The 63,512-nt window shown below is 35.9% G+C and overlaps 1 protein-coding gene across 1 annotated transcript; it reads left to right on the forward strand.

The window, feature by feature from the left end:
• Nucleotides 1-19,314: 19,314 nt before the first annotated feature.
• On the forward strand, nucleotides 19,315-47,422 carry LOC131163964 (uncharacterized). The gene is made up of 8 exons (XM_058120829.1): nucleotides 19,315-19,993; nucleotides 42,712-42,825; nucleotides 42,967-43,035; nucleotides 43,177-43,196; nucleotides 43,288-43,340; nucleotides 43,680-43,710; nucleotides 43,804-43,885; nucleotides 46,911-47,422. Exons 1-8 carry the CDS (start codon nucleotides 19,810-19,812, stop codon nucleotides 47,120-47,122), a joined length of 765 nt encoding a protein of 254 aa, XP_057976812.1. The 5' UTR covers nucleotides 19,315-19,809; the 3' UTR covers nucleotides 47,123-47,422.
• Nucleotides 47,423-63,512: the final 16,090 nt, after the last annotated feature.

Below are 63,512 nucleotides of genomic sequence, written 5' to 3' on the forward strand. Positions count from 1 at the left end.
CCTTACATGAATTTTCGAACTACACCGACAGGAATCCCACACAGATGTTCGTGGCGCTCACCCTGACCCTGGTTCAAAAATCCTAGTTCCATTAAATTAATCTTAAATAAAATACTATTTAAATATTTCATAGGGTCATAATTTCCAAATAAATAGTTATATCCGCAAATATAATCAATTTTTCAAATTTCCCAAATCTCACTATCGCTTTAAAGTGGGGTCTAGAAAACTCCAATTGGAAGTTTACCTACGCCAAAATGACGACAATCACGATTAAGACCACACGGTGGTGCCCAAATGTCGATTTAATGACATATTTAAAGAGAAATTGAGAAAATGGGGAAAAGTTACCTTTCCCCAGGAGTGTAATGCCTAAACCGTTCCCACAACAAATTTGCTCTAATAGAAATATCGGTGGTGAAACTAGGAACCCAATGGTACCTTTCGTTTCTCGATTGGCCAAATATCCGTCGAGAAATGAGGGGAGAGAGAGAAAAGAATAGAGAGGCAACGAGTGTTGGTGAGACACTGGGGGGGCGCTGCTTCACAATTTGCTGAACTGAATTCCTGAAGGTTCTAACCTTCACGAATCAATTTACCCTATATCAGTAATAATAATAATAATAATAATATATATATATATATACACACACATATATTTATACTTACATGTTACTTAATCCTCATAGATATATATACAAATATACATATCTCTTATTTCAATTAGTTTATTTTTTATTTTTTTATTTCTTTCATACTATTTCTTTTTATTCATTTATTTAATACATCAATTTAATAATATTTAACTTACTAATTGATTAATAATTTTAATTAATTAATTGATTTTATTTATTATTTTTTCTAATTATTTTAATTTTGCTGGTCTTTACATTATGTATTTTTAGTGACGATAATCTCTCATCACCAAAATTAGTCTCATTTTCTCTCTCCCTCTTTTTTTTTTCTTTTTAAATGGATTGTAGTTCTGTACAATTTCAATAATCAGAAACCTTAAATATTCAACACCTACTATCAAAAAGGCTAAATTAAATTCAATATTTCATTTAAATGCACAATCAATAAATTTTTCAAAAGTTTGAATATTGAATAAAACATCCGAGATGTTATTATATCAAGCTCCAAAATATTAATATAAATGCTAAAAAATATAATTTTTTAATGTTTCAAAATAATGTTCATGGCTCTAATCGAATTACTCTAACATATCTACAAAGGGGAAAATACCAGAGAGAGAGAGGAGAGAGAGAGAGAGAGAGAGAGAGAGAGAGAGAGAGAGAGAGAGAGTAGGTAATATAATGAAGAAACTTAAGTATAAATAAAATAACTAAAATTGAACAATAAATCAATTTGATTTTTTTTAACCTTAAAAAGTGATTGCCCGTTTTGCACATGACTTGTTCCTACGTGACTTGTTTTGAAAAACTTGTTTCTATAAGTTACTTTACTCGCGAGAGTTGTATTGGTAGTTGGTTTTTTTTACCTAAATATGCACATTTTACTTTTAGGCGCTTAAAATTTCATTTTTGACTTGTTTTGTAACTTATACAATTCCTACGCGTTATTTTACTCGCGAGTTGTGTCAGTAGTTACTTTTTGACATAACTATGTATAGTTGATGTGTCGAGCCCCTAAAACCCCATTTTTGACTTGTTTTGCAGCTCCTAAAGTTCAAACTTAAGAGTTGTTAGCTCATTTTACTCAAGTCTTGTTCCTATGAGTCATTTTACGCACGAAAGTTATGTTGATAGTTGGTCTTTGACCTAAATATGCATGTCATGTTTCGGGTGTTTAAAGTCTCATTTTTGACTTGTTTCGTAGCTCTTATGATTCAAACTTTAGAATTATTGGTTTTTTTAACATGGGACTTGTTCTTGCACATCATTTTCCTCGCGATAGTTGTACCGATAGTTGATTTTTGACCTAAGTATGTACATTTTACGTTTTGGATGCCTAAAACCCCGTTCTTAACTTATTTCATAGCTCTTATGGTTCAAACTTAGAAACGGTTGACCCATTTTTTATGTAGGACTTTTGTTACTACGTTCCAGTAGTTGGTTTTTTACCTAAACATACATATTTCCCTTTTCGAGTGCATAGATCCCAATTTTTATTTATTTAGTAGCTCCTTATGATTCAAACTTGGAAATTGTTAGCTCGTTCTATGTAATACTAGTTTCTACGAGTCATTTTACTCACAAAAACTGTATTGGTAATTAGTTTTTTACCTAATTATGTATATTTCATGTTTTAGATACTTAGAACTTCATTTTTTATTTATTTAATAACTCATGCGGTTCAAACTATAATTGTTAGCTCGTTTTACGCAAAACTTATTCCTATGGGTCATTTTACTTTTAAGAGTTGTACCAATAGTTGCTTTTTAACCTAAATATACATATTCCACATTTCATAAGCCTAGAACCCCGTTTCTAGCTTGTTTTGTAACTCCCATGGTTTCAAACTTGGGAACCGTTAACTCGTTTTATGTAAGACTTGTTTATATAGGTCATTTTACTCACAATAGTTGTATCAGTAGTTGGGTTTTGACACAAATATGCATATTTCATGTTTAAGATGCTTAGAACTCTATTTTGACTTATTTCATAGAAGGGATTATAAGTTCTACACAATTTTCATATAAAGGACATGAACATTATAAATAAGGAACCTACTATTATGACAAAAATAATTTTATTACTACAATTTTCTAATATTTTTAAGTACTTCATTTTTATAATGATTCTTTAGAACATGATTAGATTAAAGAATTAACTTTAAAAGCAGTATGCTGGGCATTGGATGGATGTTGGGCTTGTAAATAATGTACGGGGAGGAGCAAAGTTACATTTTCTTTGCAGATACCCAAAGTTTATTCTTTGGCCAAGCAAGAAGCAGAGAAACCTAAAACCTCATTGGAGGCTGGACTTTGCAAAATCCTTTCACATAATTGAATCACTTAAAAACAACTAAATTAGATATACATTAATTTGATGTCTATAATAACCCCAAAAAATGGTTTTACAAGATTAGTGGGGTGAATAAAAAAAATTAAATTAATTAATTAATTAATTAAATTTATAAAAAAAAATTCTTAAAATTTATGTTTATTTTTATTAATAAAATATATTATTATTAATTAAATACTATATTATTATTATTATTATTATTATTATTATTATTATTATTATTATTATTATTATATACTTTCCTAAAGGATCTGAATTCTTTAGGAAGGCCTAAAGCTGCGCAGAGAGGCCTCCCTGAATTCTTTTCTTGCTCCTCGTCTCTCTCTTCCTCTCTCCTCATTTTTCTTAACGGATACTCGCCTAATTGGAAATCAGGGAATACCGTTGGACTCCATTTTCCGCCGCCATCATTTCTACCGGAGCGGATTAATTGTGGGAGCGACATAGGCATAACTCCTAGGGTAAGCTAAATTTCCACTTTTACCTCAATTTCTTGCGAATTTTAAACCCAATTGACGATCAGACACCACCACGAGAATCTAGAGATAATTCTCTACAAGTCTTGTGACAACCCGAATAATAATGAGATTTAAATAATAAAGAGAAAAGGAAATGGAGACAGTAACAGAAGGAGGAAGTCGACTTCATTGACGACATTGCACTTTGGAAGGAATAACGAAGGGAAATCATCAGGGCTTTGTCGACGAATACAGGGGATTCGTCGACGAAGAAATACCAAGAGAAGTTTTGAGCCAACTGAATTTCATCGACGAGGACTGAATTTTGTCGACGAAATTATTGAAGGATTCGTCAACAAATGACGTGGCTCGTCGACGAATCCAGTTCTATAAATACTAAAAATCTGGATTTTTGTTGCTTCATAACTAAGCAACTCATTTTCTCTCTTTTCCCTTTGGTTCTCTCTCTCTCTCTCTCTCTCTCTCTCTCTCTCTCTCTATCTCTCTTCTCTCTCTCTCTCTCATCGATTTTGGGCCGGATTTACTCGAGTTCAACAATCCAAAGTCACCACGACACTATTGGGGAAGTTCTCTCCAAATCTGCCGGAGCGGATTGCTGGTGAAAGCAAGTTGGAAATCATCCCTAAGTTGAGGTAAGACTTTTTAAGTCAAATTTGACCTTATGATAGTTATAGGAAATAATGTATACGTAGAAATACTGAAGTTTAGTACTGTGAGTTTTCATTTTCAGGGTTTTGATCAAGAAATCCTACAAGTGTTAGGTTAGGGTATTTTAGGGGCTTTCTCAGTAGTAAGGTAAGGGAATAAACTAAAGCAGTCATTTTCATACAAATTATTATTATTTATGAGAAAAGTTATTTTCTGAAAAGCATGTATTATAGTTATAAATTACGAAGGAAATGTACGTTTGAGAAAAATACTGCTGATATGTTGAAATGTATATATATATGTATGAAATGCCAGAAAGTATGATTTTAAAATGCAATGTATGATTTTATACAGCAAATGTGTGGCATGAATATTATTTTACGTGGAAAAATATTATGATATGATAATGATATGAATGCGGTATGATTTGAGAAGTTATGAAAGTATACAGTACATTATGATTCTGACAAATATATGATTAAATGATTATTTTCATAATGACGTATTTATATATGATTTCAGTGCAAGGCCGTATGTATGTATGATTCTAGTGCAAGGCCGTATGTATGTATGATTTCGGCACAAGGTCGTATTTATGTATGATTTCGGCGCAAGGCTGTATCTATGAAATGTTCGGTGCAAAGCCGTAATTATGAAATGTTTGGCACAATGTCGTAATTATGAAATATGCTATAATATCACATATTATATGTTATCAGAACCCGGATGTTAGTCTAGTTTAGTTCAGGAGCTCAGTACCGTAGCTATATAGATCAAATATCTATGTTCAGATTAGTGCTAACCACCCCACAAGGGGGTGAGAGATGGATAGTCGATGTGGCTTTTAGTGTAGAGTTGTAGACGTCCACCTGGCAATACAGACCAGGGTGTGGCGGGCCCATCGTACTTACAGACATATTTTTGACTTAGCAGTGGTCGGCCAACCATTGTCGGGTCCCGCTTTTGGGCCGCACAACCTATCATGGGGGATAATACATGACATTAGCTAGCTATTTATCCTAGGTATGTTTTCAGTACTATCAGTTATAACAGATGTTTTATATACATTATGATTTATTAATGAATATGATAGTATATGAAAATTTAGTATGTTATGATGAATGATTACCGATATATGAAATATATTGTGTATGTGTAATTGCATTAAATGTTCATGTTGCCACGCAGCTGTATTTAGTTTATTTTCCCTTCCTAAGATGTGTCTCACCCCCAATATTAACTAAATTTTCAGGAGACCCTGAGTGATTGGCGGGTCGTGGCTGCCGTTGAGTTAGTGATATTACCCCGTTAGGAGGGTAAGATTTTGTATTAGGATTAGAATTATTTTTTGTCTGATCCTACAGTTACAATATGTTGTAGTAAACTCTGGTATTATGCTTTATGGATCGATGAATTTAGATTTTATGCTTACTACTGCTTAAGTTTCCGCTGTGATTGATAGGTGTCCCCGCTACCCACGAGTTCGGGTTGACTCTTCCATTTATTATGTTACATTTTATATTAAGAAATTGAGGACGTTACAAGTCTAGCAGAGCGAATTTCTTGTGGGGTCATCGTAGGCATAACCCCAAATTTAGGATAAAGGGGTTATTAAGGGGCTAATTATTATGTAATTAGTGTTGATTTAGAAATGTTAGAATATTGGTCATTCAGAGGTTCAAGTGGGGTTTTTGGAATTCGGGCCCAGGGTGAGTGTTGCCGATGCAATTTTGGGACTCGCAGACATAGTTCAGAAAACCAAGTGAGGGTGTTAAATATTAGTTTAAATGTTAATTTGGGGCATATGGAACCTAAGGAAGGTTATATGGGTATTATTTTGGAAAATGAGTTAATTAATCTGGGAAAAAACGTAAATTGCAGGATTTGAGTTTCGGGTGCCAAGGGCATAAGATTTGAGTTTTAACGAAACTCTCAGTAAGCCAGGTAAGGGGAATAAATTAGAGTTACTGTTTGAATTGATATGTGAAAATGAACATATGGTATTTTGTCTAGAAATTATTATGATATAAATATCAGATAAATTGTGTGGCATTTGAGTAATATTAAATTGTGATATTTTGGAATATGAAATATGATTATAGAAATATTGTCTACAATATATAGGAAAATATGAGAATATGATTTGTATTATTGAAAAGTGTGGTAATTCACGAAATGGGTTATATATATTATTATGAGAATGAAATGTGTATATTGAGATGGGGAATTATGAAATTATGAATATTGGGAATGTGAAAATTGTATTAAGAATTCTGCAAGGTAAATACTGAAATGTGAAAATTGTATTAAAATGGGAAATATGAATATTGTAATGTAAATGCTGCAATATGAATAGTTGAAACATGAATATTGAAATGAGTATACTGAAATGTAAATATGGCATTGAGAATATTGAGTTGAGAATGAGAAAACGAGAATATTGTAAAGTGAATACTACAATATGGAAATTGAAATGTGATTGATGAAATGTCAATATCACATAATGATTGTGAGTATGTGGTAATGATAACCCTGATGGATGGTTATGGAAACCCTAATGATGGGTTGTGCTATTGAGCACAGTACCATTACTAGTGGTGTAGTGCAACCACATGGACTCTTGGAGCGTGTGGCGTGACAGTCGACTGAGCTGTTTAGTAGAGTTGTTGTGCCCCCTGAGTCCGGATCAGGGCTATAGGTCGGCCAATCGTACTACAAACGTGAGATATGTGATATGATATTTTGATCTAACCGGGTCGGCCAACTGCGGTTATATCCAACCTTTGGGCCGCACAACTTTGACCATAGAGGGAAGCATGGTGTGGAAAGAAAGATCCTCAGGGTAGCCATGGGTTACAGACATGATGTTGGTACTAGATACCAAGGATACTCATGAGTCGGATAGTGAAATGAAAATGAGAAGTGAAAGAATGATAAAATGGACTAAAATGAGAAATGAAAGAAATAATAGAAATTGAGAAATAGTGAATGATAAAATTGAGAAATGGATTCGTGTGAGTTAATAACATAAATAATTGAGGTGAAGTGAAACTCTTTGCTTGAGGGTTTACTGAGTAAGGTGAGTATTCTGATAGGTATCAAATGTGGTCATACCTGGCTGAATAACGTGTTAGGGCAGAGGGAAGCTACCTGTATGGGACGGGTAATCTTTCCTATTCTCAGGAACTCCGCGGGTAAATATGTATTGGAAATTATTGTATTTGAGAAATGATTTTAAAGCTTTTAAAAGCTTGTGTTGTACGTCTATGTGATTATGAGAATATGTTTATCAGTGTATTTTTCTCAGATGAAATACTGACTTGAAGTAAAGTGTGCTATAACCGAAGTCATATTGCCATACACTGTAAATAATTTATTCTTTCTTACTCAGATGTGTCTCACCCAAATTATCTAAATTTTTCAGGGAATATGGATAGGCTAGGTAATGGAGCACTGAGACCATATGGAGCTGAGACCCTGATACACAGGGTGAGTTCTTGGACTAAGGAGGTGTAATTCCCCTAGGATTGTGTTGTTTTGGGTATGTGATGGTGATGTATACATATGTATGTTGATACTCTGGGTATTATATTCTGACTGTTATGTATATATCGTCTTCCGCTGTTAGGTTGTATAAATGGAATGACTATTTACCCAATACCTAATGCAGGTTGGGTCATATGGGTGGTAATCGGGTTGTTGATGTGGCCGATTTGTGACTATCATTGATGATGTGTGAATATTTATTATTGTTTATAAAAAAAAATTGGTACGAAAATCGGGGCGTCACAATATCCATCATTAATTAATTTCTTATCCCATAAGATTGTACAAAACAAGCATAGATCAATAGGTAAAATACGAAAAAAAAATCTTTAAAAGAACAAAACTATGAAGGAATAAGAAATGAACTTGGAGAGAGAATTAAAGAAGAAGTAGATGTTGTAGCACAACTGAGCAGTAGATGGCTTACACAGGATTGCAACTAAATTCAATATTTTTAACTTAAAATTAGTTTGACTATGTTAACTCATTCATCGGAGATATTATTGGAGGCAATGGCATTGCAGGCCGCAACTCTCGCAAGCAGTGGCGTCTTATGAGGGTTTTCTGGCATACATCAAAAGCTAATGATGAGAGTTGTCTGAATAAGTGTACCAAAGACGACTTGGAAGGGGGATCAAGAGAGAGAGTTGTGTAGAGGTGAGGGGCAAATGAAGAGATGATGAACGGTTTTGGCTTCATGTGAATGGGATTTGGGAGGAATAAGGTTCCAAATGAAAAACGATGTCGTTCTCAAGTTGTCCCATTTAAATCTTTTAGTGATAAATAAATGTTGTCGTCAAAGCCTATAAACTTGTCACTAAAACTACCTCTCAACCTTAAAAAAAATAAACATTTTTTCCGCCTAATCTTTAGTGATGAAAATACGATAGTCATCATTAAAGGCTTCTATGGACTAGTTTTTTCGTGACGACTTTAATTTTTGTTGCCAAATATCACCTTTAGTGACAAAAATGATTTTGTTGCCAAATATCATCTTTAGTGTCAAAAATGAGTTTGTTACCAAAAATGTTGTCACTAAAGGCCATTTTTCTTATAATCATATGAATTTGTGTGGATTTTGACAAAATATAACATAAGATTATTTGAATTTCTTTCAAATTCATACAACTTCAAATTCAATTCTTGAAATCTTACACTACTTAAAAAAGTCGATCACCAAATGCATTACTGCATTTTCCAAGCATTCCATCGAACATTTAAAATATGCATCATTATTATAGCAATGTTTTAACTTTAAAATATTTATTAACAGCATAATATGAAACAACCAAATATTAAAAAAAAACTACCACTCATATATATATATATATATATATATATATATATATAATTATATATTCACCATAAATACATACATCTTATCACCTAGAGTTACTTTAGGGAGGTGTTCTTTGACCGCTATTTCCCCGCTACCATCTGGGCGGATAAATTAGAGGAGTTCCTACATTTGACCCAGGGGTCCATAACTGTCCAACAGCATGTGGTCAAGTTTCTAGAGTTATCACGCTTTGCTCCACATATGGTCTCGGACAAGCCATTGAAGGCCCAAATGTTTGAGAGAGGACTGAGACAGGGGATACGCACTCAAGTGGTGGCATTGTTGACTTAGAGTTTCTTTGAGCTAGTGGTCAGGGCCATGACAGTTGAGGCCAGTATACGGGAAAGTGAGGCAGAAGCGAATAAGAAGAAGAGATCCATACCTTCCAGCTCACATACTGATGTTCGATAGGATTTTTGGAGGGGAGATCGAGATGCTGGGGGTCAGAGGTCAGATAGGGTTGATCGAGACTACCAGGAAAATATATCCTGCCCCCTTTGTGCCAGATGTAATCGGAGGCATTGGGAAGAATGCCGCGGTGGGAATACAGTGTGCTATAGGTGTGGAAGACATGGCCACATAGCGCGTGATTGTCGTGCTCCACCAAGCAATGTACTCATTCCCGGTCAAAATAAAAGGAACAACCCGGTACCTCGTGGCGGCTGCGGCTCAGCATGTATCTATATGCTTACTCCGACTGAGGGGAAAAATACTAGAGGCACAGGTACTATGTTATGTTTGGATAAACGATATTTTTGTTTAATATATTGATATATTGATATACTAGAAATGTGTTGATAATATATTATTTTCTAGAATAGTTGAAAAGAATGCATGTATAGTAAATAATTATGGTGGCGTATAGACCACGCGTAGTTTTATCAAATTGCAATGTATGGTTTAAGAACTCCGATGGACCATAGATCACTCGGTACCGCAACTACAGTAATGAAGAGCTTAGTGCAACCACACGTCTCGAGTAGAGTGTTGGTATTGAATAGTCGAGTGGGCCAGTGAAGTATAGAGTTCCCATCTGGAGTCTAGACCAGTTGTGGGATGTCCATTCGTACTAGCAGACATACAATATAGTTAACTTAATCTGGTGGTAAGCCGGCCAGGGCTAAGTCCAGCCTACGGGCTGCACAACCCGTCATGGGGGGAAACATGTCGTTTATCCATTCGGGAGTGAGTTCTTATATTCATATTTGTAAATTTAACCAAAGTATAACATAGTAGAGTATATGAAAACAGAGCATATTTAACAGAGTATAACAGAGCAGAGCATTCCAAAGATTACAATTCATAGAGTATAGTTGCAAAATATTTACAGTATACAACTTATAGTTGTAAAATTATTAACAGATTACTATTTATAATATTTATATAGGTGTGAGTTATAGTTTGCATGTGAAAGTTATTTTTAGTAAAGTATTATATGTATTTTATACTGTGGCATTACGTGTGATTGGGGCAAAGTAAACTTTTTGTTTGAGGGCTTACTGAGTAAGGCGAGTGTCCTGATAGGTATTAGTTGTAGCTACGCCCAAGCTAAAAGGGTAAGGTTATATAAGATATCAAAGCAAAGGGGAGATACATGTTTTGAGCTTGTAATCTCTCCAATTCTCGGAAACTCTCGCTTATAAATAATGATGCATGTGTGAGTATAGTCTATAAATGTATTAACAGTTGTTGTTGTTATTGATTAACAAACGGTTATATTTTGTATATACTAAACTCATTGGCCACACACTTATGATAATTTATTCCATCCTTACCGAGAAGTGTCTCACCCTATCATACAACTTATTTTTCATGACCGTCTCATGATCGAGCCTAACGATCGAACAGGAGTTTGATTTTGGCACAAGAGCTTGCAGTTAAATTTTCACAGTTGCAAATCTCAATCATCTAGCTGTAGGGATCATTGAAGAAGAGCTAGTCGATTAACCTCTGGCCTCCACATTTGCCCTCTGCTGTCCTTTTCTCGTATTTTACGTTATGCTCCTTCAATTTTCGCTCCATTGCTTCCATGTCCTCGCACTGTTGATATTAACACCACCACCCCCCATTTTATTAATTATTATATTCCTATATATATTTTTATTGATTAACGATAACTATATATACTTATGAATACACGTATAAATAATGAAAAAATATTTTACTTTTTATTTATAAATCCAATTTCAATTTGACTAATTCAAAAATTAATAAAGGAGTAAAAATAAATAAGAAGAAAGGGAGGGGGACTTGAAAGGAGATGTGGTTGTCGAGGGGGTCGAGGTGGCGAGGGTCCGGCAGGTCCTGGCCGGGCTTGGACTGGAACAAGTGAACTCCTACACTATAGTTGAAAAGCCAGGCGCTGTCAAAGTCGAAACCTCGGCAGCCGCTCCATCGGTGTGAACCCCAGATCCTTCTCGTAGAACTCCACCTTCTCCACGCTCTGGCACAGCCTCGACACGTGGTTCAGCGCCTTCAGCAAGGGCGGCACAGTACTGCCCTTCTCCTCCTCTCCTTCGCTTCCTCGCTCCACCGCCTCATTTTTCACTTCTTCCTCTTTCCCCTCCATCACCCTCTTATCTAGATGCGGCGGTGAGCGGCTGAAAATTTTATATACGGGGGCCACGAGCAAGAGAGGTGCAGTTGAGGGAGGAAAGTTGCGCTCGTCGACAAGTGGAGTGCACATGTTGCGTGGAGAAACTTTGCACGTGTGAGCATTTGAATGCCCAATCTCCACCTAATTATCATGGTGGCATGTCACGGTCCGACTATTTTCACACCGTTGTGAAGGGCCGTGTGGCGCTAGCTAAACCACTTTTGCTTTACTAGCTAGCCTATCGTTTAACAACATTCATCCACGCAGCACTTTCATTAACGTTCATTCAGATAGCAGCAGAAATAGTAATTAATTCATGAAAGTCGTGGCCAGCAAGCAGTAAACATTGAAGCAAACATAATTCATTAACAAATCCTCCGTTGACATGGTGTACTTAGCGTGGTAGGTAAGTAGACAAAGCACGTTGACAATTGCTAGTGAGTTTTACAATGACTGATGAACACTCACCCTCCCCTAAAGAGGTTTTTATGTAATTATCATCCTCGCACTAGGAAACATCAAAGTGACCGAGGAGTCATACTGCCTTATTTGTCTTACAAAGACTCTACTAACAGAAAATAACCCTACACTAGTATTTACATGATGGAAACCCATCCCAAGCACACGAGATAAGCGGTCACAGGCAAGCATAATGCCCTAAACAAGCTTAGCTCGCGACATTCTCCCCCACTTATGCGGTCGACGTCCTCGTAGACTTTTGGTGGTAGGTATACTTCAAATTTGTCCACGAACGGTTGAATATCTTTTGCAGAAATCCAACTGATTTCTTTGTCATCAAGGCATTTCCACTTCACTAGGAACTTCTGTCGCTTCTTCCTCGAGGATATGAACTTTCTGTCTGCAAGGATCTTTTCAACGTCATGTCTGTCAGGTTGCACTATCTTTAACTCTGTTATGTTGAATTGACTTCTGCTCAGGTCATTGGTGTTGGCGTTGAACGACTTGAGGTAGCTGACATGAAACTGTGGTATTCTCCCCTTATCTGCCCACTTCTTCATTTGCTCAGAAGCTTTCTCCAGATAGGCTTGGGCAAACTCTGCATTCTTTCTCCCTTCACTGGTGAAGATGTATGCCCTGGGACTTTTTAGTCTATACGGCTTGCCCATTATGTGAGGTAACAGTCGCAGCTGGCCTGTAACAAGCTTAAAAGGGCTCTTGTTGGTTGTTGAGCGCCTTTGGGCGTTGCCACAAAACTGAGCCACATCAAGTAGTTGCACGTCATTCTTCTGGTTGTCATTGACAAAATGGCTCAAGTACTCATCTAGCAGCTCTCTGAATCTCTTCATATGTCCGTCTGTCTGTTGGTGAGAACTCGAAGAGATGTCAATATGTGAACTGAATATCCTAAAAAATTCTATCAAGAAGTTGTCAGTGAACATTAAGTCTTGATCACAAATAATAACTTGGGGAACACCCCAATGTTTCACAACAGTCACAAGGAACAATTGTGTCATCTCCTCTGCCAAACAGTACTTTGGTGCTGCCATGAAAGTACCATACTTCTTCCACTCCCCCTTGTTTTGTTGGAAAGTGAGACAAGTTTTGGTATAATCAACCACATCATCTCGTGTGTGCGGCCAATAATACCTCCCCAGTAGTTCTGTCATTGGAGTCATTCTCCGCGATTACCCCTTTACGAACTTCCTGCAGTAACTAGTGAGGCTAAGAAAGGAACGCAACTCCTTCACTGTCGTGGGGATCTTCCATTCTTGAATCATCCTTACCTTCTCTATACCCCTCCGGATATGACCTTGTTCAACCACTTGACCAAGGAAGTTGTTGCTCCGTCGAGCGAAAGAGAAATTCTCCTTCTTGACATCCAGACTGTTTCCCCTCAGCCCATCGAACACCTTTCGTAGATGCTCTTCATATTTCCTCTGAAACAACACCGATGCTCCCAACGGTGTTTTGGAAGGGTGAACACATCCCGCTTCCAATTCATCAAGTTGTTTCCCCAACTTTACTATCTCTTTAGGCACAATCCGACATGGCCCTTTAGCAGTTGGTTTCACTCCTGATAACAACTCGATCTTATGCTCCATAGTCCGTCGTGAAGGCAAATTGTGAGGTAGCTTATCCGACAACACCTCCTTGTACTCATCTAACACCGTTTGTATGGTCGTAGGCTCCAGCTTTTGGCCTACTTCTTTGTCTACCACCACCGTGGCTAGACGTGTCTGCTCACCTTGACCCAATCCCTTATTGAGTTGTATGGCTGAAAGGGACTTCCCGTTGTATCTTTTCGTTGCAACGACTTGCACCATGCACAAGTGATCTCCCATTAGACACAGGAAACCAGCCGAAGGCATCAGCACTGCCCTCATCCCCCTTAGGAACTCCATTCCTCGAATGATTGGAAAGTCATCCAATGGCACCGCTGTGAAATTCGCATGACCTTCCCACTGTCCAAGCTTTATAGCCACTTGCTTGACTACTCCCAGAATAGGATGGGCTACAGAGTTAACTGTTTTCAAGCGTCCTGTATCCTTCTCTAAGGATAAGTTGAGTCTCCATGTTTCTAACTGTGAAACAAAATTATGAGTAGCCCCTGTATCCACCATAGTGCGAGTACTCTTCCCATTTATCCTCAAGTCCAAAAACATTAACCCTTTTGCTCGTGTAACTTTTGGTGTTTTTTCCTGCTTTTCCAATGCCCTCACCAGCCGCACTAAACCCACCCTTGAGGCATCATCCTCTTCCTTATTGTCTTCCACTGCCTGCTCTGCAATGGAAGCTTGTAAAGCATTAAGTGATGCTTTGTGAGGGCACTCAAAAACTTTATGAGGCCCACTACACAAGTAGCATGATATTTTACTCTTCCCCTTTCCATTGAGTGTGTTGAACCCTTGAGATGACAAAGCTTCCTTTGAGGTTGATGATTTAGAGTCGGCTCCCCCACTCTTGGGTTTGCCATTCTTGAAAGACTTTCTACTGTTTCCCTCTTTGCCAAACCGTTTGGACGAAGCGGTCTCATCACCAACGTAGTCCGTCAAGCATTCTACAGCAGCTTGTGCAGTTGACAAGTCTTGAACCCTTTGCTTATGAAGTTCAATTATTGCCCATGGTTTCATCCCCTCTAGAAAATAGAACAACTTGTCCTTCTCCGACGTATACCGAATATCCAACATCAAAGCAGAAAATTGTTTCACATATTCCCTGATCGACCCCGTATGCTTGAGATCTCTTAGTTTTTTCCTTACATTATACTCAACATTCTCAGGAAAGAATTGAGCCTTCAGCTTTCTCTTCAAGTCTGCCCAACTATCAATTACATAGCTTCCATTTTCAATTTCTTTGTATTTAGTACGCCACCACAGTTTGGCATCACCAATCAAGTACATGGTTGCAGTATCCACCTTGGCCTATTTTGAGGCCATCTTCACAACGCGAAAGTACTGCTCCACATCAAACAAGAAGTTCTCTAACTCCTTGGCATCTCGAGCACCCCCATACGTCTTGGCTTCTGGCACCTTGGTCTTGCTAACTCCTAGAGTGTTGGAGTTCCCCATAGCAAGAACCATCACATTCATCTTTGCATCTAGATCTGCCATCTGGGCCTGCAAAGTTTCCATAGTGTGGTGAAAGTCCTCTGGCATTTCACTTGTCAAACTTGCTTAATGCTACTGTGATCCCATCACTTCATCAACAAGTCCTCTTAGTTGGGCCATCTCGTTAGCCATATTGTTGGTTGTCTCTTCAACCTGTGCTTCCAGTGCACTGATTCTTTCAGCGTTGTTTGGTGCGATGGTCACTTACCAAAGCTTCCCAAATCCAACAACGAAGGCAATCGAATTCACATAGCAACTCAACCTTGGGCTCTCACCAAGTGTCACCGACTTGGCTCCGATACCAAATGTCACGGTCCGACTATTTTCACACAGTTGTGAAGGGTTGTGCGGCGCTAGCTAAAGCACTCTTGCTTAACCAGCCAGCCTATCATTTACCAACATTCATCCACGCAACACCTTCATTAACATTCATTCAGCTAGCAGCAAAAAAATTAATCAATTCATGAAAGCCATGGCCAACAAGCAGTAAACATTGAAGCAAATGTAATTCATTAACAAATCCTCTGTTGACATGGTGTACTTAGTGAGGGAGGCAAGTAGGCTAAGTGCGTTGACAATTGCTAGTGAGTTTTACAATGACTGATGAACACTCACCCTCCCCTAAAGAGGTTTTTATGTAATTATCATCCTGACACTAGTAAACATCAAAGTAACCGAGGAGTCATACTGCCTTATTTGGCTTACAAAGACTCTATTTGCAAAAAATAACCCTACACTAGTATTTACATGATGGAAACTCATCCTAAGCACACAAGATAAGCGATCACAGGCAAGCATAATGTCCTGAACAAGCTTAACTTGCGACACAGCGCCACATACTCAAATGGTGAGTTGTCCCTTGCCTTTTTTCCTATTCTTTTATTAAAAATATTTGGGTAAATAAAAAAATAAAAAAACAAAATTAAATCGAATATAAAATAGACTAAATTTTTTTATTTTAATTTTAATTTAAAATTTTTAGTCTTTAAATTTTAATTTAACTTATTCACTAGTCACAATGAATCAAATCGAGTTTATAGCTATAAACATATATAAATTATATCATATAATTTTTATGGTTTAATTAAAAAAATTTGTTTTGAAATATTTTTAAAATTTAATAATAAATATTTAAATTTCATGTTGATTGTTATAAAAAAATATTATTTACAGTGATTTTAAAATTTTAAATTATATTTAATGGTTCGATTTGTAATATTTATATAAACACTAGTTATTTAGATTTTCATTAACTATTTTAAATGGCTCGATTTCAGTTTGTATTTTCTGATGAATCAAAATTTCAATTTGAATAACAAATCAAAATTCATAGTTTCGTTAATAAACAACAACAGCCCTTAGTTTCAATTATAAATTCATAATTCATACCATCACGAGTGCATGTGACAACAACATAATAGAAAAATAATTTGCGACGCTTTACTACAATGACATAAATTTGTAAAAATAATGGGCTATATTCAACAATATTAATTTCTTAAAAAATCGATCTACTACTTTATTCCTAAAAAGTTTGAATGCAAAAATATTCTAAATTTTATTTAAATCCAAACAAATTAAATTTCACATAATTTTAATTGAACGTTACTTTTAAAATACATATAATTTTTTGAGATGCAAAATATTATTTTTCAAATAAAACTCTAATACATGCTTTATCATTTTTTTAATTAATATATAGTAATTTTTTTCTTTCAAATAATAAGGCAAGCCTATATTTTAATGTTTAATTTATGAAAAGAATATACCAATACTATGTATAAAAGCATGTCAATAAAATTATGCATATATATATATATATATATATATATATATATATACATATGTCAAATAATATGCTAATTTACTAATTGTTGATTTTTATTTTTATTTTTATTTCATTTTCCCAATAATTTTTTTTGAAAATAATACCAATGGAAAATTTCAAAATCTCTTTTACTAATAACAAGGATAAGAAAAAATTAATTTAATTCAATTTAATTTGATGAAGCTTAATTTGAAGTTCAGATTTTTCAAAAATTGCATTCGGTATACTTAACAATACGATATTGGAATTATAGTTTTTCATGTTTCTAATTAAGGAGGTTTGGAGATTTCTCACTGAGCCAACGTGCGCAAATTTGTGTGTAAGGTTATTTGCTTCCTTTTATCTTTTACTTGGGAGGGGTGTCCGTTTAATGCTTCTTATGACTAAAGAATAATGTACGAGATCATTAAGAAGATGCAAATAATAATGCCTTGTTAAAGTGGAAAAAATAAAATTCTAATGTTTTGAGGATTTCATTAGGTTTTGATTTAGTGTATGTATCGGTTAACCTAAAATATCAATTGTTGGAAGATGTCAATAATTTGAGAATGTGGTCTCTACAATCATTTGAGAAAATCGTGTTACTTTGAAAACTTGACTTAACATATATGGTAAAAAAGAAAAAAAGAAAAAGAAAAAGAAAAAGAAATAGAAAAAGAAGAGATGATTCTCATAATCTCATCAATTAAATTTACGAACAAATGATGTGGGAGTTCACTATGATATGTATCTTCATAGTTAACTTGATTTATAACCTCTTGTTCAAAGGTGAGGTGGGGAGAGAAAATGAAGTGAACAATCTTTCGGATCAAGGACAACAATTCAAGATAGAAGGAATGTTTTTAATTTGTTTTGGAGGTTGTGTTGCCCTTCAGAAATGCTCTTTCGAAACTTCAAGCGAAAAAAAATCTTTTAATACAGAATTAGTTAGTTAAACATCAAAAATTGAGAATGTTGATTATGTTCTCTATGGGTATCAGAAAGAGGACGTACGCCACCTCTTGTTGGGATGACGGGTTTGCATCCCCATTTCAAACTAAATTATATCATTGCAAAGAATTTGACCATTGTCAAACTATGTGGACAACCTAATTTAACATGTTGGTATCGAAGTATTTAGAAAGGGAGAAACATGTTTATTGTTGGTTAACAATAAATGAAGCCATTAAAGACATTCATTAGGCTTATATTCTTCATTTGTCTGGTAAGAATGAAATTCTCTCTAGGTATAAATGAGGGGAGACAATCTTACTTGAAGAGAAGAGATTAATACTCAAATTGTTTCGTCCTTCTATCTAGCATGATATTGGTTAGACCTGAAATTTTGAAAGCATGACTTCTAGAACTGTTTTGAAAAATGATGACTTCTTAATTTATCTCAATTAGGTTTATGAAAGTCATAAGCAATAAAAGTTTGACAAAATAAAGTGAAATTGTAGGACATCAAAAAGGATTTGATAAACTTCTCCTAACAATATTTGAGGTGACCTATTTGATAAGAAAAACTATAATGTCGTTAAATTAATTTTTTTTAAACATATCCTTTTTAAAAATATAGAGTGATGTATCACGAAAAAAATCTCTTTTTTTTTTTCAACACATGGCATCTCTAAGTTCGTTAGTTTTTTTTCACATTTGATAAATATAATAAATCACGAAAATTACACATCACTAATAAATTTTTGTGATAGTTTTCTCGATATGAATAAATTGTTTATTATTAAATACCACAAATTTAATCCAAAAAAGTATGCATTAAGTTGCTAAAATTGAAGAATTTAAACTTGTACTTCACTCTTATTTTTGTTTTACATATAAATAATGTGCCGCCATCAAAATTATTAATGATTAAGCAAAAAAACTGTTGAGAATTCCACTTGTGAGCTTGTCTCGTATTAGAAAATTTGAATGGATAATGGGTGCTTATATACATGGTTGGACTCAAGACTGAATAAGTTTAAGCTTTTTGATCAATTTGATGTTCACTCATGTGTATCAAGACTAGACTCCTCTAGTCCTAACAAGTGGTATTAGAGCCGACGATTCGTAACTCTGGGTGAGCGACATCATAAAAAGTCGAGACATGAAATTAATTTTCCTGACGTGTTAATAGTTGGAGGGCAAAGTATATAGTATATAGTTGAGGCCAATAAAACGTGAGAGATGTGATTGGATCGGAGGCATGTGGAATGTAATCCAATGCACGTAAAATGCCACCCACTTAAGCTACTGTTGAAGAATTGGGTTTGCTCCTAGGGAGATAATTTCTTTTCAAGTGGAATAATTAGAACTCACAGGTGAATAAAAAATTTGAGTAAATGATGGATGCTTATATCTCTCATCTGTATCAAATCCATCCATGAGTTCTGTAACAAAAATAGAAAAACAACTAGAAGAATCTCAAAATTGTTGGCACAAAGTAACTAAAGATACTTCCATGGAAGACACGAACCTACCTAAACCTTCTCCTCCTACACCACAAACAAACAAAAAAAAACACCAAAAAGAAAAATCGTAAACAAGCTCATAGCAATTGTCCCCTTTTACCCAAATACTGAAGTCCGAGAAGTGGGGAATCACCAAACACGGTTGCTTGTTTGTTTTCTGTAGAAGGCCATGGCGATTGACCCCTTTCACCCAAAACCCATGATCCATCGTTAATGGCCTGTAAAAGACCTTGACCCACTAACCCCAATTGGAATTCCTCCTAGGACACCCAAAAACGCCAAAACCAGGAACAGGAGGAGCAACCCAGAACCCACCCACCAACCTACCTGCAGAGACCGCCGACCGCCGCAGCACGCGCTCTCCGCCGCCATGTACAGGGACGTGTCCAACTGCAACACCTACAACTACGGCGACGCTCTCTACTGGGACGCGCGGTACGTCCAGGACGGCGGCCCCTTTGACTGGTACCAGCGGTACGCCGCTCTTCGCCCCTTCATTCGCAAGTATGTGCCTGCTACTTCTCGCGTCCTCGTCGTTGGGTGCGGCAATGCTGGTAATTTTGAGTTTTTGACTTTCTCTTGTTGGCGTTTTTGCTTCGAATTTGATTCGTCTGTCGCTGGAATCTAGGGTTTGTTTTTGGGTTTGCCCTGTTTGGTTGTCTGGAGGATGAAGTGAAAGTAAACAGTTTTAAGAAATGGATTATCTAGAGTTGATCTATCTAGTTAAATCTGAACCATTTGTCTCTTTTTTGGTAGTTTAGGTAATGTCATGTTGCCTGTGCATTGATGTGGATGTGTGGGCGTGTCATGTGCGTGTTTTGCTTTGTTTGGTGGGCAATTGAATTGGGATTCATTCTCTCCCCTCTCTCTAGGGTTTTTTCGCGTGTTTGTTTTTTCAGCCGGTTGCCCAGAGAATGTAATTGTAAGCAAAACAGTTTGGTGTTCTGAATGTTATTTTAACTCTCTGTTATTATGAAACGGTCAGATTACTCTTGAACAGTTCAGATAATGCCGAGTCACCTGTGTATTTGAGAGAGAGAGAGATTTTGAATTCCATGAAACTACTCAAAAGAGGAACTCTCTCAATCCCTAGTTTTATGGTTGGTTGCTGAGAAAGTGTTGAGCGAATGGTGGAGATTGGATTTCTGAGTATTAGTTTTATTCGGTTACATGGGACTCAAAGGTCAAAATAGGAAGGCCTATGCTCAGTTGAGTCTAATTCTACTGCCAGATGGGGCAATGTTAAATTTTTTTTTTTTTTAAATTTCTTCCTTTTCGTGTATCTTTTGGTACACAAAAAGGATAGTGGTGGTCCCTCAACTGGCTTTCAAGTTTCAAAGCACAGTTTTAGTTTAAAATTAATGAATAAAATCTTGCAGTGGTTAATAAGGTGTTTTATTGCATACTTCCATTTTTTTTTCTTTGAAGTTTGTGTTGCGCAAAACTACCAATGTGCAGTGGAAACATAAATTAAATCGGATCATGCAATGCAGCAACCAATGATGAATAATAAGGAAACAATCAGTCACACAGATAATAAAAGAAAGTAAATAAACAATAACAAGAGATTACGTGGTTCGGCAATGTGCTTACGTCTATTGGAGCAAACGACTGAATTTTCACTATCTAAATTCAAACAAGGATTATAATATTGTTTATATGCTAACTCTACATGTACAAAAGACTTATGAAGTTCTCCAAGTATCCCAGTAGCAATCCCCGGAAGAAAATCCTCTGAAATCGCCAACTTACTGATCTTCCCAATTCAAAATTTGAAATTAGCGCCGAACAAGACCGTCGATGGTTTAATACCGAGATTGAAATGCACAGACTGAAACCGTCGACAGTTCAAGGGTAAACCGTCAATCAAATTGTCGACGATTTCTTCTTGTAGCCCAACTTCCTCGTTCTTGCTCACCATACTTTTCCTGTGCATGCGTTTCACTCAACATGAGACACAAACTCCGACAATTTTCACCTTGGCGAATATTCACCCCTTGGGAGAAATATGAAGACATAACCCGCAGCTCCATCTGCGATAGTAGGTTGAGACATCTCCCATCTAGCAACTGGAGATGTTGATCGAGTCCAGGTAATGCTTGAACTTGTCTGTGGTAATAGGTTTTGTCAACATATTTGCTGCATTATCAAATGTGTGAACTTTTTCAAGTAGTAGTTCACCAGAAGCAACCAATTCTTTTAATCCTGTGAAACCGCACATCTATGTGCTTGGTTCTCGTATGATGCACTTGGTTTTTCGCCAAATAGATGACACTCTAACTATCACAATGTAGCTAAACTCCACCTTGCAGAATACTCAGCTCATTGACTAATCCTGTAAGCCACAACGTTTCCTTGGCAGCTTTAACCACTACCATGTACTCCGATTCAGTAGTAGATAAAGTAACAAGTGACTGCACCATGGACCTCTAACAAATAGGCCCTCCCACAAGGGTGAATACGGTGTGGTAGACCTCCTATCATCTAAGTCCCCTGCATAGTCCGCATCCACATATCCTATCACTGAAGGATCACTTTGTTGCCTGTAGAACATAATGTTTGTTTCCTGTTGAACATAATGTCATAGTCTTTAATACCCCTTAAGTATCTGAAAATCCACTTGACTACATCCCAATGCTGTCGGCCTGCATTGGAAAAGAACTTGCTCACCACACTAACAGCATGTGCTAGGTCAGGTCTCGTATATACCATAGCATACATTAAACACCCCATTGCACTGACATATGGGACCTTTGACATGTCACGAACGTCATCATTCGTCTTTGGGCATTGGGCGGTAGACAACTTAAAATGATTCGCTAACGGTGTACTCACCGGTTTAGCATTAACCATACTAAACCTTTCCAACACCTCCACATAGCTACCCTGAGAGAACCACAATCTTTCTACAGTTGTGTCTCTGCGAATCTTCATCTTAAAATCTTCTTGGCTTCACCTAATGTCAAACTCTTTACTCAACAGAGTTTTCAACTGATTTACCTCAGTCACATCCTTTGCAGCAATCAACTCCGCCTGTGATGCACTTAATGTCCTAATTTTTTCACACACAGCTAGTCCCAAGCCCGGGGTAAGGAGGAGGGTTGCGTTAGGTAGCTGACAGCTAGCGTAAAATTTGTCAGATCACTATGCTATGAATCCTTACTGAATATTTGCTGGGGCATCCCCTTTGAGGGACGCGATGCACTTGAACCACCCGGGTGTAGCGAAAAGTGGGTGAGGGTGGGCTAGGTCGTCGCCCCCAAGCGACACGCCATGTCGACGCCCGGGTACGGTGGCAAATATGCAAGGGTTCCTGTATCATTCTGGACGTGGGCAGGTAAATACGTTAGTTTAGGAAACTAGGATTAGATTAGCAACTTGGAATATAGAGACACTTACGGGTAAAAGTATGGAAATTGTGGATACAATGATTAGAAGAAGAATTAATATAATTTGCCTTCAAGAAACTAAATGGGTCGGGGAGAAAGTTAAAGAAATCGATAAATCAGGATTTAAACTTTGGTACACTGGAAAAGAAAAATATAAGAATGGAGTAGGTATTATTATAGACAAAAACTTAAAAGATAGCATCGTGGATGTAACTAGAGTAAGGGATATAATTATAAAAATCAAGATGGTATTATGACAAGAGATAATAAATATCATTAATGCTTATGCTCCTCAAGGTGGCTTAGCAGAAAATCTTAAGAGACAATTTTGGGAAGATATGGATAGTATCATACAAGGCATACTAGGGACTGAGAAAATATTTATAGGAGGAGATCTAAATGGACACGTTGGAAGAGAAAATAAAAATTATGAGAGGATACATAGAGGATATGGATATGGAGACAAAAATGAGTTTGGGGAGATGATCTTAGACTTTGCTATGTCATATGATTTTAGTATGATGAATACTTGCTTTAAGAAAAGAGAAGAACACTTAATAACCTTTAAAAGTGGACAAAATAGAAGTCAAATAGATTTTTTTTTTTAACTAGAAGGGTAGATCGTTTAGCATGCAAGGATTGTAAAGTTATTCCAGGTGAAAGCCTAACCACACAACATAGAGTCTTTGTGTTAGATATATGTATTAAAAATGGAAAAAAAAGATAAAATAAACCAGTGTGGGAGAACTAGATGGTGGGACCTAAAAGGAGAAAATATAATAAAATTTAAAGATAAAATGATCAAAGATGGGGATTGGACCTTAGAGGATGGGATAGATACAAATACTCTTTGGAATAGATTACTAGCTCTATTAAAAAAACAGCAAAAGAGAATTTAGGTGAATCAAGGGGAAGATTCTCGAATAGCAAAGAGAGTTGGTGGTGGGATAAAGATGTACAAAAAATCATAAAGACAAAAAGAATTTGGTATAAAACGTGGCAAAAATGTAGAAATAGAGATAACTTTGAAAAATATAAGGAGGGAAGAAAAGATGCAAAAATGGCCGTTAGTGAAGCTAAATATAGATCATTTAATAGTTTGTATGATAGATTAGGTGCAAAAGAAGGGGAAAGAGATATATTTAAACTTGCTAAAGTTAGAGAAAGGAAGAGCAAGGACTTAGGAAATGTAAAATGTATAAAAAGTGAGGATGATATTGTCTTAGTTAAGGACGAAGATATTAAAGAAAGATGGCGAAATTACTTTAGTAAGTTGTTTAATGAAAACCAAATAGAAGACTTAAACTTAAAATTGTCAAATGAGGAAAAGACTAAAAATATAAGATTTATCTGCAAAATTAGAGTTAACAAAGTTAAGTTTGCACTAAAAAAGATGAAAAATGGGAAAGTTATGGGACTAGATAACATCCCAATTGAAGTTTGGAAATGCTTGGGTGATAACGAAATTATATGGTTAACTAATTTATTTAATACAATTGTAAAAACTGGGAAAATGGCAGATGAATGGAGGAAAAACACTTTAATACCTATATACAAAAATAAAGGAGATATGCAAAATTGTAATAACTATCGTGGAATTAAACTTATGAGTCATATGATGAAACTTTGGGAAATGGTAGTTGAACAAAGATTAAGGTTAGAAACGAAGATCTCAGAAAATCAATTTGGTTTTATGCCTGGGAGATCTACCACAAAAGCTATTTATCTTTTAAGAAAATTAATGGAAAAGTTTAGGAAAAAGAAGAGAGACTTGCATATGATATTTATTGACCTTGAGAAGGCATATGATAGGATACCTAGGGAAGTTCTATGGTGGGTTTTAGAAAAAAAGGGTGTATGTTGTAGGTATACCGATGTCATTAAAGATATGTACGATGGAGTAATGACTAGTGTAAGGACTATAGATGGAGAAACTAGAGAATTTCCAATTGCCATAGGTGTACATCAAGGACCTGCTTTGAGTACTTATCTTTTTGCTTTAGTGATGGACCAATTGACTAAGAGTATTCAAAAGGAGGTTCCATGGTGTATGTTGTTTGCAGATGATATTGTATTAATTGACGAAACTAGGGACGGAGTAGAGGCTGAGTTAGAATTATGGAGAGAAGTTTTGGAATCTAGAGACTTTAGGATAAGTAGAAATAAAACAGAATATATGAAATGTAATTTTAGTAATGATAGGAAGAATATTGGAGTCAAAGTTAAACTTGATGATAAAGAAATAAATAGCACTTGTAGATTTCGATACCTTGGATCTGTTATGCAAGCTGACGGAGAAATTGAATGTAATGCATAGAGTTAAAGCAGGATGGTTAAAATGGAGAAATGTTTCAAGTGTGCTATGTGATTGTAGAATACCCTTAAAATTGAAAGGGAAGTTTTATAGGACAGCTATAAGACCAACTATGCTATATGGATCGTAATGTTGGGCGACGAAGAAACATAATATCCAAAAAGTAAAAGTTGCCGAGATGAGAATGCTTAGATGGATGAGTGGTATAACATTGAAAGATAAATTAAGGAATGAACATATTCGTGGTAAGTTAGGTGTAGCTCCTATAGAAGATGAGATAAGAGAGAGATGACTCAGATGGTATGGACACTTGCAACGTAGGCTTTATAGTGCACCTGTGAGGAAAAGTGATTTAGTTACTGTGGGGGGCAGTAGAAGGGGTAGGGATAGACCTAAAATAACTTGGGAGGAGATAGTAAGTAAGGATTTAATATCCTTGAATCTATAAAAAAAAATGGTCCATGATCGCATAAATTGGCGGAAAAGGATTCATATAGCCGACTTCACTTAGTGGGACTAAGGCTTGGTTTTGTTGTTGTTGTTATTACATCCTTTGCAGCAATCAACATGACATCAACATAAAGTAACAGAAAAATGAGTGAATTGTCCTCAAGACTCTTCATATAGACGCAGCAATCATACTCCCACCTTCTGTAACCAATCGGGATCATGTAGGAGTCAAAGCATTTGTACCACTGCCTCGGAGATAGTTTCAGCTCGTAAAGTGATTTCTTCAGTTTACAAACCAAATTCTCCTGTTCAGGTCAACTAAACCCTTATGGCTATACCATGTAAATCAGCTCCTCCAAATCACCATGGAGGAACGCTGTCTTTATGTCCATCTGCTCCAAATGCATGTCTAAATGCACCACCAATCTGAACACTACCTTGATGGAAGTTTGTCTGACCACAGGGAAGAAGATCTCATCATAATCAATTATTTTCCTCTGTGAGTAACCCTTTGCTACTAACTGAGTCTTGAACTTCTCTCATTCTTTTTCTGATACTGCTTCTTTCTTTCTATACACCCACTTGCATCCTATCACCCTCTTCCATGCTGGAAGCTCCACTAACTTGCACGTCTGGTTCTTATGCAATGATTTCATCTCCTCCACCATAGCACCAATCCATCTACTTTTCTCTTGACTGTACACCGCCTCTTGAAAAGTAGTAGGATCCTTGTTATTGGTAATAGGTGCATAAGACACCAGATCATCAAATCCATACTTGGGCGGTGGCTTGATATTGCGTCTGGGTCTGTCTATTGCTATACTACGTTGCTGCTGGTCTCCTAAGCTATAACTCCCTGCATTAATCTGCACATTGTCATCTTCATCTGGAGTCTCTAACTCCACTTGCACCACATGCTCATTGCTGCTGCAGTTTTCTGGCACCTGTTTCTCTTCTTATTCCTAAGTATGCTACTCTTGCAACAAGAATTTCTTATCGAGAACCACATCTCTACTAATCATCACCTTGTTTGCCTTCGGATCCCACAGTTTAAACCCTTTCACCCCTTTCTTATACCCCAGAAAGATGCACCGTGCACATACTAGGAACGTGCACATAAGCTGGACATCCAAATACTCTCAAACCAGATTAGTTTACCTCGATGCCTGTCTACACGTCATTTGCAACTTTTCCATCTAATGTTGCCCTTGGTGATTTCTTAATCAAGAAACATGCCATATTTACTGCCTCTGCCTAGAAGTTCTATATAAGCCCTGCATTCAACCTGAGACACTGAGCCCTTTCAGCTATGGTTTGGTTCATCCTTTTAGTCTCACCATTTTGTTGTGGTGTCTTGCGTATTGTGAAATGTCTCCTAATGCCATGCTGCTCGCACAACTCCACGAGTCTAGAATCAATGTACTCAGTTCCATTGTCTGCCTTGAGACATTTGATTTTTCTCCCGGTTTGGTTTTCTACTTCAGATTTCCACAATTTGAACTTGGCAAACGTTTCGGAATTGTGCCGCATGAAGTACACTTAGACCTTCCGTGAGTAATCATCAATAAAACTCACGAAATACATATGCCCTCCTCGTGATGCTACTTTCGCCGACCCCCAAACATTTGAATGAATGTAGTCAAGGATTCTCTCTGTCTTGTGCGTGGCTGCCATAAACTGCACCCTATTCTGTTTTCCAAGTACTGTACCTGTAGAAATTCAACTTGTATGATTTGATCCCCTTCAAAAGATTACTCTTATAAAACTCCATCATTCCACACTCACTCATATGCCCTAACCGTATTTGTCACAAGATAGTACTATTTGATTTAGACTCTGCAGCTGTAGTTCCACCTATAACTGTAGTATTTAGCAGTGTATAGATATTTCCTGGTACTTTCTGCCTCTTCATCACGGTTAGAACACCCTTACTCACCTTCATTGCCCCACTTTCAGACTTGTAACTAAACCCGTTACAATTTAAAGTGCCTAATGAAATCAAATTCTTTATTAATTTCGGTATATGCCTAATATCACATAATGTCCTCACCACACCATCAAACATTCTGATTCTGATGTTCCTATTTCGACAATTTTGTAGGAAGCATCATTTCCCATCAGAATAGAATCAAAATTTACTAGCCTGTAAGTGGTGAATCGGTATTTGTTGGGCGTCATGTGATAAGAGCACGCCGAATCTAAGATCCAAGAATCCGTGAGATTATCTGAATCGAATGAAACCGAAAGCATATCACCATCATCGCTCCCTGAGTCTCTTTCTTCCACTACATTCGCCGATTTCGATGAACTTTCTTTATTTTTTGCATTCCCCTTCTTCTTCTATGGACAATCCAGGTTTTATGTACCCCTTTTTCCCGCACTTAAAACACTGTACGTCCTTCCTCTTACTAGAATTGGACTGAGCCTTATTGTTATTTAGTCCACTCCGAAACTTGCTTCTCTCATGATCTTGATTACCTTTCATCACAAGCCCTTCACCCTGAGAATTCTCATTGCTGGCCTTCCTTTGTTGAAAGCCCAAGAGAGCACTTGTGATATCCTCCAACTTCAAAGTTTCCTTTCCCCATGTCAGAGTCGTAACCAAATTTTCATACGTAGGAGACGTAGATAGGGAATTTAGCAGCATCAATGCCTTGTCTTCGTCCTCGAACTTCACATCAACTCGCTTTAGATCACTGATGATCTGATTGAATACTTTGATGTATTTATTCAGATCAAACTCTCTGCCATTTTAAGGCCATACAGTTTTTGTTTAAGATACAACTTGTTCGTCAATGATTTGGACATATACCGACTTTCAAGTTTCATCCAAACTACTGTCGGCGATTCCTCATCCATGACGTGATACATTACGTCATTAGCCAGACAAAGCTTGATAATTGCCACAGCCTTCGCTTCCAATTGCTTCCAACTCATGTCGTCCATGCCTTCCGGCTGCCTCCCGTATAAAGCCATCACCATACCTTACTGCACCAACAAGTCCTTAACCCTCCTGTGCCAAGGTTTGAAATTTCCTGATCGATCGAATTTGACAATGTTGAACTTCGCAGAAGAAATCCCAACCATTGTAACCAATAGTTCTGATACTAATTTGTTGTGCAAAACTACCAATGCGTAGTGGAAACACAAATTGAATCGGATTGTGCAATGCAGCAACCAATGATGAATAATACGGAAACAATCAAGCATACAATTAATAAAAGAAAGCAAATAAACAATGACACTAGAGATTACGTGGTTTGGCAATGTGCCTATGTCCACGGGAGCAAATGGCTGAATTTTCACTATCTAAATTCAAACAAGCGTTACAATCAAGGACTTAAATTTTGATTTCAATGGAAATTTCGATGGTCTCAATTTACGGAAATTTCGATTTCAATTTCAATTTAAAGAAATTACAGAAATTTATAGTAAATGATGGAAATTTACAATAAAACTTTAGGAAATGTTAGAATAGATGATTATGCTTAATATGGTATCAAAATACATTAAAAAAATGCATATAAGACAAGTTTCTAGTGTGTAGGATATTAAACTGCATATCGCGAAACAAACTATGAACTGAAGAACATTCAAGTGATTATAAAGTTTTGAAGCTATTCCTTTAAGATTTAAGCCAACAAATTATCATTTAAACAATTACATTTTCAATAAAAATTATACATTTAATGATCTAATACCACATGGACTTTCTTGGTGGCTCAAAGTCATCTCTCCTATCCCTATCATTAGGATTTCGAGATGACATATATTGTTTACAATGATCACTCCATGTCATATAATTTCCAAAATATTGAGTATAGGTGTACATGTGTTGTTTGTACTCCTCCATAGTCATCTGGTTCATGGCAGTTTCTACTCGACCAGAAGATCTTCGTGTGCTAGGATTTCTTCTTGCAGGTTCTACTTGTTGTGTATGTCCATAGGATTGTTTTGCGTTTGCATACTAGTCATACTTATACCCATATTCTTGACTTGTTTGTCCATACCCATAGACATGTGGTTGCCAATTTCCATATTATTTTGCCTGCTCATTTGCATATGAAAACGGTTGGCCATATGTAGATTGTGAGGAACTGTTCTGTGTAGATTCATAACCACCATAACTATTAGAGTCATGCTCTGTTCCTATACTCATAGATTCCATACTAAGGGAAAAGGTATCCTCTTCTATTTGATGCATCTTCCCTTTTCCTTTTCTACGACTGTACTGCCTATCAACTGAACATGTTTCTCTTTGTGAACCCTCATCTTCTAGTTGGGAAGGACGTGTATATTCCACTTCTGGTCTATAATCTTGCCATCCTTTATTTCCTCCATAGTCCCCACCCTCCCCACCTTGCCCACTGCTACCGCCGGGGTTAGATCTGTCACCACCAGCATCATCGTTGTCATTATCATCATCACCACCAGAGGGCATGGTGGATGAAGTTCCATATCTAGATCCAAGTTTCATTTGTGAATCATCACTACTAGATATTACTTCTTCTATCATTACCTGATTAACATCAATGTCAAAGTCATCTTGTGCATGCTTGGCCATTTGTGGATGGGGACTTTCGTCTCATTCATCAAGATGAGATGGCCTAATCCATTGAAAAAGTGGATACTCATCCTTATCACCCAATTCAACTGATATGTCAAGAAGGTCCAGGGGATCTTGTTCAGCCACTTTGTCTATTTCGGCCTCCATATCTGTTATTCGAAGTTTCATGTTGTAATAACAAAAAACAAGCTGCTGAAGTTTGGTGTAGGCTAGTCTATTTCTTTGCTTTGTGTGAATGAGTGCAAATGTGCTCCAATTTTGTTCACAAGCTGATGAAGATGCGGTTTGTGACAAAATGCGCAATGCTAGCTTTCTTAGGATTGAAGCACTTAATCCATACATCATCCACCAATAAGTTATGCAAGATGTTTTAAGAACACAAGTTAGTATTTACTACTTAGTAGATTGTACTTGAAGTTTGTAACTTTGTATTGTACATTTATATAAAAATACTTACCAAGTGCCATGGTTGCCCTAGCTGCTGGTTCTCCAAAGCTTCTTTTAGCATCTCTAAATATAATAATCTAAAAAAAATATTGATATTGAATAATTAAACATGGATTAAGACTTATTTTATTTAAATTTATTTTAAAAATATACCTCATTTCCAATTTGATACAGGCCCGAGGAATGTGGCTCAAGGGTGTTAAAAACTTTATGAACTGCATCAAGAAAATAAGGATCTTCCCCAACACTTTCTTTGTATTGACATTTTGTATTTAAGAAATAAGCTGCCAATCAAATAAAGTAAAATATAAATATGTAATAAATATTTTGATATATGAATTTCTTGAAATTTCTAAATATTTGATACTTGCTGCATGAAGAGGATGTTCAAGGGTTCTTTCCCACCGGTCATTGATGACTTTGAGAACCCATCTCATGGTTCGAAATCGCGGTCGCGGGTAACGTAGCGTAACGGTCGCGGGTGTTGCGGGACGCGGGAGATGTGGGTGTTATGTAACGGGAAGCGGGCGTAATGGTCGTGAATTTTTTTCACGCATGCACAACCATGCCAAAATCGAAAAATAGGCATGAAATCCATTAATACATGATTTTTAATGAATTTTAAAAGTCTTCATTCAACCTACAAATGTTTTTTTAATAGGCATTATGATTTTTATATTAATTTTAGTGCGCTGTTTACAAAAAAAAAACATATCTTTTAATAATTTACATTACTTTAAAATTTACAATTTAACAAAATAAATATGAAGTTGTAAATCTTATAATTTAATTATTTAAATGGTAATAGACTTGAACTTGAGTCACTTAAGAGTTGAGACTTGACTAATTGTGTAAAAATTAGAATTTATTATAAATTGTAGATCTAATATTAAATTATTAATTGTCAAGGACCTCAAGGTATTAAAAAAAATATATATGTAGAATATTAGTTAATAATTTTTTACTAAATCTGTACTCTAAGTTTCTAAGTTCTAAGTTCTAGGTTCTAACTCTCTAAGAGTCTAAGTAACTCTATAAATTTTATATTTTAAAAACTTTATACTATTTTTTTTATTTTAATTAAAAAATTCTACTTATACAATCATTAATAATTTGCAATTGTTAATTTGTATTCTAATTAAATAATAAATAAACTAAATTTATATACTAATTATATTTATAAACTGAAATTATAAAACAAAATTTATAACTTATATACTAATTAGTAATTAAATAAACAGAAATTTATAATTTATATATTCTATAAATTGAAATTATAAAAAAAATTAAATTTAAAATTGAAATTTACAATTTATATACTAATTAAATAAACTGAAATTTAAAACAAACTGAAATTTACAATTTATATAAAGCAATAAAGCGTAAATTGAAATAATAAAACAGAATAAATTATTAAGTAATAAAACATAAATTGAAATAATAAAACAACAAACATACTACATACCCACTGGCCACCACCCACTTCCCAGTTACCACTTACCCACTCTTGATTCCCACTCCCACGGAAGCTGCGACCCTGCGACTGTGAGAGAGCTGCTGGCCTGCTACAGCTGCAACTTGCAAGCTTCCAAATTTTGGAGGAATCGAAGGCTTCGAATGGAGGAATCAAAGGCTTGCTGATTTTTGGGTTCTTGGACGAAGGAGATGAATGACGGACTGAGGGAGATGAAGCTGTACAAAGCAGATTTTGGGGGTTTTAGGGATTTCGAAGCTTCAGATCAGTATCGAAGCTGTATGTATGAAGGAGACGAAGAATCGAAGAGTGATTCAAGTGAAGAGGGAACTGAATTCAGCTTGCGGACGACAGATGTTAGGGTTCAAAGGCTCGAAGCTGCGTAAAGGACGTTACGTTCCGTAATGTTAGTGTAACGGCCGTTACGGGCCGTTACGTTTCCGTAACGGCCGTTACTCATGTGAATTTTTGGCTCGCCGCTAATGCGGCCTCAAACGGTATCAGAGACCTATTTTTCCGTTACGTAACGGCCGTTATTTAATACCATGACCCATCTTGCACTTCTTGCACCTATTTCAATGGCCTCTTTCATTACCTTATTGCTTCAAGCACAACTCCTAATGTTGGCCACACTTCACTATCAACTATACGCAATACTCGATATATAGGCTTATAAATGTTACAAACTTTTACCACTCTATCCCAAAATTGATGGTTAAGAACTGTACTTTCAATTTCTCTACCCATTTTTGTTCGACTAAGAACATGCTCAGCCCATATCAACTGTACTTTTTTTTTTGTAGGCTATCAAGTGCAATGTAGTTTGTAGCAAATCGTGTGGCCCCTGGACGCACAATATCCCCTTGACAGTGCTCCCTCATTTTAGCAAGCAACCATCCATGATTATATATAAAATTAGTGATCTGTCTCCCTTGCAAGATCACTATGCTTATTGCCTCTCTTTTTCCGATCTCTTAAAAAATGAGATCAATACAATGAGCGGCGCAAGGAGTCCAATACAAGTTGAATTTTTTCATTAATTTTAGACCCGCTTTCTTGTAGGCACTACCATTATCGGTCACCACTTGGACAACATGTTGCTTTCCTACCTTTTGCACAACATGTTTTAATAGGGAATATATGTATTCATGGTCTTTTATTTTATCAGAAGCATCTACTGACTTTAGAAAAATTGTGCTTCCTTTCGAGTAAACCATGAAATTTATGATGGATAATTTTGTAGGGCCTGTCCATCCATCACACATTACAGTGCAACCATACGTGGCCCACTTTTTCTTCACTTCTTCTACGTGGCCTTCCATTTCTTTTACCTCTAAATCAATGTATTTTGTTCTGATTTCATAGGGTGTCGGTGGATCGACTCCCGTTCCAGCTGATTGGCAACCCCATACCATGTTTTTAAAATGAGGTGATTTTGCTTTCTCAGGTGGAACATTATCATATATAAAAAACTTTGAAATCAACCTATTCATTTCTTCTTTTATTTTACCTCCTTTGAATAAATTTTTCAAGTTTCTTTGTTTTGCTACATTTGACTTGTAATATTGAGAAGACTTTGAAATATATGGCTCTATTTCTGGCTCTCTCACACTTTAAGATCGCCTCATCGAAGGTTGCCCTGCACTACTACCAGCCCCTGAACTGCCTCCTTGTTGGCTACCTGCAAACCTACGAGATTGATCTCTTTCTTATTCCGTCTATTTTGAAGCATAGAATGCTTGACGATATGCAGACCTTTCATAGGAAGAAATGTTAGGCGGGTATGCAATATCGGCAACATCATCAACTTCATCAATTTGTTGTGAATGCATAAAGTTCCCATGCAATTCATTTTTTTTTGATCCATTCTTTCTATATTTTTGGCCTTAGCTGTTGTTTTTCTTTCTAAAATAATTGTCATTTCCTGCTTAACTTCTGGAGGTACTTTGTCGCAAAATTTTATATTATGCTGCGGGCTGTAATTTGCTAGGTGCATTTTTAATCTTGTTGCACCACCACTCTTCATTTGTATTCCGCAGTATTTGCAAATAAATCCATTCTTGACATTGGGCATCGGGTATCCATGTTCCCATGCTGGATCTTGTTTTCTTCCTTCAGACATTTTTGTAGATAATTTTACTTTCCTACAAGGTAACAATGAATCAAAAATTAGGTGTTAAATTAGTCAACAATTTTAAAAAAAAATTATTTGAGATGTTTTATTATCAATATAATATTAATAAATAAGACAAACATTAAAATATTAAATTAAATTTACAAAATTTAATGATAATGTACAAAATTACCAATAAATTATGGAAATTAAATTAGTCAAATAAATGAAATAATTTAAACTATATTAAGCTAATAAGTACTTTAATTTATTTAATTACTAGGCTATACTGATTAGGTGTTAAATTACTCTAAATTTGTAAAAAAAAAAAAAAATATTTGGATGTTACTCTACAATTTTAAAATAAAAATATTTAGATGCTAAATAAAGATAAATTAATAACTAAGAGAAATATTAAATTATTAAATTAAAATTACAAAATTAATGATAATTTTTACAAAATTATTATTAAGTAATAAATTTTTAAAATGAATATATTTAAATAAATGAAATAATTTATTAATTCATACTATAATAAGACAATAATAGTAAATTATTCTAATTTTATTTAGTTATTAAATTTACTAGTTATTAACTAATTATTTATTATACTAACTTATTATTTAGTATACTAGCAAAGTAGTAAGTAGTAACTAGTAAGTTAGTAACATTAACTAAGTAAGGGGTAAATAGTAAATGGGAGAGGAGGGCATTGCTGTAAATATATTGGGGGCAAGGGAGATTTTGAGTAAATAGAAAAACTTAAAAGTTAAAGCATGTTATTTAAAATATAGACCAGCCTTTAGTTTGCATCCCTTTTATTTCGTGGAGCTGCTGTTGCTCGTGGAGGGAGGGGCGACAGTGGCTCCAGACTCTCGTCCCTCGTCTCTCTTCTCTCGGTTTCTTGCTCGCAGCTTTGCGAGAGCTTCAGCAAAAAGGAAGATTGCAGGTTGGAGTTCTTGCGGCTGGCTGCGACTGTGTGCGACGCCGACAACGATGGAGGTGGAGGGTGAAGCCGAAGGCTAGAGGCAGAGGCTCGAAGGGTTAGAGCAGGAGGGGATTCCAAGGCTAGGGCTTTTCGGAGTTCGAACTTCAAAGGTTGAGGCAGAAGGCAGCAGAAAATTTGGAATCTTGGTTTTTTTTTTATGAAGTTTGAAGATGGAAGAAGAAGAAGACTTTGAGAGTTTGAGCTTGATGTATGTATCCGAATGCATGTTAATTTATACAAATAAATTGTGTAGTGGTCGGTGGAATTATTGGGTTGAATAATGGATTTGCAGAGTATCTATGCGAGATTTTTGTTTTTCACTATATAAGCTCATGGGTTGCACAACGTGCACAATCACGTGGGAAAAGCAAAAAAAAAAATCTGAGAATACTCAGAATAGCGTTGAAATTCCTCCCTCCAATATATATATATATATTTTTTCCACATGATTTCCAGAAATTTTCGAAATTTCGAACGAAATTTGCCGAAAGCTCAAAATTTCGGTCAAATTTTTTCAAAATCGAATCTGTCTCCCAATTTCCTTTTGGGACCCCTCAAAATTCGAAATTTTGGTTGAAATTTCGACATTTCGACCGAAATTTAAGTCCTTGGTTACAATATTGATTATATGCTAACCCTACACGTACAAAAGACTTAGGAAGTTCCCCAAGTACCCCTGTAGCAATCCTCGTAGGAAAATCCTTTGAAATCCCCAACTTACTGATCTTCCTGATTCAAGATTCGAAATTAGCACCGAACAAGACCGTCGATGGTTTAATACTGAGATTGAAATGCACATACTGAAACTGTCGATGGTTTTTAGGCAAACCGTTGATGTAACTGTTGACCAAACTGTCGATGGTTTCTTCTTGCAGCCCAGCTTCCTTGTTCTTGCTCACCATGCTTTCCCTGTGCATGCATTCCACTCAATATGAGCCACAAACTCCAACAGTTTGGATTGATTAGAAGTATCTGGACATGATTGAAGTTAGTCTTGTCTGTCATAGAAGGTTGATTGTGGTCATTTTGATGCTGGCATAATTATATGTAGATGATTTATGCCCATGGACTAGTAATTCTAATAGGTATTTGCTTATTTTTTTTTTACCATATCTTTGAATTGGGTGAATGTGAAGCTAATGTCATCTTTGAAGTTTCTTTTTCCTTGCTCATTTTTTTGGGTTTATCAAGTGAAAAAAGCAGATCATTGGACACTCTGTTTGAAACTCAGTCCTGGTTATTGCTATTGTCGGGTAAGAATGAAGATAGATCACTGGATTAGAAAGAAGGCACCAAACACCTCCATTCACACTGATTTGGAAATATGGTATCTTAGCACACTTAAAATTATATTTTTGGGCATACATGGCTACAATTAACTTCTGTTGTTATGAAATTTTCAATGATACTATTCTTTTCCAGGTAGTAAATTTGTTAATTGTTATAGTTAATACTGAGCCAACGAAGTCTTGTGTGTTCATCTGTATGCAAATGCATGAGTATTTGCTACAGTTTCGCATTGGAGATGAAAAGAGGGAAGGCCTTAGATCAAAGGTAAGGTTGCTCGTTTGTGACAGATTGGTCATGGGTTTGAGTCAAAGGAAACAATAAAAGCAGAGGTAAGGCTGTGCCCAAACTGTGACCCTCCCCCTACTCTTGCAAAGTGGGGAGCCTTGTGTGCCTAGGATGCTCTTTTTCTAATTGTTCAAGAGTCATTCTTCTTCTATTCCCCCCCCCCCCCTCCCACGCACACACATACACACAAAAGGTATCTTCTGCTGACACGTGGCATGGCTCGGAAGACCCACTTGAGACACACAAGGCTCCATTTTGGCGCTTGCAGGTCTTCTGGGCAGATTTGGAGACCTGATTGAGACATGTGGGGCTCTGTTATTATTATTATTGTTGTTGTTGTTGTTTTCCCTCTTCTTTCTTCTGATGACCAGCAGCAGTGGCTCATCTCCCCTGTCCTCTCCTCTCTCCCATAAAAGCGTGGATCACAACCATGATAAAAGGGCTTATTATTATTATTATTATTATTATTATTATTAATTATTGGTGCGGCATGCATAATTTGAACCCAGAACCTATTGGAAGAAAGTGAGTGGCATACTAGTTACTAACTATTACTTCTAGTTATCATTATGCTCATTAATATGGAACATACACACACACACACACACACAAACACACACACACACACACACACACAAGAAATATACACCCACACATTGAGACAACATGAACACCAGCCTCAATTGTATTTGTTTGACTAGTGATGATGATAATAAAATAAATTTTTAGAATATTTTCAAGAAAATAAAGTAGCATAAATTTTGTTTAGATGGTTGTTAATGATTGCTTTTGGCTTTAATTGGCTAATATAGGCGATTCTAATCAACACCCATGTGAAATTTATATGGGATCATTGTAATATTATATTTGTAATAATGGTATATAGATAAATTATATGCATTATTAGATCATGCTGACCACCAGTTTGACCCTACTCCTGCTAGTCCATCTGGCGGCTTGACGAGGTTGTTACATAACAATGCTTGAAGCAAACATTATTCTTCACTATTAGGATTTTGGGGTGCTTTTATTTTAGCTTTTTTTTTTTTTATAAATATAAATAAATTTTTGAATAAGCAAATGTCATGCATTGAGTATTCAATTTCTGATTCATGTTCATTAAAGTTGGACTTCAAGCATTACCAAACATGCCATAGAGCCTTCAGGATTCCTTCAATTTCAATTTGTAGACAAAAGATGAAACATAAGGTCAAATTTTTCTGAAAGAATAATCATTTGTCAATTTTTTTTAAAGGTTATTATTTTATTTTTTGATTTTTTAAAATATTGTGTATGAGTTTGTAATGAAGGGAAAAAAGAAAAGAACATATTTTATTCTTAGTTGGTCTAATTTGATTGATGATAGAAAAGGGGAAAAAATGAGTGATTTTTATTATCTATATTTGCTTACCTTTTGTATGTTGTTTGCACATGATATTGTATTAATTGATAAAACTAGGGACGGAGTAGAGCCCGAGTTAGAATTATGGAGAGAAGCTTTGGAATCTAGAGGCTTTAGGATAAGTACAGGTAAGACAGAATATATGAAATGTAATTTTAGTAATGATAGGAGGAATATTGGAGACAAAGTTAAACTTGAAGAAATAAATAGCACTTAGAGATTTCGATACCTTGGATCTATAATGTACGCTGAAGGAGAAATCGAAGATGATGTAATGTATAGAGTTAAAGCAGGTTGGATAAAATGGATAAGTGCTTCAAGTGTGCTCTGTGATCGTATAATACCCTTAAAATTAAAAAGGAAGTTTTATAGGACAGTTATAAGACTAGTTATGCTATATGGATCGGAATGTTGGGTGATGAAGAAACATAATATCCAAAAAGTAGTTGTCGAGATGAGAATGTTTAGATGGATGAGTGGTATAACATTGAAAGATAAATTAAGGAATGAACATAGTCACAGTAAGTTAAGTGTAGCTCTTATTGAAGATAAGGGAGGGGCGACTCAGATGGTATGGACGCTTGCAACGTAGGCCACATAGTGCACTAGTGAGAAAGAGTGAGTTAGTAATCGTGGGTAGGGGTGGCAAAACGGGTCCAGGCGGGTGACCCGTCCGACTAAAACGGGTCAAGGTTTATGGAAACCAACTTGTTTATAAACGGGTCAATTCGGGTGACCCGCCCGTTTTTAAATGTGTCAATCCGGGTTCGGGTCGTGTCACCCGGTGGGTGACTCGTTTACTTCACTCTTATGCAATAACCCAGAAATGAGAAACCCTAAATCCTAATTCCTTGCCGCGATTGCCTCCTCCTGCTGCTCTAGCTCCTCGAGTCGTCGTTCCCTCCTCGGGTCCTCAGCTGCTCTAGCTCACCCTTAGAACCTCCAGTCCTCCAGCTCCTATCTGTCGTTCGGTGACTCCAGCGTTTAGCTATTCCAGATCTGAGGTTTCGTCTCCGACTCCAAGTCTCCAAGCCTAAATCAAACCAAGTTGAAGTCGCCAACATGAACAACTTACAACGCCATTTCCCTCCCTCACCCTCACATGCTTCGACGAAACAGTGTGGTGAGCGCACTGCTGAGTGATCTTGGCAAGGAAACAAGGGGCGGAATACTAGTCCGAATTGAAGAAATTGGCTGAGAAGGTTGTGGAAGTGATGGATGAAAATCTGGGTTTGCGGCGTTTGCCAAAGGGGTACATCAAGAAGGCACTAAACGGGGGTGGGTTAGAAGGTGAGGGTGCCTTCTATGGCATCAAGGTCAGCCATTGCCACTCGCCGGTTGCAATTCTTCTTCTTCTTCTTCAGACTAACTTTGATTTAAAGTTTTAGAACCCCACGATTTAAAAATCTGATTTTGATTTAAATCCCTTCTTCTTCTTCTTCTTCTCCTCCTCCTTCAACCAAGAGAGACTGATTGAGAGATGAGAGATTTGCTCTTGATAATTTATTTGCTTTAAAATTTTAAAATATTTAAATTATTTTTTTAAATGGGTAACCCGTGACCTACCCGTTTAATAAATGGGTGGGTTAGGGTTTACAGGGTTGTGATCCGTTTAACTCTGGCCCGTTATGACCTGATCCGTTTACTACTCAGCCCGTTTCCAATCCCTTCCTGGACCCGGCCCGTGAACTCGTTTTGCCACCCCTAATTGTGGGGGGCAGTAGAAGGGGTAGGGGTAGACCTAAAATAACTTGGGAGGAGATAGTGAGTAAGGATTTAATATCCAATTTGTCAAAATAAATGGTCCATGATCGCATAAATTAGCAGAAAATGATTCATATAGCCAACTCCACCTAGTGGGACTTAAGACTTGGTTTTTTTTTGGTTTTTGTTGTTGTATATTTACTTACCTTTTCTTTATTATGTCTTGAACTTTGCAATGCAAGTCTTAGACTAGCCCTTGTGTGTTGCATGGGCATTCTACTAGTTTTTCTATAAAAAATGGAATTTGGTTGTTGGAGCAGGCTTTTGTTGGAAATATTGCCCCCTTTATGGTATCTGCTGCTGGTGTACACATGCACATGCACACACATGCACTCTTGCTCTCTCTCTCAATAGAATGAGCATTGTGGCTGATTGCCTGATTTGTGTTTTGATCTGTTTTTTTACTTCTAAAAATTCTCTTCGACAAATCATAAAATCTTATGAAACATTTTTCTTATTTTTATTTTACAAAAAAAAAGTCTTTTGACAAATCAATACTAAATATATGTTGGGAGTAAAGAGACTTTTCATTTATTGTGCTCTTTATGTGGAACCCACAAAACACATGCCTTATCTCTAATTTTCCCAAGAGGTCTTTATAAATTATGAAATGTCAGATTTGTAAAGGCTGCTACAGCTGTTATGTAAATGCTATAGGACTGTTACGGCAAAATATATATATATATATATATATATATTCTATTTTTGACTTTTTTCTTCTTACTTTTGTTTATCATTCTCAATATACTATGTGCAGAGGGGGGAATATTGAAAAAGTGTAAATACATGCACGCATGTAATTTTTTTGTCAATGGTGGTTTGAAACAAATGTAAATTTCTTGCCCTTACCAGACACCTTGGTTAGTTGAACTAAAGGATCCAAAATACACTAAAACTCTTCCTAAAATGGGTTAAAAGCTTAAAACATGCAAAAACACAAATATGCATGAGGTTGTGCATTCTTGAAAAAAATTTGCAACTGTTACACCTGCTCCCTGTTATATAACATCCTCTACTCCTGCTCCCTGCTACACCTGTTACCGTTACGTTATGCTATCTGATACTGCAATTTAAAACCATATTTATTATTGCATGAAGCACATGTATTATTTGATAGTTATCTTTCTTATGGTAGTTTTTAGATTGATATATTTTTCTAGATTTTCAAAGGCTTGCCGAAGCTAAATTTGTTCTAGTTTCAAAATGTTGAAATTCATGGAGCTGATATAATCTCTACTGTTAGTCTTCGTTGAATTTTCATATTCCTAAACTGATAAATGAATTTACTTTACTGAAGGAGAGAATTTCTAAGTTATGTTATATAATTGGTTAGGCTGTGACTTGACAATCTGCATTGCCTTTATGAAATGGGAATGATTTATTGTTCTTTTGTATGACCTCACATGTTACTGAATTTATTGATTTTTATTTCTGTTATAAATATAATAATAGTGTGTGGTAATACTGTATGTGGGGGCATTAATGTCCTACCAGTCAAAATAGTGGGGTTATTTAATCCCAAAAATAGGATACCAATGGGAATGGAATCTTCATGTTTTATGGGAATTCTTCATTTCCTTGAATTTGAGTTTACCTTCACGTTAGATTTTGGCCCTAAAACAAAGATGCAATGGACATCATAGCCCAGGAATGTTGAAAGATGCCACGAATCAGATGGCCCCTTAGGGACTGGTAGTTTGTTTCTGTTTTTTCACAGATCTACCAATTCTTCTAGACTGATATGTTTTCTTTGCTCAAGCGTTGCCCTATGCCTTTTTGGCACATTCAGTTTTATGAAACTATTTTTGCAGTGAGCTTTTACTAACTGTGTATTAGTCCAGTGTGGAAACTCAAAAAATTTGCAATTTTGAACACGGTGGCCTTTTTGAATGGGCTTTTGAATGAGGAGTTGGTGTAAGAAATAACATTATAACCTTGAGATTATAATTGCCTTCTTAATCTGCCTTCTCATATTTAATTAATCTTGTTGTGTCTTTTAGGAAATGGACCCAAAAATGTTTCTCCCAACAAGTAATATTAGTGTTTACGTTTCTCTCAAAAAATCACATTAATAAGTGCTGGTTTTGTTAAGTATCCCAAACATTTTCTGATTTAGGATGCTATTTAATCCTCTGCTTTGTAATTTGCACACACACATCCCAGAAGCTCTTAAGCTTTTAGGGAATGGGCGCAACAATGTATATTAAACTATTCAGCACTCCTAGCACATGTGACCTCACATGTGGGGAAATGAACAACTGAAATTAATGAACGCACAAATATGAACAAAATAGAGTGCACTGTTACAACAGGGGATAAGCACAAATCAGGAGGCTTGAACTCATGACCTGTAATTGGAGCTTTGCATTGGTACACCAATTTCAAAAGCTTAAGCTCTTAGGAAACAGGCCCAACAATATATATTAATCTATTCAACAATGCTGCTGACATCATCTTAAAATGAACTGTGCTCAAGCAGTTAAGCAGAAGCATTTCAACATTTGGAATATCAGCGCTCTATAATAATCTTATGCTTCATTCTTATGATGAATGAAGGGGAGCTTAGGCGCAACGGTAAGGTTGTTGCCGTGTGACCTGGAGGTCATGAGTTCGAGGCGTGGAAACAGCCTCTTGCAACAATGCAAGGTAAGGCTGTGTACTATAGACCCATTGTGGTCCACCCCTTCCCCGTACTCCGCATACGCGGGAGCTTTGTGCACCAGGCTGACTCTTTTTTTTTTTTTCATTATGATGATCAAGCTTCTGATGGGCAAAACTTTACTTTGCAGTTATGTCAGAGGACATGGTGAAGGATGGGTATGAAGATATAATGAACATTGACATTTCTTCTGTGGTCATTGACATGATGAAAAGGAAGTATGAGCACATTCCTCAGCTGAAATGTATCCTTTTAGGACAGGTTAATTCCTGTTATTATATCTGCATAAATTCTGGTTGGGTTAGATCTTTTAATTGATAGATTGTAAAAAAGATCAAGTAGACTCATTCATTTCTGGTAAAGTTTCCTTGATGAATTTCAATAGACATGCAAATGGATGTCACCGACATGAGCTTCTTCCCCAATGAAACCTTTGGTAGTATCATAGATAAAGGTATGGGTCTGCCACTTCCTTATGTGCTTTATGAGAATGGGCAACTTCTTCAAAATGATTTATTGCTTTGTAACAATAAGTTGATCTTGTCTTGCTGTTGCTGCTGACTTTGGATATATGGAATGCCAAACCTTGTTTTAGGAACGCTTGATTCATTGATGGTATGTTGTGTTTTCTGATTGATCTCATTATTCTTCCAGTTCATCATTACAGTTGCTTAATTTTATTTTTTTATTTTTTGAATTTTTTAAGTGTGGTACGGATGCTCCAATTAGTGCACCTCGAATGCTGGGGGAAGTGAGCAGGTAGTTGGCCTCATAAATTTTTAATCTTATTTTTTGATTGCAGTTGCAATTGATTAGGGCACACACTTTTTTTCTTAAACATTTGAAAATTTAATTTCCTTCGTGTAAAAAAGGGCAGCCTGGTGCATAAAGCTCCCGCGTATGCAAGGTCCGGGGAAGGGTTGGACCACAATGGGTCTATAATACTTAGCCTTACCTTGCATTTTTTGTTTCCACGCCTTGAACCCGTGACCTCCAGGTCACATGGCGACAACCTTACCGTTGCGCCTAAGCTCCCCTTCTTTAATTTCCTTTGTGTCACAATATAATTTACTAAGAGTGCTTGTTTAATGCTTGTAGGCTTCTTAAACCTGGAGGGATATTTATGTTGGTAACCATATGCATTCAGTGATACTTTATTGTTTTGAGTCTTTTTTTTATAAAATGGAAGCTCAAAATAGTTAATCTCTTCCCGTGTTTACAGATAACGTATGGTGATCCCACAGTAAGAATGCCTCATTTGAGCCGACCTATGTACAATTGGAAAATATTATTGTACATTATACGTAAGAATACCTCCTTAGCTTTATATTTTGAATAATTTTTTAGTATTTTTTTAGATGTTTAGAAGTGGTTTTGATTTGATTGCCAATTGTTCTTGAAATTTATTGGCCAATTTAATCTTTGACCCTTTGCTTCTTTGTAGATTGGCTTTCTATTTTCAATTTGGTTGGTGTTCTGCTGCTTCCTGGCATTTTTATAACGTGCCAAAAAATGATTTGTTGGATCAATAATCTAATAGTTTTACAGGTTAATGCTGTTATACAATGTTTTGAAAGGCACAGCTGAGGTTAACTTAAGGCCCACCCCAAGACTAAAGCACTTGTGGCATGATCTAAAATACCAAAATCCGGAAGACTAATGCATAATGAAGTAAAGCTTACACTTTGCATGAAAAGGTGCACTGTTTGTTTGTTTTGCTTTGTTTTTTTTTTCTTCTCTTTGGGTTGAGGCTTCCACATTTTGGGTTTGTTAAGTCAGGGTTGGTCTGTAAACTAGGGGTTGCAGATGTATATATGGAAGGATTAAGGGAAGTTCTAACCTAAGTGAATTTCACAATTTTCCTTATATTCTAATATATATGTCATATTTTCATTGAAAAAATTAAATTTCTGAAAGGCTTATGCCTCACCATGTTAGTGTTCAATGCCCTGATTTTCTTTGCCTTTTAAAACATTGCTTATGCTTGATCCTTCATTTTGGCCTTAGATGTAAGTGTTATTTTTGTAACTACTTAATTAGGTATAATTTTGTGAGCAGTACATCTGAAAGCCAGCTTGGTTAGATGAAAAGAACTTTCAATCTATAATCCATTTGATATTGTTTTTATTACATTGAGTCCCGAGTCTTTTTATCTATTCTTGATTAGGTAAGCGTTACCTGAGTGCATGGCTTGGATTCCAAGTAATTTCATTGACCTCAGTGATCCTTGTGTTGGGAAATCCTGTTTGACTTTCAGTTAGCTGTTTCTCTGGCCTCATCTATGATTTGCTAAGACTTGTGTTGGAGCCTGTATATCTCTTTATGTGTTTCCTTGTTTGTGAGATTAGCTGTGTTGAAAACAGCCTTGATGATGGACCAACTAAGCTTGATTATTGTGGTATACATTAATCATGGTGTGCTGGTCATTACGATGGACCATCAAAATCTTGTAAGCTTATTCTGAGCTTGCTTATTGTTGCATTGAGCCTTCCCCTTTTATGATGGTGGAAAACAGCCTTGAAAACAGCCGTGATGATGGACCAACTAAGCTTGAAAACAGCCTTGATGATGGACCAACTAAGCTTGATTATTGTGGTATAAATCATGGTGTGCTGGTCATTACAATGGACCATCAAAATCTTGCAAGCTTATTCTGAGCTCGCTTATTGTTGCATTGAGCCTTCCCCCTTTATGATGGTGGTTTCCCTTTCATGGCTGCAAAGGCTTGGTCCAGTGAAGGGAAATTCTCTTAATGAAGTTGTTGGCTTTTATCTGGCTGATTTGAATGCATACAGGCATAATTTCTTTGAAAAGGGGGAGTTTTGGTTGGTGTATTGAGCGAAGACCGCAACCCTTTCCAGTGGGCATGTTCTTGCGACTGTCTTGGGCTTCCACTTCCAGGTCCAATTTTACATTTGTGACTCTTAGGAATTTTGTTGGGAAGTCTCATAAGACCATTGATGAACTGTCAAAAATGAAAAATATATTTTTAGATGCGGACATACAGGAACTGTTGGAACTTGTCCAAGAAGTGCCTATGTTCAATACAGTGATGACATGGACAGCGCTGCTTTGTAGTGCTTTCCATGTATAATACAATTATGAGAACAATCAGTAGGGAACGTGGGAATCTGAAGTTGAGAATTTTCGTCTTTCACGTTAATAGAAACTTGGGGTCATTTTTTCTAGCCCTGATAGCTAGTGTTGGATGTCATAGAAGTCTCATCCGTAAACTGAAAAAAATAATAGTTGTCAAATGCTGGTTCCCATAGAGAAGTTTTTCAAAATGTTGCATTACATATCTTAGAAATTTTAATTTCTTAATCTTTCATTGTTATCATCATACTGTGTTGCATTTAGCACCAATGATGCAAATAATTTATCTCATATACCAAATTTATTGTTAGTTATTTTCCATTTTGAAAATTGTCTGCTCCTTAGCGGCTATTAATTTTATTCATCATTTACATAGATGCGAAATATATCTACCTCTATGCTAGGAAGGTCTTGATGTGTTTGTGTGAATTCAGTTTCCCTTCTAACCTATTATTACCTATTACTCCCTTTCAGATTTACGAGCAAAAAAATTTGCCTTTTCCGATGAGATATTTTTTTAATGCATTGAATAACCAAACAATCTGATTGATAGGTAATGCTCAATTTGATGTTTGTTTCGTAGGTAGCTAACATAGCTTGGTAATTTGATTTCCATTTAATAATAATAATAATAATAATAATAATAATGTAAGTATATCACATTGTAAGTGATCATTTTAATTTGCTTTATATTTAGTCTGATATAAATTGGAAGTGTTTGATGTGCTTATTGACACAGACATAAGACATTCATGAGTGCCAATTTGGTTCTCATTTTTATATAGAAGTCTAAAATTGATTTAATTGAAGTCTAAAATTGATAAATACAATTTTTATCCAAAAACATTAGTCCAATACAAACGTACTGTTTTTGAGGGCAATGCCCAAATCATCAATATCTTCTTTATTATTATTTTATTTTTTGGTTGGCTCAACCCAAATGCATCCTGTTGCATAATGGAAAAAATTGATGTTACATGCAAACTTAATAGAGGAATGCAAACATAATAAACTTTTGATTTATGGTTTATTAAATGCAATGATCAGCAAGAATACCCCCACATGTAGTGAATTCTTTAAACCCCTCCATGGTTGGTGCTGTTCTTTTCATATAGATTGTCTTACACAACTTACTAATTTGAAACGTTCTTGACCTTTTGGTTTGTTTGGGATGCAATTTCTTCTATCCTATTTCACTTATTGTTGCAAATTTGTACATCTCATTTTTTGCAGCTCGACCGGGATTTCAAAGGCCTGCAGGTTCTACTTCATCGATAAAATCTTACTTAGAGCCCATTCCTACCACCGAGAAGGGGCTACTTCCTCCTGGTTTTGTTTTGGAAGATCCAGATTCCCACTTTATATATGTTTGTAGAAAGATGGACGGAATGACCGAGCTAAGCAGCCCAATCGCCTACCCATTGTCAGCAGCAGATATTTTATAGAAATGACATACAAAACGAGTCGACGAAGGCCGAACTTCTCCTTAATCCCCTTACTCATTGATGTGATTACTGTCACTTGTACAACCCCAACTAGCCATTAGGTGTCCACGGAGTTTCATTGTATTGTTTTGGCATGCATTGATAGCTTTTGGACGTGAGAAGAATTTTCATACCATTAGCATTCAGAATGATCCAAGCTGTGGAAAAACAAATACCAAATTGTGTTCTGTAAAATAAAGACGTGTTCATTGATTCCTAGAGTATACTATTAAATGAATTACATGCCTTTATCCTTCCCAATGCATTGTTTCTTGGTGGTGTTTGGTTTATGCTTGGATATTGAAACTGTACAGTGACGGATGCTTTGCTGTAACAGTATTTTTTCTTGTAACTTTGACTACTGGAAAGTGGAGGCCCTCTTTAATGCATACTTTTGCCCAGCAGCATGATGGGTTAGGACTCGAGAGATTAATCATTTTGCTTTGGAAAAGAGAAGGTTGGAAAAATAAGGAGAAGGTTTATTTTCGCTTATATTTTTTTTATTAAATATTCAAAATAAAAAACTATTTTAATATGTTTAAAATTAATAAAAAGTAAATATTAATAGTATGAAATCAAAATTTTGTTTATAAATTAGGTATATTTTTTATTTTCTTTTTTACTTTCTTAATGAAATATAAAAGTGTATATTCTTTGATTTTTTTTTTTTTTAACTTCCAAAAGGAGCTGATGGAAAAGGGGTTATGGAAGGTTTTCTTTTTGTTCGGTTTGGATTAAGTTTGAATGATTTGTCAGAGAAGAAAGGAAATAGAAGGGAAATTAATTTTTATGTTTTTTGAGTTTATGCCATACATGATCAAGAATAAAAATTATTGTAATAGGATTGAAATTAAGAAATAAACATAAGTTTAAAGTTGGGTAAAATAAAAATTTTATTCATTAATTTGGTAAATATAATATTTTCTTTCTTTTGTTTTTGATAGTCAAATAGAAAGGTCCATTTTCTCATTATTTTCATTGAAAAAATTATTTTCACATTTCAAATAGTTTCTTTGTAATTTTGGTAGGTTAGCTCTTTGAGAAAAAAAGGAATTATAAAAAAAAAAAAAATGATGACCTTGCATCCCTAGTAGGTCATGGGGAAAAGTGTGGTGAAGTATGAAATAAAAATAAAAAGTTAAAATTAAGTAATGAGACTCGTGGTCAAATTAAAATTAATCCTAATTGGAAAAATTACTGGAACTCTTTCTAAGTAAATACCAAGATTGATCGATAAATATGAAAGGATGAGAGTAAACAAATGTGCATTTTCTAACTTCTGAAACCATCCCTAGATTTTTTAATGTAAGGTGCCTAAACTGTGCCTTAGTGCCTCCTTTGAGTTTAGGCGATAATAGGACTTCAACCCACAATAAAGAAATTCACACAAGAAGGGATTCCAAGAAAACAAGTATTTATTTAATTGACTACTCTCGACTGCTCTCTCCGAACAAGAGGGTCGGAGCTCCTTTATATAGGCAAGTTATTGGAAGGATAAACAAAACTTGCTGACTTGATAATGACATAAAGTAATAAAACAAATAACTTAAAGGAGAGGACAACACATATCTTGCTGACTCATATCTTACTTTACGTATACGCCAAGTAATGCCTCTTTACTAAAAGAAAGATACTTGTTTTATATATATGACAAGAGATACTCTATTTTACTTTAAAAAGAAAAGATGCTTCATATGACCAAATCAATTAGTCTGCTTCATCCTGGGATATGATACTTTACTGGACTATTATCTGATAACTAGTCATTTTTTATTGTGAAATCTTCACTCTTAAAAAATACTTGAGTGCTCCAGTCCTTCGAGCGCTCCAATAATTTCTTCACTGTTGTTTTGGACATTGGCTAACTTTGCCAATACTTGCTTCAGTTCATTCTGAACCGTTTAAATCGATGGTAGATAGGGGTTCCAATCTCTGATTTTATCGAGCACCTTTTGCGCTTCAATTGCTTGATCTGCTAATTAGGGGTCTTCTGAAAATTGTAGGAACCTTCAATTGCTACCGATTTTTTAAAATCTGCAAACATGACACAGTTTGAAGCTGCCTTTGCTTCTACTAAATATATTCTCCACATAATTTGAATAGTTTCATAAATTTTTTTGTGTTTATAAAGATTATTTCAATCAATTTCATCTGGTTCTTTTTCCATAATGGTTGAAATTGTGCCGTCTCTTTAGCTTTCTAGAAAGAGATTCCAAAACAGGATTTTTCCGGTTCTTAATTGGATTGGTTCTATGTAACCTACCCACCATAATTTTTCTGGATCTACAAAATTCAAAATATTTTGCACCAAGGGTGGTAACCAATTAAAAATTTGTCTGGTCTTTCTAAACCCAAAGAACTCTACTTCTCCTGTTCTTAAGGCTCTTTGAGCTGCCATAAAGAATTCTGGTTGAAGACTGCTAGGAATATGAAATTTAGGGATTCCAAGTTTGGTTTTTCTCTGATACTTCTTAAATTCCCAAAATTCTTTTGCTTCTCTGGATCTAGAGATAAACATACTCTTTTCTAACTTGTCTGCTACAGTTACTTTGACCGTTATCTGCTAATGAATGATCTTAGTAAATTTTTCTTTGTCAATTTCTTTATGGGTTTCTGAAATGGCTTCCAATTCTTCTACCATTTCAACTACTCCTTTAAGGCAAATAGAAAAAGGTGCATTTACTGGTATTGCTAGATTAACTATTATTCCTTCTAGCAATTCCCTTTTTCTCTTAGAGATCTCTAGAGTCCTTCCTAGAAAGTCTTCAAGAACTAGATCTTTTAAGTTAGTTCCTCCTTCCCAGAGATCTGAACTATGCTTATTAGAGTCTTTTTCTAAGTCACAATTCATTTTATCCATTGTCTAGCTACTAATTTCCTTAGCCTTCTCGACTCTTGGATTCTGCGAACATTGGGTGCAGTAATGACCATACTGGGTATATTCAAAGCATTGAATATGACTTTTGTCTTTTGTCTCTGAAAGCTTACTGCTCTTGTGAAGCTTACCGCCTCTAGCATCCGCAGATTGGACTTCCATCGTTCTGATTATCTGAGTCCTTTTCTATCTTTGATTTTTGTTAAAGGAATTTCTTCCTCTTCCTCTTCCTCTTCCTCTTCCTCTTCCTCTTCCTCCCCTCCTAGAAGTTGAGACTGGTTCCTTCAAATATTTCTTTTCCTCTATGAACCTTACAATGGGGCATATTGCCACCTAGTGCTGCTTATTGCAGAGAGGACATTTTTGGCAGCTAATGCCGTTGGCCATCTTTCCTGCAAGTAATTAGATATCTGGTTAAAGCATCTGCAACAATATTATCTCTACCTTTAATATGTTCTATAGAAAAGGAGTAATATTGAAGCTCATTTCTCCATCTAACTAATCTAGCTAGCGTAAATTGTATTAATTTTAATCCCATGAAATTCTTCACATAGGAACTATCAGTTCTGAAGATAAGTGCTTTTCCTAAAAATAGCTCATTGGCGCGAATACCCTTTACTACAACAAGAAGTTCTTTCTCATGTACTGGGTAGTTTTGTTTAGCGCCATTGAAGCATCCACTCCAATATCTGCTAAGGTGTTCTGTTTTATTAAATTTTCTAATTTTTAAAAAGCATCCCCAAGCTTTATTGGAAGCATCAGTTTCTAGGATAATTTCTAATTCAATCCCATCTGGATATTCTAATCTAGGTAGATTCTAAATCTCATCCTTAAGGATCCTAATTACTTTAGTATCCTCTTCCTCCCAATTCCACAGATTCTTACTAGAAATCTTCCTTTGGATTGGTTGGGTTTTATCTGCAAGGTTTCGGATAAATTTTCTTGCATAATTTAGAATTCCTAGAAAGTTTTGACAATACTTTCTATCTAAAGGTTCATTTGGAAACTGCAATAGTTTTTTTGCTATGTGCGGATGGAGCTCCTCTCCATTTCTATAAATTTTGAATCCAAGGAATTCTATTTTTGGTTTTGCCCAAATGGTCTTTCTTTCTGAAAGTACCATCCCTTCATGTATAAACACCCAAGCTACCTGCTTTAAATGTTTATAGTGATCATCCATATTCCTACTGAATATCAAGACATCATCAATATATATAGCCACAAACTATGACATACCACTAAATGCCTTGTCCATTCTTATGGAATATTCCTGGGGCATTCTTTAAACCAAATGGCATTACTAACAATTCATAAAATTTAGAATACACTATCAGATTTTCTCTCCTAATCCTATTCCTTAGTGACTCCTGATTAGGGAGATTATAGCCATTGCCCTTTGTGGCTTTGTTCAGTTCTCTATAGTCAATTACCATTCTTGCCTTGCCTCTTAGTTGCTCATCATGGTTCATGACCATGAAAGCTGCACTCTTGTGCTGGCTTTGACTGTGCCTAACTAATCCCATTTTTAATAACTTTGGAATCTGTTTCTCAAATTCCTCTATCATTAATTTAGGATAGGCAATTCCTTTACTACGAATGATCGTATCTGGATCTTTTAGAGTGATGTCAGCCTCAGGCATGGCCTTCTACCATAATGCTTGAGGGTTATTTGACCATTTCTAATAGTAAAGCCTTAACTTCTTCTATCTAGCCATTACTTTCTACTGTATGATTTACTCTTAAGATTTCTTCTCCAACCAAAATTTTCCATTCATCAAGTTTCTCTTGATAAACTCGTAATTCCTTTTCCTCCCCTTTCTCTATCATTATTCGGCTCCTGCCTTTTTTGATAGATGACGAAGTGGGAATAAAATGGTTGTCTAATATAATCCCGTCTAAAAATACCATGAACAACTAGTATCTTTTAAGGATTAAATTTCCTAGGAGAAAATCGTCAGGTAACTCTGGAATTGAGCAAAGTATTTATTCTTCAAATACCCTTCCATTTAGAGTTATATGAACATTTCTTGCTATCTCTCCAATCTGGAGTAATGCATTGTTACCTACTGTAACTTGAAGATTAGCTGATTCCCAATTTACTTCTGGAAATCTAATCCATGTGCATGACTAGGTACATCCAGTATCAATTAGGGATGTACATTCAATCCTACTGATTGATATGCTTACAAGTGTTGCCCATTCTTCAATTTTAGCACTTAAAATGGATGTTCCCATGTATGATACCTAGTGTTAGCCTTGTTGGCTACAATGTCATACTTAATGTGTTTTGATGATATTAACCTATTTGTGTGTTCCTAGTGTTTTCCTATCTTTGTAGTTATGATTAAGAAAGGTACAGGTGGCAAATGCTTGAAGTACCGAGTGAAAGGCAAAGATCGGACTGAGTAGGCGTCAAGAAGGAAAGATCAAATGGACACATACTCGAAAGGACCCAAGCACAACCGGATGTTTTATAATTGTTGAATTATTTGTAATAAGGGTTGTGTGAGTGGTAGGTTCAGTTTGTATCTCTTGCGTTTTGTTTCTGCATGATTTCTGAGTAAGAGTTGAGCAAAGCACATGCATTCTACGACACATGAGTTTATAGGATTGCACTAAAGTCATAAACACAAACTCACCTTTCATGGTTTTCAAAGTGAAACTTAAAGAGTTTGTTAAATGAATCCTAAACTCAAACATGGTTTTCAAAGGGACAAGTTTTTAACGTCTTGGATTTACAAACATTTTCATACTTGGTCCCAAATGTGTCGAAACGAGTCTTATGTCCTAAAGCTCCAAAGAAGTAAAGTATATTTGTAGACACATGGAATATTTAAATAATAAGAAAAATATAGTAAGGAAGGAATTTGGTTTAGTATAGACCAAATCGTAGACGATTTGGTGGGAGGCCAGAAAACCGTCGATGGTTTTGTAATTACTACGGCTCGGTTAAGGGTAAAACGGTGAAAATAGAAGGGTTAAAAACCCAAACTGTCAAAGATTTCGATTGGCAGTGCTAAATAAAGGAAAATCCTGTAAGTCATTTTTATTAAATGAAAATTTAATCTCTCTCTCTCTCTCTCTCTCACCCTACAATAACAACTCCCTTCTCTCTTCGATTTCTCTTTGATTATAGCCTGATTCGATGATCATACGTCGCCACAGGGTCCTAAGAGCGACCCTTAACAAGTTAATCGGGGCAGATTGTTGATTTAGGCATTCTAGGAACACTCTACAGTTGAGGTAAGGGAGATGAATTATCAGTTGTTTTATAGTTTAACTGGTTATTTGGAGTATATGGGTCTTAGAAATGTGAATGTGATAATTATTCTAGGATTGAGTTGATTGAATTGAGAAAAATATGATTTCAGGGTTTTGAACTCCGAAACGCCTCAGGCGTGGGTTTAGAGATCGTAGTAAACACCCTCTAAATAAGTAGGTAATGGGAATAAATTATAACATATATTTTTGAAAAGTTAACTAGTTGATTTAAAATATGTGAAAATGTGAATACTGGATATGGTTCTAGAAAAACTATGTTATGGATATTTTTCCTATGATTACTGTAGACACCCCATTTTTACCCAGGCCCAATGTTATTATTATATTTACTATTATTACCATTATTATTAATATTATTATTATTTTATATACTATTATTGTTACTTTGTTATTATTATTCTTACTATTATTACTATTATTATTGGTAGTAGCATTATTATTATATTTCCTATTATTATTATTATTATTATTATTATTTTGCTATATTATTATTATTATTTTTATTATTTTTAAATATTATTATTATCACTTTATTATCTTACTATTGTTATTATTATTATATTACTATTTTTATTTTTATTTTCATTATTTTTGTTATTTTTTTTAAATATCATTATTATTATTTTTATTTTTATTGGTATTTTTATTATCTTTATTATTACCTTATTTTATTTTTGTTATTATTTATTATTGTTATTATTTTTCAATATTTTTACTATTATTATTATTTCCACTTTATTATTATTATTATTATTATTATTATTATTATTATTTTATTTTATTTTTTTTAGCCTAGGGTTTTTGGGTTGGAGCCTATTTAAAGGCTCCTTCCCACAGCAAAAGGGGGGGGGGGGGGGGGGGGGGGCGCTGCGAACACAGCTGCAGGCGCACACAGCCGCCGCAACTTCTTCTTCTTCTCCATCTTCCGGCCACCCCTGCTACTCCTCTGGCCACACCAAGCTCGAAGACCACGCTGTTCTATCCCTCCATTCTTGCATCACCTCCAACTCACCCTCATTCGCCCCCTCACAGCAGCACCGCCGTCGCCGTGAACTCCTCACGGTTTCTCAGAAAATTCAAACAGTTGCCGACGGAGCCGGCGCTGCACACACTCCGGGAGGGAGACACACAGCCTGGTTCCCTCAACTCTCTCCATCTCCTTCACGCACAAGTAGCTCCGGCGTATCCTACTAAGTCACAGAACCCCCTGCCAGAGTACCAGCAACCATCAACCGCACCACCCTTCACTGCGGATCACCACGATTCCAGTTCAGACCCCAGGACCTCCGGTGACACACACACACGCCCGAGCCCTACCAGCCATGCCGCTGGTTCCCCCAAGGTCTCCGGCTATCCCACTCGGCGCTTTGGTGAGCTCCCCACGGTACCCCCTGCTGTAAGTCCCCTACACATGAACACACACCAGCACACACAATCTGTATATATATATATATATTTGATTACGTTGTTATTATTATTATTATTACTCTAATAGTTGTATGTTATTATCATTATTATTATTGTTATAGATTGTGGTATATTTAATTGCCCTTGTTTTTTTATATATACATATCTCACATCAATTTGTTTCTTTTGCAGGATTTTTCTTCCTTTTGTAGCAACATTTATTTAAGTTATATATAAATTATATAGATTTGATATCAATTTGTCTTTTATGGCAGAATTTTTCTTCTTTCTAATTTTAGGAAGTCCATATTATTTCTGTATTAGTATTTAGGGTTTAGGCCATATTCATTGTTGTGTGTGTTTTAGTGTGTCTTGGTTATTATTGTATTCATTTTACGTTGAATAATTGTAAATTCATGGTTGTGTATTATTTTTGGTTGTCATATTGAATAGGTACACATTAATTTTGACGATAACTTGTTTCCATAAGTTCAATTATTTTCTTACCCTTTTCATTGGTTTCCATACGTTAATTTTAAGTTCGATTTGTTTCTTTAATTAATTGTTGGCATATGTGTGTTGCATATCTTTGACAGCGTGTTAATATTAACCTAAAGATCCTATCAGTAAAATATGTATATTATTAGTTAACAATATTTATTATTATGACTGTTAATATTATTTTTATTACTATTATCGTTATTTATTATTATTATTGTTATCATTAAGGTATTTTTTTTATTATTATTCTTAATATTAGTATTATTATTACTATTATTTATTCTTATCATTATTAATATTGTTATCACTATTTTTAGTATATTGTTATTGCCTTATATGTTTATTTGTATATTTATATTATTTTGAATGCACATTCCTTTTTTGTATAGTTTGTATATTTGTATTGTTATCGTGATTGTCTTATATAATTATTTACATATTCATGCACATTCTATTGTATATTAGCTTACATATTTTCATATTATTATTGTGTTTCAATTTTAGGTTTTTCTATGTTTCCATATTGTATAGTTTACATTTTAATTGTAGGATTGATTTGTTTCTTTAATTATTTCCATATTGTATATATTTATATATATTGTTAAGTTGTTATATTATTGTCGTATTGTTATATTGTTATTGTTGTAGCGAATATTCCTATAGTGTATATTGTTATATTGTTATATGGTGTATATGAGTATAATATTATATTAAGTATGTTGTTATATTTAGTATCCTTAGATTACACTTTCATATTAAGAACATTGACATATTTTAGTATTATATTAAGTTTAGTATTTTATTCTATATTATTATTATTATATTTTGTATTATTAGTGTATATACATATATATATATACATATATATATTTTAGTATTCTAATATATATGGTATTATTTTGTTTTAGTATCTTTAATATCTTCATATATATAGTATATGGTATTTTATTGCTTATTATATGTATTGTGGTAGTTTAACATCTTAGTTTTTTTATCCTATTATCATGTATTGAAATCTCCTAGAGAATTTTGGAAAATATTTTAAATTATTTATGAAAAATCTATAAATTTTGAAAATAAATCTGGGAGCTATTTTTGTAAAGTATTTTCTTGATTTTTTTTATCCCTATGATTTTATTGCGGGGGTATGAGCCTTCGGGCATCACGTACCTTTAAGCTCTGAGGGAATATATGTATATTATATTATATTTATTTATTTATTTATGTATATTTATAAATTCATAAAAAGGAGTAATTTAAAGACTTATTAGATTAACTTAGGGATAATTTCAAATTAATTAGGTACCGTTCGTAAGAACGGGCGCGTAGGGGGTGCTTGTACCTTCCCCTCGCGTAACCGAACTCCCGAGCCTAACTCTGGAAATGTAGACCGATTCTACTCCTAACGGGGTAGTAATCATGTGTTCTAACTGCACTAAAGGTTAGTGGCGACTCCGATATCCATGTTTTTCCATGAAAATATTAAATTGATTTTAACCTCGCCGCCCGGGGCACACGCGCTCCCGGGACGTCGCGACAATTACTATATTATGATTATCAATTAATTGTGTGGCATGAGGAATATGAAATAATAATTTTATATTGGGAATGTGAGTTATATTGAAAATTCTGATTTGCACTAAGTGATAATAACATGAGATATACTGATATGTTTTATACAGAAATGTTGATATAAGAAACCCATATATATATTTTATATAGAAATGATGATTTAAGAAATATAAATATGTTTTATACTAAAATGAAGATACGTGATATACAAATATGTTTTACATAGAAATGATGTTATATGAGATATAGAAATGAGTTTTACAAAAATAATGAAATGAGAAATACATATGTGTTTTACACAGAAATGATGAGAATTACATAGAAATGATGAGAATTATACAGATTCATGAGATATATAAATATGATGAAATATGAATACAGAGAATGTGGAAATGAGAACCTTGATGGACCAGAGTTATTCAGAACACGATACTATTGCTAGTATTTGTGTTAGTGCAACCACACATCTAGTTCAGAGTGTGGTGAGACAATTGATTGGGCTAGTGAAGGGTTGTGTTACCCCATGGCGTCCGGACCAGGATTGGGTAGGCCAATCGTACTACAGACGCATTTCCTGTTTTGATCTAACCGGATAGGCCAATAGCAATTAGGTCCATCCTTTGGGCCGCACTACCCGGTCATATGGGGTGAATACATGACGATGTGATTATCCTCAGGATGGTTTCTCATTATAGATGCGATAATGAAAACCCATGAGCTACAAACGTGTAGTGTATTTTATACTGGTGGATGCTCATGAGCTAGAAAAATGTTTATGAAAAGTGAAAAGTGAAATGATTAGTCATGAGTTACAACCGCGTAGTGTATTTTATACTGGTGGATACTCATGAGTTAGACTACGAAAATGAGATATGATATGTGAAATGAACAACCATGGGTTACATACGCGTTGTTCTATATATTGGTGGATACCCCTAGGATAGAATGTGGTTATGAATATGAGAAATGAGTATGTATATGTGTGTGGAGATTATAGTACTTTGGTATTGTATTGTATTGTATTTTTAATGGTATTGTATTTTGGACCAAGACATAGTATGTATTCCACTGCGTGGATAGTAGGTTTGATGGACTGATAACCCGGTACCCACATCAGGTCGGGTTATGTATGATATATGGTATTAGAGTTGTTTGATAGATGATTGATTATTTTTCTATTTATTGAAAAAAAAAAAAATGGTAGAAAAATCAGGTTGTCACAATTTCGTATCAGAGCCTAGGTTGCTAGGTTATGCAGACTTCAGCGGAATACAATACAAGAGTATAGGAATGGATCTTGATCTGAATAGAGGATGGGTAGACTGGGATTTGAGTTAGTCATTGTTGGAGGATGATAATGGAATTTAGGATTCTATCTTGCAGCTTGGAGGCAGGATATTCCGTGGTGATTTCTATGATTTTCTTGAGGTGACGATTCTAGGAAAGTTATAGTAAACTATCTCCGATTCTTGTTTCTGAGTGGTAAGACTGAATCTTAATTGGGAAGTGAGAATATTAAGATGAATGGTTATAGGAGAATATCTTATGGGTATTAGTTAGATGAGTTTATTGGTTGCGTTATAATGATAGAGTTCTAAGACTGTCTTGTTCTCTTTTTAGAATGGACCCTAGGAAAAGTAATACGAATGCTGGAGGTGATGAGGTAGGGCCTTCTAATTTGGGTGGCGGAGATTCAGATGTAGTATTATGAACTATCACCTAGCAGGTGATGGCAGAGATGACCAGGATTTCAGGGGAGCAGAGTTGCACGATTGAACAGTTCACACGTATGAATCCCCCGTCATTCTCTGAAGGGGTCAACTTGTGGCTAAGAACTGGGTCTAGGAGATTGAGGAGACGTTGGTAGTTCCCTCATGTACCGAGGAGCAAAAGGTATCATTTGCAACATTTAAGTTGACAGGAGAAGCTAAATGTTGGTGGAGATCAATGAGATTATTGGAGGAGTAGTGGCCTTAGCCTATAATTATGACATGGAGCCGCTTTAGGGATATATTTTTCGAGTGGTATTTCCTCGCTACCACCCAAAATGCTAAAGTAGCAGAATTCTTAAACCTGACTCAGGGACACATAATGGTACAATAGTATGCCGCCAGATTCATTGAGCTATCCCATTTTGCCCCATACTTGGTGCTAGACGAGAAAAAGAAGGCGAGGAAGTTTGAGAGTGGCCAGAGGTAGGGTTTATATGAGTAGGTAGTAGGCTTTTAGACCCAAAATTTTTCAGAGCTGGTAGATAAAGCTACAGTTATTGAGTCCATCCTATAGAGAGGTGCCCCAGCAAAGAGCCAGAGGAAGAGGCCCACGCCTCCCTGTTTTCAAGCAGGTACTAGCTGAGGCCCTTGGAGGAGGCATGGTGGCAGAGGAGGTCAGAGATAGGGGATGGGAGACTAAGCGGTATAGGGTAAACCGTTGTACCCCATTTGTCCTAGGTGCCACATGAGTCACCCAGGAGACTGCTGAGTCGGAGAGGTGATTTTTTATCGATGCGGTCGACCTGGACACATAGCACAAGACTGTCATGCACCACTGGGCAATGTGCCTGCTCCTAGACCGTACCGAGGAGATAAATAGGCACCCTGAGGCAGTCAGCAGAGGAATACCGCCCTAGCACAGTTCTATGCTTTGACATCAGGAGATGCTGAGGTGGCAAGAGACGTAGTGGCAGGTATTGTTTCAATTTTTTCATATAAAGCAATTGTTCTATTTGATTCAGGGGTGACTCATTCCTTTATAGTCTGAGAGTTTACAAGTTTTTTGGGTTAGAAACTCAGCCTTTAGATGTTAGTTTGTCAGTGACTACGCCGATTAGGACTATAGTGTTGTGTAGAAAGGCACTCAGAAACTGTCCAATTTGTATTTAGGGGAGGTCCTTGCCAACTAATTTGGTAGTCTTGGATATGCATGGTTTTGAGATAATTCTGGAGATGGATTGGCTAGCTGCTAGCTATGCCAATATTGATTGTTATAAAAAATAGGTAGTATTCAGACCTCTAGGAGAGTAGGAATATAGATTTGTGGGGACATGTGTGCGCACCCCACCATAGATGTTATCAGCCATACATGCGAGGAGGTTGTGATTGGAGGGATGCCAGGGATACTTGGCATGTATAAAGGAAGTATTAGAAGGGAAGTTAAGGATAGAAGATATCCTGATAGTGAGGGATTTTCCTAATATATTTTCGGAGGATTTTCCAAGACTGCCTTTTGATTGTGAAGTAAAGTTTTCTATTGACCTAACTCCGGGAACAGCACCGATTTCTAAAGCGCCGTACAGAATGACATCAGCGAAATTGAAAGAGTTGAAATAGTAGCTACAAAAATTGTTAGATAAGGGGTTTATTAGGCCTAATGTGTCACCCTGAGGATCGTCGATGTTGTTTATGAAAAAGAAATATGGGTTGATGAGAATGTTTATCGACTATAGAGAGATCAATAAAGTAACCGTTAAGAATAAATACCTGCTTCCTTGCATTGATGATTTGTTTGATCAGCTTCAGGGGACACAAAATTTTTGTAAGATTGATTTACGATTTGGGTACCATCAAGTGAAGGTTAAGGTAGAGGATGTTCCTTGGACAGCATTCAGAACTCGGTATGGCCATTATGAGTTCCTGATTATGCTGTTTGGACTGACGAATGCTCCTGCTGTGTTTATGGACCTGATGAATAAGGTCTTTCATCAGTACCTGGATCAGTTTGTTGTAGTTTTTATTGATGATATTCTAGTGTATTCAAAGAGCCTCAAGGAGCATAACGAACATTTGAGGATGGTGTTACAGGTGTTGATAGAAATAAAGTTGTATGCAAAATTCAGAAAGTGTGAGTTATGGTTGAAGCAAGTCACTTTTCTCGGACATGTGATATCTAGGGGTGGCATCTCTGTGGATTTGAGTAAGATTGAGGTGGTAGTGGACTGGGCACGACCGAAAAATGTGTTGGAGATCAGAAGTTTCTTAGGACTGGTAGGATACTATTGCCAATTTGTAGAAGGATTCTCTAAACTGTCAGGCCCTTTAACCAGATTGACTAGGAAGAATGTAAGGTTTTAATAGACAGATGAGTGTGAATAGAGCTTCCAGGAATTAAAGCAGCGACTCATTACTGCATCGGTTTTGACGATTCTTTCTGGAGAAGAAGGTTTCATAATTTACAATGATGCGTTACACAAAGGGCTCGGGTGTGTTCTGATGCAATAAGGAAAAGTTGTAGCTTATGCTTCCCGACAGCTTAAAGAGTATGAAAAGAATTATCCTACCCATGATCTGGAGTTGGCAGGAGTGGTTTATGCATTGAAAATATTGAGACATTATTTGTATGGGGTAGGTGTGAGATTTTCACAGATCATAAGAGCCTGAAGTACTTCTTCACACAAAAAGAATTAAATATGAGACAAAAGAGGTGGCTAGAGCTGATTAAAGATTATGAGTGTACCATCAATTACCACTTAGGTAAAGCTAATGTAGTAGCTGATGCTTTGAGCTGGAAATCAGTGGGTTGATTAGTATTAGTAGTGGTGACTCAGCATCCGATCCATATGGATTTGGAAAAGCTTGGTGTGGAATTGATATAGGGAAATCACCAGATGTTCATTGCCAATCTGGTAATTCAGACCACCTTACAGGAAAGAATTATAGCTACTTAGATGAAAAGTGCGTAATTAGTGAAGATTATAGATAAAGTGCAGAATGGCTAGGAAGAAGAGTTTAATATCTCAAATGATGAAGCTTTGAGGTTCCGTACTAGGTTGTGTGTACCTGCTGATGCTGAGATTAAAAGAATTATTGTAGAAGAAGCACACCGATCCCTTTATATAGTGTACCCTGGAAGTACTAAGATGTACAAGGATCTTCGGGAGTATTTTTGGTGGAGTAATATGAAGAGAGAAGTTGTAAAATTTGTAGAGCAGTGTTTGATATGCCAACAAGTGAAAGCCGAGCATTAGAGACTGGCGGGATCATTGCAGCCACTTCACATTCCCGAATGGAAGTGGGAATACATTTCGATGGATTTTTTGACAAGATTACCACCAACATTACATGGACAGGACGTCATCTGGGTAGTTCTTGACCAATTGATGAAGATTGCCCATTTCCTTCCTATTAGAGTTAATTACTCCATGAGTAGACTGACAAAGTTATATATACAAAAGATAGTTAGACTGCATGGCATGCCAATGTTCATTGTATCGGACCGAGATCCACGATTTGCATCTCGTTTCTGAAGGAGTTTGTAGGGAGCCATGGGTTCTCAATTGATGTTCAGCACAACATTTCATCCTTAGACCGATGGACAGATGGAGAGAATCATAAAGATACTGGAGGATATGCTGTGAGCTTGTGTGCTAAATTTCAGAGGTAGTTGGATACATTTTTTACCACTAGTTGAGTTTTCTTATAATAATAGCTACTAGGCCAACATTGGGATGATACTATATGAGGCGTTATATGGTCGGAGGTGCCAATTTCCATTATACTGGGATGAAATTGGTGAAAGACAGATATTGGGGCCAAACTTAGTCCAGTAGACTTATGATAAAGTTTGACCTATCAGAGGTAGAATCAGGGCAGCTCAGAGTCGGTAGAAAAGTTTCGTATGTCACGCCCCGAAGCCGGTAATGGGACCCAGGGGTGAATAAATAATCTAACCTGTCCTTGTATCATACCAAACATCAATGATACGCTATAATGAATGAGGGTCCGACCCCGTGGGGTTCCCGTACACCCTATATAAATTCATATATATAACAAATGGGCAGCAGAAACTGTTCTTTCTATACATACATTGTACCACACTAGAGTCTATACAAAAGAAGTCTAGGCTCCATAATACAAAACACAAACTCGGGTGCCAACCAAAACCCCAACATGACAACCCGATAGAGTCCTAGTACTTACACAAGTACTTTCCGCAGTACACCGACCACTACGCTCCCAACACAAGGATGCTAGTTCCGATTACTCGTAGGAGCTGAAAAACATGTACATAAGATAAGGGTGAGACATTTATCAGTAAGGCAGATCCAGGTTATATCGGTGTGTGGCATATAAGTGTTATCATGACATAAAACATACATAGTTCAATGCAATTCCAGTGTTTTCACAAAACAGTTCTAGTATAGTGCATCACACGTGCACACACATGATCAAGTAACCCGGTGTCGTCAAACCCTTCGGCCCGAAGCCTATCTGCATTACATGGCATCCTCGACACATGGTGTAGTCCCAGGCTCCCATGGCATCTTACCAGTACAACTAGTGGATCCACACCCTTCGGTGATAAGCCGGTAAGGCTCACGCCCTCGGATATAGAGCCGGACACTCTTACCAAACATGGTAGGTGATATTTCACACCCTCGGATATAGAGCCGGACACTTTTTCACAACCTGGAACAATTCGGAACCTAGTTCCTATTTCATTGCAATAAAACACAACTCATACATGTTCATATAACCAAACAATCCACATCATTTGGTAATCCAAAATCATGATTTTCCAAATGTATACAGTTTAAACAAGTCAAGGCATGACCATCCCTATAACATAATATATAACACAATATATTCACAGTTTTTCAACGAAACCAGATATGCAACCCAATGCCTCCTTTTCTCCAAAACTGTAACATGAAAAACCCATAATTTTACTTGTTAGATTTTCCCAAATGAGTAACCAAAACACACACAGTACTGTGAA

Source organism: Malania oleifera, chromosome 9 (genome assembly GCF_029873635.1).
Source record: "Malania oleifera isolate guangnan ecotype guangnan chromosome 9, ASM2987363v1, whole genome shotgun sequence".
Classification (NCBI taxonomy): Eukaryota; Viridiplantae; Streptophyta; class Magnoliopsida; order Santalales; family Ximeniaceae; genus Malania; species Malania oleifera.

Coding starts and splice junctions, on each gene's coding strand:
- LOC131163964 (XM_058120829.1), top strand. CDS start 19,810: ATGTACAGGGACGTGTCCAACTGCAACACCTACAACTACGGCGACGCT. Junction 42,826..42,966: donor GCACATTCCTCAGCTGAAAT/GTATCCTTTTAG, acceptor GAATTTCAATAG/ACATGCAAATGGATGTCACC. Junction 43,711..43,803: donor CTGGAGGGATATTTATGTTG/GTAACCATATGC, acceptor CCGTGTTTACAG/ATAACGTATGGTGATCCCAC.